The sequence below is a fragment of the Vitis riparia genome, chromosome 14 (assembly GCF_004353265.1).
Source record: "Vitis riparia cultivar Riparia Gloire de Montpellier isolate 1030 chromosome 14, EGFV_Vit.rip_1.0, whole genome shotgun sequence".
Lineage (NCBI taxonomy): Eukaryota > Viridiplantae > Streptophyta > Magnoliopsida > Vitales > Vitaceae > Vitis > Vitis riparia.
This window is the reverse complement of record NC_048444.1, coordinates 17,900,439-17,972,527: the sequence shown is the minus strand read 5'-3', so window position 1 is coordinate 17,972,527 and position 72,089 is coordinate 17,900,439. Positions and strand designations below refer to the sequence as shown.

Sequence of the window (72,089 nt, the reverse complement as noted above, 5' to 3'; positions counted from 1 at the left end):
CTCCAATCTTTCAAATAAAATTTCGAAAATCCGATTTTCTCTCAAATAGTTTTAATTCCACTCCGGCTTTCAAATGATCTTCTGCTCCTTTTGATTTCAACAAGCATGAATAAATTTTTTATAATTCCAGAATAATGGAATTTGTGACATTAAGTCATGCTAAATAAACGGGCTTTGGTGGGAGCCCAACATGGGTGACTTCATGATTGATTGATTGATTGTTTGATCGGATTATCATACATGATTGATTTATCCTACTCTCTGATATGCATGAGATTATTTCTTAATTGTGCACTAACCCGCTCTCTTGATAGCGCGTTGATCGTTTGATGACAAGGTATGCCCCGCTCCCACTTCGATCGTTCTTTATTGAGTGTTTTGATTCTCATATACGCATGATCAATTTGAGTATCCATTGATTTTCCCACTGATTGTCACGTCAGCTTCATTTTATTAGTAAAGACCCGACTTTAGGGACTTAGAGGGGTGCTATGGTTTTTTATCATACCTTCTCAATAAGTAACCTAACCCCCGAGCCCGATCCGGTTTTTCGTAGATCACCTTTTCCAAAATGAGGAGTCACGCTTAGGGTTTTCTTTCTTATTTTGTTTACCCTTTTAAAAAATAAAACAAAAATAAGTGGCGACTCCAAGTCATTTTTCAAACAATAAAATCATTTTCGAAATAAAAATCAAACTCGCCATCGAGTGGAAAACGCATGAGCCGAAATGTGGGGTCCACACTTATTCATTCAAATACCTATACATGTATAGTTTAATAACAAAATGATGACAGTATATTTAGAACAATTACATATCTATAGGATAAATAATAAAAACGAACAAAACATATAAAAAAGTATGTACAAAAACATATACAAGTATGTATAGAAATAAATACAAATATGTATAGAAATTGAGGACAAGGATGAATTATGTACCCTTTTACAATGCAATCCAAGATTAGTAGTGGCTTTCCACAGCTTTCCAATAAAGCTTAGAAATGCCAAAAACCTCTCAACCTCTCATAAAAAAAAAAAAAGGAAAATACAGAGAAATCAAGAAAAATCCAAAGACTCGTCTCGTCTCCCATACATTTCTCCTACTCCAAGTGATCTCTTTATCCCAAATCAAGTCCTACCAACTTTCTGTCCATGCCCAGACCTTGTCTCCAACTACTCTAACTGCTCATGATCAACACTGCACCTCTTTTCTCGTTCTGAACAACAACAAAAAGAAATGTCACAACCTATGTATTAACAAAATGGTTGAGCCCAATACAATATTTAATAAATACACAAACTCAAATCCAACTAATATAATAGGCCCAAATTTCAATCACCAACAACATATGGGCCTAAAATTCATATCAATAAGCAAATTAGGTCCAAATCTCACAATGTCAAGCCAAAGACAAAAAATCAAAATACAATTAAAAACAAATGAAAGAAATAATAAAAACAAATAAGTAAATGAAAACTTACCTATCTCCTAACCCACAAATAGAGATGTAGCAATCGATGGCCATGAGGAACGACGATGAAGATAGAAACACGTTAGTGGCAGTGCATAAAGGGAAATAAAAGAAAAAAGAAAGGTAAAAATAAATAAATAAATAAAATAAAAAACTTAAAAGAGAGAGAAATAGGGATTATATAGTTGGAGAGTGAGGGGAGAGAAGGATGATTGGAGATGGTGCCAATGGTAGCACCGTCGACAACAAATTGGTGGTGGTGGAGTTGATGAGGAAATGGAAAAAGGAAAGAAAAGAAAATGAAAGGAAAAGAAGAGAAAAAGAATAGGAAGGAGTGGAGGTTGTGAGTAGACGATAGAATATGGAAAAATGAGTCTTTTAGGGTTTGACTTTTAAAATGGATGTTGGAGATTAAAAAGACAAAAGAATTGATAGGATTGGTTCTCACATATGGCTGTGGAAAGTTTGGCCAAAATTAAAATGGAATGAGCCCAAATAAACACAAATAAAATAAGCCTTATAAATAAATAATAGCAAATAAAAATAAAATAAGTGAGAATGAGTATGAGACAAATTACACCTATGCATAGTTATCCATTGGTCTCTACTAAGATTATGGATGTGTCTACTTAGTTTATGGACCACATGGACAATATAAAGTTTAGCACAATTCATTAAATACATAAACTATTTATGGCCTTAACATATTTAATTTTAGAAACACTCTATGTTATTTAATTGTATGTTAGGATCATAAGGAGTTCTCAAAGGTCCGCCATAAAAAAATCCAAATTTTTTTATAAAAAAAAAAATATATGTAATGTAATGTGATTGGGATAAAGCAAACACTTCTATCCATTTTAATATTTTTATAACTTATATCATATTTGTCTCACCAAGTTCTTTCATATTAAAGTTGGAATCCAAAATTTTCTTAGTGGAATTCAAAATATCTAAAATAGTACCATTATCATATAAACACAAAATAACACAAGTAGTACCATTATCAGATTGTAATCAAAATGTTATCAACATATAAACACTAAATAACATGTGAATCATTATCATAAATTTTACATGCAAGTATCACCATTATTAACTATAAAGTACTTTGAAACAAGAATGGAATTAAATTTTTCATTCCATGACTTAGGTGTTTGTTTTAACTTACATAGTGATTGAAATAAATTACAATCTTCATTCCCTTTTCCATGAACCTCATAACCCTCAAGTATTTCCATGTAAATTTCTTCTTCCACGCCATTCAAAATGTCTTTTTACATCAATTTGGTGAATTATAAGCTTATAATTATATGCAATTGCAAAGAGAAATTGTTAGTATTGATACGGTGAATAAGTATCAAAATAATGTCTTCATTTTGTTTAAAATATTTTATTACTAATCTAGCCTTGTACAAATTTAGGACTTTTTATTTAAAAATATTATTTGTAAATTACAATATTTTATAAAATATTTGCAAAAATATGGAACTTTTACAATCATTTTTTTAAAAAAAATGATTTTTTATGTAGAAATCTTCTCTTTTTTTTTTGAAAAATGATTTTATAAATCATCTTTTCACAAAACAATTTTTAGTTAATAGATATTTTATCTGCCATCTTTATTCTTTATTTTAGGTAAAATTGTCTTTTCCAAATGAGATTTTAGTATAAGCAAAAGTCATAAATTTGTACTAAAATTGTCTTTTCAAAACTTTTTTTCACATTGATATAGGTTATGTCTTATAATTCATAATGAAATTGTCTTTACCTAAATATAGCTTTATGTGGTAAATCAACTATTCGTCTTTTACTCCGTCTCTACATAAATTATGCTTTTTAGAATAAATTTTTTCTTGATATGTTTTTGGTCCATCTTCAACTAGAAAAGTTGCAATAAAATCATTGCCAAATGATTTATCTATTCTAACTCCCTTACTATGCCTAAGTTCTTATGCTTCATCTAATTCCATAATTTTATTAGTAGAATCTTCAATTGATTTTATTTACTTTCATGGCTAATATTCATAGGAAAAATATTTTCAAAAAAATTCAGCATCATTAAATTTTATATATGATAGTGTTTTCATAAATTGTTTATTTAATAACAAAGTTATATATATATATGGCATAACAAATAATCGCAATCACTAGTTTTAAATCTAATTCTTTTAATTTTAATATAAAATATTCTAACCTTACCAAGGCAACCCCACACTTTCAAAACTTTTATAGAAGGTTTGTAACCTTTCTACAATTCATAAAGTATTTTATTATATTTTTTTACTAATTTTTTTATTTAATATATGACAAGCACCTAGTATAGCCTTCTCCCACATATTAGTCTAATCCTAAACTAATTAATAAACCATTCATCATTTCCTTAAGTGTTCATCTTTTCTTTTAGCAATTCGATTTTGTTACATGTACAAGGTGTAGTGTTTTTATGCATTCTGGTATTATTTTCACAAATTTCATAAATTTTATTCCATCATATTCCCATGATGATGATTAGATGTTAACCTTTTAATTCTTTTGTTTAATTGGTTTTCCACTTGGGTTTTATGTTTTATGAAAGCTTCTAATGCTTCAACCTAAGAACTTAAAAAGATCTTAGAAAAGTTATCTACAAATTTGATATAACATTTTTTTACGTCTCATTATCATATTGTTTTTAAAATTACCCAAATTATTTTGAATAAAACTTGCTAATTTTTATTTTCTTTATATATTTTTGAAAGGTTTTTTCACAATATTTAATTCCACATAAGTTTCATATTTATTAAAACTGATATTAGAAAAATAAAAAAATGAGGCCTACATTTTTCATTCTTTTAATAGCATTCACATTCACATGTCCTAATCTAGCATGACACATTGAAATATTCAACCAAGTATGCATAAGAATGCTTATATTCTTATTAACAACAAAAAACACATTTAAGATAAATAAATCATCACCATAGTATCTTTTATTATATATTAAAGAAAGACAAGCAAAAAAAATAGAAGAATTTTGTACGAAAAACCAAACCAGACTTTATTGAATTTTGTATGAAAAATTGAACCTGACTTTATTAATCTTACTACTACACAACAACATATAATCAATTACTCTATATATAGAGCTAATACCCAATGATTCCATGTATAAAAGTAGAAATGTGCAACCACTAACTCCTAAAAAAGTGTGCACCCAATGTGCAGTAACAAAATAAGCCTAAAGAATTAGTAAATAGATGCAACATACTACACCACCTCCTAAAGACTAGGACAACAAATAACCAAGTATTTTGAATAAATGAAATCATAAGTAAATACTTCCAACAATTCATTCCTTAAACTCAATGTTATTTAATTTAAGACAAAAAAAAATCATCATCATAGCACCTTTTATTATATATTAAAGAAAGACAAGGAAAAGATAAAAGAATTTTGTACAAAAAACCAAATCAAACTTTATTAAATTTTGTATGAAAAATTGAACTAGACTTTATTACTCTTACTACTACCCAATGACTTACAATAAATTGTTCTACATATAAAGGGAATTCCTAATGGTTACATCTATAAAAGTAGGAATGCACAACCACTAACTCCTAAAAAAGTGAATGTCCAATGTGCAGTAATAAAATAAACCTAAAGAATTGGTAAATAGATGTAATATACTCCACTACCACCTAAAGACTAGGACAACACATGACCAAGTATTTTAAATAAATAAAATAATAAGTAAATACTTTCAACAATCTCTCTCTTAAACTGAATGTTATTCGATTTGAGACAAATAAATCATCACCATAACACCTTTTATTATATATAAAAGAAAGACGAGTAAGAAATACAAGAATTTTGTATGAAAAAATTGAACTAGACTTTATTGAATTTTGTATGAAAAATTGAACCAAACTTTATTACTCTCACTACCACACGATGGCTTACAATTAGATGCTTTATATATAGAGTTAATATCCTATAGTTAAATGCACAAAAGTAAGAATGTGCAACCACTATCTTCGAAAAAAGTGTGCGTCCAATGTGTAGTAACAAAATAAGTATAAAGAATTGGTAAATAAATGCAACATACTTCATTACCACCTAAAGACTAAGATAACACATTACCAAGTATTTTGAATAAATAAAATCATAAGTAAATACTTCCAACAATCTCTCCCTTAAACTTGATGTTATTTGATTTAAAGAATATTAGTTTCATGCCTTTTTCTTACAATAAACTCTCCATAATGCAAATGTCAAGTAGTTTCCTAAGCTTCTAAAACGTATCTAATTTGAGGGGCTTTGTGAATATATCAGCAATTTGATCTTCACTTCTATAGTAGATGAGATTAATTGTTTTATCATTTGTAAGTTCCTGTAAAAAATTATACTTCACGTCTATGTGTTTGCTTCTTCCATGTAAAACATGATTTTTGGAGAGTTTGATTATTGAGTTGTTGTCACAAATAAATTGGAGTGAGACTCTGTTATTTGAAATGAAACTCTTCAGGCATCCTTCTTAACCAAATAGTTTAACAAACACATTTTATTGCAGCTACAAACTTGACTTTAGTTGTTGATAAAGTAACAATTGGTTGTTTTTTTTAAGACAATGAAATAGTTTCTGAGCCCTTCATAAACACCGTTAAATGTATTTTTTCTATCATTAGAGTCACTTGTATAATCATTGTTGGTAAAGCCAAACAAATCTAACTTTTCATCATTTTGTATAATATCCTATGGTTTATGGTACCTTGCAAGTATTAAAAACTTCTTTTGGTACCTAGAAGATGCACTCTCTTGGGCACCCCATATACCTAGTAATAAGTCATAACATCCATTATATCAGACCTTGTTGTAGTAAAATACATCAAGTTTCCCACAATTTGTTTATAAAAAGTGTTGTCTACTTTCCTTCCCATAAGACCTTTAACAAGCTTCAAACCTACTTCAATTGGTGTGCTAATAGAATTGTAATTCTTCATTTGAAACTTATTTAAAAATTTCTTGCATAAATTTCTTTTGAGAAAAGAAAAAATATTCCAACAATTGATTACACTACTTCTATACCAAGAAAATAATGCATTATTCCAAGATTAGACATATCAAATTCAACCATCATGGACTTCTTAAAAGTTTCAAACATAACACTATCATTCTTAGTATATATAATATCATCAACATATAAGCACACAATGAGCATTTTTTTCCCCATTTCCAGTTTTAACAAAAATGGTAAGCTCATATGGACACTTTTGAAAATGTTCCTTCACAAAATAAGCATCACTACGATTATACCAAGCTCATAGGGCTTGTTTTAATCCATATAGAGCCTTTTTTTTTTTTAAATTTATACACTTCATGCTCATTTCCAAGTTTCACATAACTAAAAGTTTGATCAATAAATACTTGTTTTTCCAAAACTCCATGTAAGAATGTCAATTTTGCATCTAATTGAAAAATAGGTCATGAGCATTGTATTGCTAGTGTGATTACCAATTTGATTATGTCATGTCTTCTAAAATGAGCAAAAACTTTTTTATAGTTGATTATAAACTCTTACTCATAACCTTTCACTATTAATTGCACCTTGCACTTGCCAACTTCACCATTCTCCTTTAATTTTGTCTTATACACCTATTTCACATCAATGGTCTTTTGCCCTTTTCAAATCTCCATCAATTCTCAAGTGTTGTTTCTTTCGATAGTCACAATTTCAGTATCCATAGCCTTTCACCATTTCGATTCTCTTACAACATATTTAAAAGCTAAAAGATCACAATTCGAAAATAAAGCAAAATGTGTAATTGGGCCATCACCAGATTAACCGATATAAATTACCTCATAATCCATGTCGGTCTTTTTCTAAGTTGTTGAGACCTCTATTCTACAACTACTTCAATGGCCAGTAGGCTTTGTGATTTTGCATAAACATTTTGAATGATTATTAGGGTTGGTATTATTGGAATTAGTTGTTGTTGGTTTTCTGCACATTGTTACTTTTCATTTTTTTTTTCCATCAAAGTCTATCAGAATTTAGCATTGAATAATATTGTTACTCCATGGCCAGAAGCTTTCTTCATCACAGACAATGTTGTGACTAATTACATTAATTTTCTTGGTGATAGGAATGTACAATTTATAAGATTTTGACTAATCACTAACACCAAGAAAAATGCATTTTTCTCATTTATCATTTAGTTTTCTCTTCTCATTTAGAATATAAGCATATGCAACACTCCTAAAAATTCTAAAATAATCCACTGCTAGTTTGGGCCTACTTCATGCTTCTTTAGGTGTTATATTTTGAATAGTAAGTGTGGGACTATTATTCAATATATGAATACTCTAGTTACCTACTTTCGGTTAAAAAATATTTGGAATGTCACTTGCTAAAAAGCTTCACACCATATTTAGAATTATGTGATCTTTTTTTCTCGAAAATACCATTTTGTTAAGACATAAGTTGTTTTTTGATTTTGTATGGCTCACAGAAATTTGCAAATTCATGTGAATTGTATTCTCCACCTTGGCCAATATGAAGAACTTTAGTTGGGTTGTCAATTTTTTTTTCAACTAGCACTTTAAAATTTTTAAAGGTTAGAAAATCTTTTAATTTCTCCTATAAAAAAATACACTCATGTTTTCTAGCTATAATCATCAATGAAGGTAATTATGTATCTTTTACTTCCATTAGAAGATGGATTTATCGGCACACAAATGTCAAGATGCACTAGCTTAGTGCTTTCTTTGCTCTCCATAATTTCCCTTAAGGAAATTGATTTTGATGTTATTTGATAACACATCTTCACAGACTTGAGAAACAACTATAATTTGATAAAGGCCTATCACCACACTCTTTTGTTGTAGAATTTTCAATCCTCCAAAATTTAAATGCTCATAGCGAAAGTGTCATAACCATGCCTCTTCTTTCAATCTCATAGAGAAGCATGAATGAGTAGTGTTGTGGAGATACAATGGAAGCATTCAATTTGTTGTCATGTTGACTTGAGCAATTAGGCCTAATTTTTCATCTTGAATTTTACAGACTCCATCTTTGATAAAGATTTCATATCTCTTTTCTTGAATCTGACCAATACTAAGCAAATTTGTCTTCAAATCTGGAATAAAAAAAAAACATTAAAGATAGTTTGAACATAATTTCCATTGGTTAGGATTGTTTCTTTTCCTTTTCCTATGATAGAAACTTTAGAGTTGTCACTAAGCTTCACACTATCATAAAAGGATTCATCCAAATCAGAGAACGTCGACTTATCTCTACACATATGGATGTTGCAACCTATTTCTAAGTACCATAAGTTCTTGTAGGTTTCCTCTTTGGCATGACAAACCATTAACAAAGATACTTTTTCCTTTTTTTCAAAATTAAATTTTTTTTACCACGTTCTTTAAACAAATTAGTTTGACATTCTGATTGATACTGGTCATACTTGCAACACCCATAGCACTCAACATTTGATTTGTCTATTTATTTTGGTCTATAACCAATTGAATAATGACCTTCTCAACCTCTTCATTTCCCTTAAGAATCATGAGATTGAAAATCTTCATATTTTTTTATACTAGTTTCTACAATCCTTGTTTCTTTTACCTCTGTCTCTTCTGTTTTTATCTCTATTTGGTGTCAAAGAGTGGTTGTTAGTTAAAGCCTTCAATGTTTGCTTCTCTTTCCCTTGTTGATTAATTTTCTACTCATGAACTAACAAAGAACTCTACAATTCATCAATTGAAAGTTCATCACTATCCTTAGATTCTTCTATAAAACAAACAAAAAAATTAAATTAAATTTTGGCATCATGGATTAAGAATCTTCTCAATGATGGTGATGTCTTTCATTTTGTTGCCATGTATCCATATTTTGTTAACTATCGCTATTGTTCTTGAAAAATAATCTAACACCAACTTTGTCAATTTGATCCAAGGTGTTTTGGACTCCGAATGAAGTGCTTATAGCTATTGGCATTTTTCCCTTACTAATCCTTAATACATTTTTTTATAGAATCCCTAATGTACTTTGAATGTTTGTTAAGAATGGTTTATTGGAAGAGATAATTTTTTTGCTTTTAAATCTTTCAACCATTGCCCTTCTAGTTCCATTATTTATGCATTTGTCATTATTGTGCCAATTTCTAATTTTACTATTCCATCAAAGACTACCTGCCAATGCTTCTTAGACTTTAAGAAGTTTTCCATCAACATACTTCAATGGTCATAGTAACCATCAAAGCAAGGAATAGAAGATTAAACAAAATTTTAATTAGTCATGGATAAATGCTGCTACAAAAAAGAAAGTCGGTGAAACAAAATAAAAATGCTACTATTCTTTATCCCATGATTACTCTTTTTATTTTGGCTCTATCTCTTTGCAATTACTAACACTCCCACACTTTCCTCATTTCAATACAAAAGACAAGAAATAAAGTTATTGTTATACTCTCTTCACCTCACGTTTCACTAACACATACTTTTTACTCTTCTAACTTACTCTGACACTACTATTATATATTAAAGAAAGACAAGCAAAAGATAGAATAACTTTGTACAAAAAAAAAAAAAAACCAAACTTTATTACTCTCAATGCTACATAATGGCTTACAATCAACTACTACATATATATTAAGCTAATATGCAACGGTTATATGCATAAAAGTAAAAATGTGCAACCACTAACTCCTAGAAAAGTGTCCAACGAACTCCACTACCACATAAAGACTTGGACAACACACAACCAAGTACTTTGAATAAATAAAATAATAAATAAATACTTCTAACAACTTTTGCCTACAAATTCCTCATTTTTAGTGAGTACAATATTATCATATTCAAAACCAGCTTCAAGCCCACCTTGTTTAGTAAACCAAAGATTAAATTTTTCTAATTTTAGTAACATGGTGCCCATAATTGAGTTGGAGGATCTTTCCAATAAAGTTTTAATAAAACTTCTTTTTTGCCAATAATGGGAGAAGTTAGAGAATTTCCCTAAAAAAAATGTTTTCCATTTTTAGTTAGCTCATAGGAGGAAAAAAAAAAAAATGCTTCTCGCTACAAATATCTTTAGTGGCCTTAGTACCCACCACTAGTCCTTTGTATTTGAAATTAAGCTCACCTTTGAGACAACAACCATAATCATTTCATGTTCGAGAAAGTTAGCTTAAAGTTTAATGTTTTAAGATTTAGGAAATTAACACTCACTTGCATTATGACCCAATTTTCCACATACATAGCAATGCTTCTTGTTTTTTTTTTTTTTTTTCCTTTCTTTTGAAATTTGATGTTACTTTTGTTTTATGTCCTTCACCAAACTTAAAAAAAATTGTTAAGTTTAGATTCAACAAGATGAGCCTTTGAGATGTTTCCATTAGCCTTTTCAATCAAGTCACAAGATCCTTTTATTTTCTCAATTTGGAAATGAACAATGGATTTTTGAAAAGATATTTCCTTTCTTTTATGCTTCATGGTCATCTTGTATTCCTTCCATGATGGAGAGAGTTTCAATACTATTCACATACCTAATGTCTTTTTTTCCCTCTTTATAGGACATACCTTTACATGTACCATATAAGATTCAAGGCCAAGAAACGAAGTAATCAGGTTTCCCTATACTTAGATCATCTTTTATTTTGTTTGGTGATCATTTGGCTACAAGTTACACTTGTTGATTATAAACTTTACAACCTTAAGTTACACCCTTTGAGTAGTGTCTGATCAATTTTGAGCTATGTTGTTTGAGTATAGAGCCTAATCGACTTTGAGAACCACCCTTAATGTATGGAACCTAACCGGTTTCGAGTTGGATCCCTTTAAGTATAAATTTTGATTGGCTCCAAGTTGTGCCCTTTGTGTATGGGGTCTAATTGACTTTAAGTCAAACCCCTTAAGTATAGAGTTTGATCGTCTCTAAGTCATATCTTTTGAGTAAATTTTGATTAACTTTGATTCACGCCCTTTAAGTAGAGTTTGATTTGCTTTGAGTACTCATACCTTTTAAGTAAAGTTAATCTACTTTAAGTTGTGCCCTTTAAGTATACAGTTTAATCAACTTCAAGTTGCACCCTTTGAGTATAATGTCTAATTAGCCTTGAGTCATGCCCTTTGAGTAGAGTTTGATCAACTTTGAGTTACGTCCTTTAAGTATAGAGTTTGATCGGCTTTGAGTCATGCCCTTTGAGTGTGGATTTTGATCGACTTTAATTCATGCCTTTTGAGTAGAATTTTATTGACTTCAAGCTATGCTCTTTGAGTATTGAGTTTGATTAACTTCTAGTTATGCCTTTTGAGTATAAGGTTTGATTGACTGTAAGTCGTGTCATTTGAATATAGAGTTTTGTTTCCTTTTAGCCATAATCTTCCTATATCAAGCCAATTTGTCCTTCAGCCATACCCTCATCTATTAGTTATATTTCTTTTTATTTTCTTTTTCCTATTTACCTATTCACCCATTTTGCAACAGTCCTCCTTGACTATATACATTAGCATATCAATTTCAATTTCTAGATAGTTAGGATTGATATTTCAGGTTTTGGCTAAGTGCATCAACCAATTCTATAGATGCTCTATCAAAGATCATTACAAATGGGATGATTAATATACAATCCTTTTCAATTGGCTCAAATCTAAAGAGTGATGCACTAGCCGATATAAAGACAATGGCTTAATCTTATGAAAATCTAAAGACTCTAAACTATATAAAAGATCATAAAAATAATCAAAACCAAAAATAAAAATAGATCTTAAATCTACAAGCATATCAAGACAGGAGTCCTTCAAACTATGGTAAAATATACTTTTAACCGATTTTGTACTAAAGATTTCACTAAATCAATATTAGCTTCCAAATAATACTCACAAGTAGCATAACTGATAAGCTCAAGATAGATTTGATGACTATGAACCTTTCCATTATTAATCAATAAACTCTTACACAATTTTATCAAAAGTTTCAAGATTAAAGCTTTGTGTATTAGTGACAAAGTTATATCAACAAATTGACCTAAGGTTTCAAGTAAAGGTAAGCTTAATTTAATAGATTCTCTAGTGGTTTAAACTTAAAAGGAACTATTATTTAACTCAGGGAAACTTGTGTTTTGGATATGCTATTTGGGAATTATATGGTTTTCGGAACCCAACAATGGGAAATATGAGAATCGGCTTTTAATATGAAAAGTATTATCGTTTTTATGCACTCTGAGTTGGCTCCATCTTCTGTGCCTAAATTGTCCCTCCATTTCTCCAACTCAGCATCCTCAACATCATCCCAACCTCCATGTCAATAGGACCACTGAAATTAAGAAAAAACATTAAATTCTGAATCTTTAACTTCTCAAAAAAAAAAAACATCCAACCCAACCACCCAATTTGAATGTTTTCCTCTCTCATTTGGAAGTTTTCTCTCATCTTTCTTCACTCCCAACAACCCAAAATTTCTATCATTTCAATTTAAAAACCCAAATCCAAAACTCCAAGACACTATCAAAACACATCTTTTGACGTGCCTCAGACACCACAACTAGGCCCTTGCCCTGAGCCTTAGACATAGTTGACTCTCGTTTAGGAGCCATGTGAGTCCAAGAAAATCCAGGAATAATGAAATGCGGCTCGAGTGGAGAGAGTAGGTACCTAAAAATCGAAACCCTAACCTCCAAATGTAACATAGACTCGCAAATCTGTGTCCAAGATAGCTCTATCAGCAAGAAATAACACCAAACATCTCTCCTATACCACTAAATCAGCAAAGCTCGTGAAGAACCAGAGAAAACAATGAAGAAAATAAAGTATGGGAAACTCTTAAAGTATTGGGCCTCGATGAACCAGTCGACCAATACTCGACTAGGAAGAAAAATCTACTAGAAGAAAAAGAATGTTTGTTCCATCTCTCAATCGGACCTCGACCAGTCACCTTTGGTATTTTGGTGACTGTACTTTAAGTACTACCTTAATAGCCCTTAGGTACGACCTTAATCTACCTTAGGTACTACCTTAACTGACCTTAAGTACTACCTTAGTTAAACTTGGGTACTACCTGTTTGAAGCCTCAGAACTTCATTTGTGGACATTACTTACTTCATTTATGACCTTAGAGCATGTCATTTTACTTCATTTATGACCTTAGAGCATGTCATTTTATGATTAATTAGTATGGTCAGTTGGTTCACCTTTGGTTTTTTGGTGATTGTACTTTAGGTACTAACTTAATAGCCCTTAGGTACTATCTTAATCTACTTTAGGTACTGCCTTAACCGACCTTAGGTACTACCTTAGTTAAACTTGCATACTACTCGTATGAAGGTTTGGAACTTCATTTGTGGATATTACTTACTTCATTTGTGACCTTTAGAGCATGCCATTTTGTGATTAATTAGTGTGGTCAATTGGTTCACCTTTGGTATTTTGATGATTGTACCTTAGGTACTACCTCAATAACCCTTGGGTACTATCTTAATCTACTTTAGGTACTATCTTAACCGACCTTAGGTACTACCTTAGTTAAACTTGTGTACTACCTATTTAAAGCCTCAGAACTTCATTTTTGGATATTACTTACTTCATTCTTGACCAGACCTCAATCGAGAATGGGCAACCAGTCGATCGATTTTATGTCTAAACTTGAAAATGACACCAACCCGCTCCTAGACAGTTGAATAAGCTGAAACTGAAAACGGGGAGCAAAAAGAAAAGAACATTTATGGCTAAATCATGAAAGCATAGAAGGGCAAATAATAGAAACTATGTCCACGATGAAACAACTATTGTCTCTTACACCAACCCGCATTTATTCATGTATGTGAATCATTTGAAGGATCAATATCATCTCTACTGCATGATTTAGTTCATTCATCTGCTACCTAGATTTCATGGATTTTAATAATGGATAACTACCAAAACAAGATGCTTCAAACCATACGAGGTTTTTTATTTCTATTATTATTTTTATATTTTGGTCATAATGCTATGCTTGGGTAAATTTGTCTTCCTTCTAGTCAAATTAATATTGATAAATATAATTTTTTCCAAAATCAAAAGAGCAATTAGATTGAAAAAATAAAGAATATTTAACCATCTTATTATTCTATGACGAACATGAAAAATTAGATGGAAAACAAGAGGATAGAGGGTCCATTGATGAGTCTGCCTATCTTTTAGGTATCTATTTTAGTATTATTATTGTTATTAGAATACCTTATTTATAAGTCATACATGTATAAATATTATAAAATAAAACATAATAATTTTTATAAATTAATAAATATTCAGTTATCGATAAATCAATAACCCTATTAAGATAATAATTTTTCTGGGTCTCAAAAGTATTATTTATAAGGTTACACAAAAATGATGCTACATGTTACACAAGATTCATTCCATTGGTAACTGGTATTGTTGCTGCTGAGGAAATAGGCAAATCTTAACCAAGATCTATATATGATAATGAGAATTACAAAACAAAATATCTTTGGTAAATTAAACAACATATCCCTAAATTTGCATTAACTAAAAATACAATAATCAATTCACCTAAACAAAGTAAAACTACTAGATAACAATAAAAATTTGGAATGGCTAGATTGCTACAAAGTCCACAAAAGTAGAAGCTACAACTCCTAGTCCCTTATCTCCAGTGCAATCCAATATTTGCATAAATCATACATCTCGATAAATAAAGAGTATTGATTTTTAGAGACAATAGTTAGGTTAAAAATTAGTACCCACAGTCATTGAAGTTTCTTGTAGTGGCATATTAGCTTTATCAGCTCAGTTCCATGAATCTCTAAAGCATAACTCAGGTTGAAAGAGGTTAAATTTGAGCAAATGGGGTAAATAGCTAGCATTGTAGTTTCCATACTTGCTATTACGAATAATTATTGCAAAAGATAGTATAAAGCGTATATAATTCACACATGTATACCACATTTTAGGATAATAACAGTGATTATTAACTAAAAAATTCAAAATATAACATGTCAAGCTTAACTAAGGTAGTACCTAAGGGCTATTAAGGTAGTACCTAAGATATAGTCACCAAAATACCAAAGGTAAACCAATTGACCACACTAATTAATCACATAATGACATGCTCTAAGGGTCACAAAGGAAGTAAGTAATATCCACAAATGAAGTTTCGAGGCTTCAGATAGGTAGTACCCAAGTTTTACTAAGGTAGTACCTAAGGTCGGTTAAGATAATACCTAAGGTAGATTAAGATAGTACCTAAAAGCTACTAAGGTAGTACATAAGGTATAGTCACCAAAAGACCAAAGGTGAACTAATTGACCACACTAATTAATCACATAATGGCATGCTCTAAGGGTCATGAATGAAGTAAGTAATATCCACAAATGAAGTTCCAAGCCTTCCCATAGGTAATACGCAAGTTTAACTAAGGTAGTACCTAAGGTACAATCACCAAAATACCAAAGGTGAACCCACTAACCACACTAATTAATCACAAAACGACATGCTCTAAAGGTCACAAATGAAGTAAATAATATCCACAAATGAAGTTCTAAGGCTTCACACAGGTAGTACCCAATTTTAACTAAGATAGTACCTAAGGTCAATTAAAGTAGTACCTAAGGTAGATTAAGATCTTACCTAAAGGTTATTAAGGTAGTACCTAAGGTACAACACCAAAATACCAAAGGTGACTAATCGAGGTTCAGTCGAGTTCCAGTCGAGTATTGGTCAAGGTCCGATCAAGAGATGGAACAAATATTCTCTCTCTTCTAATAGACTTTTCTTCTCGGTCGAGTATCGGTTGACCGGTTCGTCAGGACCTAATACTTTAAAAGTCTCCCGCGCTTCATTTTCTGCACCGTTTCCTTTGGTTCTTCACGGGCTTCACCAATTCAGTGGTCTGGGAGAGAAGTTTGGTGTTATTTCTTGTTGATATAGCTATCTTAGACACGAATTTGCGAGTCTATGATGCACTTAGAGGTTAGGGTTTCAGTTTTTTGCTACCTAATCTCTCCACCCAAGCTCCATTTCATTTTTCCTAGATTCTCTTGGACTCCCATGGCTCCTAGACGAGAGTCAGCTACGGCTAGGACTCAAGGAAAGCACCCAATTGAGGTGTCTTAGCCATAGGCAAGCCGAAAGGCGTGTTTTGACACCGCCTTGGAGTTTTGGATTTGGGTTTTTGAACTAGAATGAGAGAAATTTTGGGTTGTCGAGAGTGAAAAAAGATGAGAGAAAACTTCTAAATAAGAGAGGAAAACATTTAGATTGAGTAGTTGAGTCTGGTATTTTTTTTTTTTTTTTTTGAGAAGTTAAAGATTCAGAATTTAGTGTTTTTTCTTAATTTCAGTGGTCCTGCTAACATGGAGGTTGGGATGATGTTGAAGATGTTGAGCTGGAGAAACGGAAGGGCAATTTGGGTACAAAAGATGAAGTCGGCTCAGAGTGTACAAAAACAATAATATTTTTCATATTAAAAGTTGATTCTCATATTTCCCATTGTTGGGTTCCAAAAACCATATAATTCCCAAATAGCATCTCCAAAACACAAGTTTCCCTTTAACTTAGCCTTGATTCTTCCAAAAGTTGATAAATATTGTACAGTGGCTTCACTTAGTTTGGCAAAAACTTCTCCTATGCCAGCTTTGATTGCTTCATAGCTTGCTAATTCATCTAATTAACTTTCATACTCCAAATTCTATTGACCAAATAGGACACTTCTATAATAAGAAAATTATAACATTGCAGCAGGAGGCTAGCTGAAGATCTACCTCCCATTTAGAGTCAAGATTTCATTCTCATACTCGTAATGGTCTTCATAACTAGGCTCACAAGGTTTTTTATATAACGTAAAGTTATCAAACACAAAAATTTGAACCACTACGACTTATAGTATACGAGTTGTCATCCTCTGAAATCAATACTAATATGTTTAGTTATTTAAGTTAAGAGATTACTTGTCAGCTAAATTGAAAGAAAACTCCAATTCAAAATAAACTAAAATAAAGAAAATATAAGAACAATTTCTACAATACACAAAAACAAACAAACAAACAAAACTAAAAAGAAAGCATCAAGAGAGTTCACAATCCAATGTTGAATTCAAAAAAAGAGTGAGAGAGAACAACTTATGATATATGGTTTAGGACCAAAAACTATTAGAGATTGAAACCAATTCACATCCAAAATTGAACCCTTACTTTGGAAAATAGGCATACTAAACCTATTAAATATATTTCTTAATTTAGTTAGTTTATACAATCACAACCCTACATCTTATAGATTCAACTATTTGAATCATTAAAAGTATATCAACTTACCTTTAGATCAAGGTATTCCTAAGCATCACTAGGATGCTAATTTCTAAACCATTTCCAAATTTCAAAAATGAGCTTCTGATGCCAAATGAAATAAAGTGTTGATTTCAAAATTTGAATGCCAATTTAAAAACTTCTTAATGAGCCAGTGGCCTTGATTGACATTCAAAATGCTTCTTCTTCACTTCAAAATTTCAAAGTAAGGGATTGGTTGATCTTTCTTTGCATCCTTCACTTTTGGTTTGAATGTTTTTAACTTCAAAATTCCAAACATTGATTTCCATGTTATGCTTCTCTTTGGCATCAGTTTGCTTCCTCTCAACAACTTGAGTTGATCTCCATGCCTTTGCAGGAAGAGTGTAAATAATTTCTATTTATATTTTTGGGAATTATTTTTAATTTATTTTATTTTATTCTATTAGTCTTATATTTTTGGGAAGTGTCCTATTGAGAATTATTATTTTATTTTATTTTATTTTATTTTATTCTATTAGTGTTATATGTTTGGGAAGAGTCTTATTGGGATTGTGCTAGTGGAGTCTCATTCCTTTTATAAGTAGATTCCCCTTCCACTTTGTGTCATATTCTAATTACAAGTAGATTCCCATTGGGACTGTGTTAGTGGCCTATAAAAGCAAGTCACCTCTCTCTCTATATATGAATACCAATTTTTCAGATAATTTTTTCAGAAAGTTTTTCGGGGAGTATTTTCATACATCTATTTGGAGGAATTTTTCCAAAACCCAAGTTGTACACATTTCGCTTACAGAGTACACCCAAGGCGAAATCTGGTTGTTGAATCCTAGAGGTAGACCACTGGTACCCTAGTGCATCGAGTTCGTCTTCGAGGAGAGTGGATTTATTTCAAGGACAGTGTTTGTCACGCCTCAGCGGATAATTTTTTCTTTTTATTCATTCTGTTATTTGTTTGTGTCTTTTGGGCTAGTCTTTTGTTTCCATACCCTTAAATCCAACAATCTTGAAATAGATCCAAATGGAAGCTTCCCTAGTTCACACCCGTCCTGACACCTCTAAAATTGATCTCTTCAATGGGACATTCTTTAAGAGATTGTAGGAAAAGGTTTTCTCTACAATCAATGTAGTGAACTTGGGACACATTTTTACTGACCCAAAACCAGAAGATGGTTCTCATTTGTTACCAACCTGGGAAACTGGAAATAAACAAGTTAGGCATGCTATTCTGAGTACCATTTCTAATGAACTTTTTTATATTTATTGTCAATTTAAAGTTGCAAAAGAAATTTGGGATGCAATGAATAAAAAATGTATTTTGGAAGATGCAAGAACTCAGAAATATGCCATAGGGAATTTTGGAAATTTCCAAATGACTGAGAATAGAGATGTATCATCTCAAATCCATGACTACCATTTGTTGATTAATGACTTAGCTATTAAAGACATTAAATTACCCGAACTTTTTGTGGTTGGTTATTTAGTAAAGACTCTTCCAGAGTATTGGAAAGACTAAGAATAACATGAAACATAAAAAGGAAACAAATGTCCCTAGAGGATGTCATAATCCATATTAGGATTGATGAACAAAACCGAAATAGGGACAATATTGAGAAAGCTAAGGAATTGTCTTCTAAGGCTAATGTAATAGTAGAAGAAAAATCTAAACCCAAAAATAATAGGTCTAGGAAATAAAACTCTAGGACCAAGCCCAATGCATCAATCAAGGTCCAAAACTCAACTATTAAAAAACGGGGTAATTGCTTTGTCTATGGCAAGTCTGGACATCATGCAACTAAATGTCGCCACAAGAAGAGAACTGAGAAGTCTAATTCAAAGGCAAATTTGGCATAAACAGAGGTGATCATAGCAGTAATCTCCTCTGAGGTGAGCATGGTCACCAATATGAAGGACTGGGTGGTAGACTCTGTGGCTACCAGGCACATCTATGGGAATAGAAGTGTATTTACTTCCTATACCACTATAAAGGAAGGAGATGAACAAGTGTTCATGGGTGATTCTAGATCTACTCCAGTGATTGGCAAAGGAAAAGTTCTCTTCAAGCTAACCTCTGGAAAAGTGTTTTCCTCTATGATGTTCGTCATGTGCTAGATATCCGTTGGAACTTGGTGTCAATATCTCTGCTTGGAAAAGCAAGAGTGAGGATCTTGTTTGACTCTGATAAAATAGTTTTAACCAAAAATGATGCATTTGTGGGAAAGGGTTATTGTAATCAAGGTTTATTTATGTTGAATGTTTCTGATATAATTAATAATAATGCATCTTCTTCTTCTGCTTACATAGTTGATTCTTGTGATATTTGGCATGGTAGACTAGGACATGTGAACTTTTCATATATGAAGAAAATGGTTGAATTGAGTTTAATCCCTAAACTGTCCTTAGAAAACCATGGAAAATGTGAATCTTGTGTAGAATCTAAAACTACAAAGAAATCTTGCAAATCGATTGAAAGAAAATCAGATCAACTAAGTTTAATACAAAGTGACTCATGAGACATAAAAAATACAATGACTAGAGGTGGTAAACGATTCTACATAACTTTCATAGATGTACTCAAGGTATACAAGGGTGTATCTTTTGAGAAACAAATATGAAGCAAGAGATGTTTTCATCAAGTACAAAAATGAAATGAAAAATCAACTAAGTAAGAAAATTAAAAGACTTAGAACTGATAAGGGAGGAGAGTATGAGTCCAACCCCTTTAATTCTTTTTGTGAAGATCATGGGATCATTCACAAAACTACTCCTCCTTATTCCCCTGAGTCTAATGGAGTAGCAGAAAGGAAAAATAAGACCTTAAAAATGAATGCAATGTTGGTAAGTTCAGGAACACCCTTGAACTTGTGGGGGGAAGCTATCTTATCCGCATGTCATATTCAAAATAGAATACCTTACAAGAAAACTGGTAAAACTCCTTATGAGTTGTGGAAAGGTTATGCACCTAATATAGCATACCTAAATGTGTGGGGGTGTTTAGCTAAAGTTCTTCTCCTTGAACCTAAAAAACGAAAACTAGGTCCTAAAACCTTTGATGCAATGTTCATTGGCTATGCTGAGAATAGTGCGGCATATAAGTTTCTTGTTACTAAGTCAGAAAACAATCTTATAGATGTCAATACTATAATAAAAACAAAGAATGCAGATTTCTTTGAAAACATCTTCCTATGAAACTAAATGGTAAACAACAAGTTCAGAAACAAGTAGAGACAAGTCTATTGAACCTTCTGAATTTGAACCTAGAAGGAGTAAAAGAGATAGGAAACAAACAAACCTTGGAGATGGTTTCTACACCTTCTTAATAGATAAGGACCCTAGATCCTACAAAGAAGTTATAACTTCTCCTGATGCACCATTCTGGAAGGAGATCATTAACAGTGAAATCGAATCAATAATGTATAACCATACATGGGAGTTAGTAGATTTACCTCCCGGTGCAAAGACTATTGGTTGTAAGTGGATCTTTAAAAGAAAGTTAAAACAAGATAGGTCCATAGAGAAGTATAAAGCTCGTTTAGTTGCCAAAGGCTTTAAACAAAGGAAGGATGTAGATTACTTTGACACCTTTACCCCTGTGACTAGAATAGCATCAATTAGAGTATTGATTGCTCTAACTTCCATTCATAATTTGGTGATACACCGAATGGATGTCAAGACTACATTTTTGAATGGGGATTTAGAAGAGGAAATTTATATGAATCAACCTGAGGGTTGTGTAGTTCCAAGGAAGGATAAAAATGTGTGTAAGTTGGTTGAATCACTATATGGGTTAAAACAAGCTCCCAAACAGTGGCACAACAAGTTTGATCATGTGTTAGTAACTAATGGATATTCCATTAATGATGCTAATAAGTGTATCTACAACAAGTATGAGGATAACACATATGTAGTCATCTGCTTTTATGTTGATGACATGCTGATATTTGCAACTAACTTAAAGGTTGTGTGTGAGACCAAGAAATTCCTAGGTTCTAAGTTTGATATGAAAGACCTAGGAGAGACAAAGGTAATTATAGGAATTAAAATAACTAAAACACCTAATGGGCTTAAACTTTCTCAAGAGCACTATGTTGAAAAGATCATAAGGAAGTTTGAACACTTTGATTGTAAACCAGTGTCAACTCCTTATGATACCAACTCACAGCTGAAGAAAAATAGAGAATATAGTGTTGCCCAAATAAAGTATACTCAGATCATAGGGAGCCTAATGTACTTAATGAATTGTACCATACCTGACATTGTTTATGCAATAGCTAGATTGAGTCGGTACACCCAAAGTCCTAATCAGGACCATTGGATTGATGTTCATAGAGTCCTTAAGTATTTGAGAGGCACCATTAACTATGGTTTGTGCTTTAGTGGATTTCCAAGTGTCCTTGAAGGATTTAGTGATGCAAATTGGATCTTGGATTCAGATGAGATGAAATCCACTAGTGGGTATGTTTTCATCCTTGGTGGGAGTGCAAATTCTTGAAAGTCTGCCAAGCAAACTTGCATTACTCTGTCTACTATAGAGGCTGAGTTTATTGCCTTAGAAAAGGCAAACTCTGAGGTTGAGTGGCTTAGAAACCTCTTAGCAAATATCCCTTTATGGACGAGACCAACCTTGTCTATGTATATGCGTTGTGATAGCCAAACTACAATTGCTAAGGCTAAGAGTAAAATATTTAATGGGAAGAATAGACATATACGCCTAAGGCACAATATTGTGCAGCAGCTGCTTGAAACAGGGGTTATATCCCTAGAATTTGTGAGGTCAGAGTTGAATTTGGTCGATCATTTGACCAAACCACTAAATAAGAAACTAGTGGAAGAAACATCGAGAGAATGGGGCTTATGTCTATTACAGAAGTCAAGAGTGGTGGTAACCTAACCTATTAGAATGGAAATTCCATGAAATAGGTTCATATGGGTAATAACAAATCATTTCTTGACTTGAGGTGCTCTATCAACTCTAATTGTATGAGAGTCCATCCCTATGATGTAGATAGAGTGTATTTTACATTGACTAAGGTTGAGTGTTTACTCTTAATGAATACCATATTCCTTATGGATGGTATGTTTAAATGCAGAACATACTTGATGGATTCACCTATATGAGAGTAGAGGTGGGGTCGCTTCCTATGAGAACTTAGGCAGGTTCTCTAGAGCTCTCATGAATATCCAAGTAGGAAGCATGGCCTATTTGTGTCAACCTGTTTTGTACAGCTTGTAGTGTAGTTGAGAAAACCAATGTGGATAAAAGTCCATTGAGTTACATAAAGAAACACTAGTTCATAGAAATTTATTTTCACCATGTTTTGTGATTTAATACTTATTTGTCCTAAGACTGGTTCATAGCCTTTGGGGACCAGTACTGATGTATTGGATTCTTTTTTCCTCCAAAAAAAAAAAAAGAATACGTTTACATTCTGTGGGGGATTGAAGGAAGAGTGTAAATAATTTCTATTTTTATTTTTGGAAATTATTTTTAATTTATTTTATTTTATTCTATTAGTCTTCTATTTTTGGGAAGTGTCCTATTGAGAATTATTTTTTTATTTTATTCTATTAGTGTTATATTTTTTGGAAGAGTCTTATTAGGATTATGCTAGTAGAATCTCATTCCTTTTATAAGTAGATTCCCCTTCCACTTTGTGTCATTTTCTAATTACAAGTAGATTCTTATTGGGATTGTGTTAATGGTCTATAAAAGCAGGTCACCCCTCTCTCCATATATGAATACCAATTTTTCAGAGAGTTTTTCGGAGAGTATTTTCATACATTTATTTGGAGGAATTTTTTCAAAACCCAAGCGGTACATATCTCGCTTACAGAGTACAAAGTTCTTCTTCGAGGAGGGTGGATCTATTTCAAGGACAATATTTGTCACACCTTAACCGATAAATTTTTTTTTTTTATTCATTCTATTCTTTGTTTGTATCTTTTGAATTAGTCTTTTGTTTTCTTACCCTTAAATCCAACAATTTCCTTGTTTAAATATATTAATAGAAATACTCGTTCTAACCCTCATGTTCTCGCTCTTTCTCCCCAGTATTGAATCTCAAAAACTGTCATTTCATTTGATTGTTTATCCTTTCTGTCTAAGGACCGACTGAAGGGATGGTGTATCCACCTTTGAAATATTGCCTACCTTTGAAATTTTGCATCTGTCAGGCTTACGTGAAAGTGAGCAACCGACAAGATTTTCATTTCCCAAGAGATGAAAAGGTAAAATTAAGTACGATAAGGACTTAACATTGTCAAATAAGACGATCCCACCAACATCACTTTTTCTGAGCAGGAGTGGGTGAAGTTTCTTAGTCTTCTGCATGCTCGTGCTCTTCTTTTCCTAACCAAATCTTTTGTCGGTGAACCTCTTGGATATGCATTGAAATTGCCTTCCCACTAGAACCTCTTCCACTACCTTCTTTTATTTTTTAAACTTTTTGTCAAAGACTTTGAAACAGCTGCATCTTCTTCAAAGCTTTTGTCAAAGCACGGCTTGAGATCTTGCTCTAAGCACCACCACTCCATTTGCTGGTTATCATGGCTTGACCTCAGCCACAACCCCCTTTTAATTTCTTTTATGTTGGATTACAGGGTGGCAAAGTGGAAGCAAATGACAGTGGATTTTTTCTTTTTTTCTCATTATGTTTTTTCCATTTAAAATCCAATGTACTTTTTTTACACGTCAATTTATAAATATATTATCTTTTTAGAAAATAAATAATATGTCAATTGCGACCGAGAAAAGTGTCATTAGTGATATTTTATTTTTAAATTTTTAAATTTAAATAAAAATAAATAAATAAAATTTAAGTGGGTCACATTTGCTTTGACAAAATAGTAATAAATAAAAAAATTACCATGCAAAATAAGATTTTAAAGACAAATAAATAAGCCAATAAGTTAATTGTTGTTTTTTGACTCACATTTGCCGCCCTAAAATTGACCTCTCTCGTGTTGCCCCCCTTTGAATCCTATTTCTAGTTCCTCCCCAGGTGGATTCTAATTGGATACCATGTAAAATTTTCAATTTTGGTAGTTAAATTTGGTCAATTCTAAAAGAAAGAAGGTTAGCGTGGAGGTATATAAAGAAACGTAATGGCATCGCTTTTTCTTTTTGGTCAATTTTTTTTATTTATTACTATTTTTCTACATGAGATTAAAAAAACATTACTTTTTTGGTCTCATAAAAAAAATAATAAATAAATAAAATAAAATAAACTTAAATTTGTCGGTAATTGCAAAATCATATTCCATCTATAGCTAGCAACAAAATGGAATGGATGGCACGTTTTTCTTATTTGAAATTTCAAAAAAGAAAAGTAAATGGGCTACATAAATAAATAGTGGTCCCTTTTCTTGCCTCCAAAGCATGGCCCTCCTTCTTTATCGTTAAGGCAAAATTCCCCATATGGCGCATGTTCGCATGTTATTTTTGACCATTGCACCCTAAGGAATATTTGAACCTTTCAAACATACATGCACATATGTCAAAGAGATAGTGTCGTTTACCTCAAATTCAACCCAAAAATCACATTCGAAGACAGCCCCAATAGTCAATCTCTTAGTGATTAACTATCTCAATAATAGGAGAGCGTTTGTCTTCTTAGAAAAAGATGGGTTTGCTTTTGAAAACAACGTAGCTTTTGGACTATCTGCACCAACTTTTTAAAAAACAAAAAATATTTATAGCATTTTTCTTAGGGATTTTATGTGTAAATATATATGTATAGAGGGATGACCACGTTTTTTTTTATTATTATTTATGACTTCTTTTCTTAGAGTATATATGTGTGTGCATATGGCATTGAAGTTGGGCATTTGAAGTTGGGATATAGGTTGAAGACAAGGTATCAATTAAGATGGTGAGGACTCCTTGTTGTGAGAGTATGGGACTGAAGAAGGGGTCATGGACTCCTGAGGAAGATCAGATCTTAGTTTCTCACATTCAGCGCCATGGCCACGACAACTGGCGGGCTCTCCCCAAAGAAGCCGGTGAGTTCATAGTATGTGAATCAATTACAGTTTTATTTGAGATTTTGGTAATTAGATGAATTAAGCCCAAGATTACTAATTTGCTTTTATATTTCTACACATAGTCCATGTAAATGATGAGTGGATTTGCTTAGGGAAGGGCTCTCCTTTCATTTACTATCTTTTTCAAATTGATTCATAAGAAAGTTTGATTGAAGATATCCTTCTTGAGAATTAACATACTCTTCACTATGAATTTTTCATGTTGTATGTCCTAATCATATGTTCAATTGTGGTATATGTTAGGGTTAATGAGATGTGGAAAAAGCTGCAGGCTTCGATGGACGAACTACTTGCGCCCAGATATCAAGCGAGGAAACTTCAGCAAGGAAGAAGAAGAAACCATCATCAAGCTCCATCAACTTCTTGGAAACAGGAGTGTTCTCTTTTTCCAAGTTCTTTTCCAATTTCATTAGTCATTGATCTCATATATGGTTGTATTTTTATCATATCAACCCTAATTATAAAATCATACTTGTATATAAATATTGCTGGTAATAAGGTTTCATAAAGCTTAATAGAGACTTAAAATAGACCATTTGGTGGGGAGGGGAAGAGTAATACTGAGCTAATTAAATTTTAGCAGGGAGGAAGCTTCCCTAGATTTTTTTATCAAACTCTTTCAACACTCCTAAGATAGAGCATGAACACAGATATTATATTGATAAATTCTGTAAAGAAAACAAAATTATTGTACAAGAGAGAAGCAATTAATTGGATAAAAAATATGAAAAATAGAAATTTGTATACCTTAGTTTGGATGAGTGAATTCTAACATGATGTTGTATTCCAGGTGGTCTGCCATAGCAGCTAGACTACCAGGAAGAACAGACAATGAGATAAAAAATTTCTGGCATTCCCATCTCAAGAAGAGACTGAAACACAAGTTGGCCACCCTAGACACAATTCCCAAATGCAAAATGGGGGATGCAAGAAGATCAAAGACTGCAAATATGCCGATGGACCCGAGAATTGAAAGTCCAGGCCATGCACCAATCTTGCCAACCCAGCTCCTGTCAGCTACCACAGCTGGTTCGGCATTGGAAGCTGATAGTATTAATGGTTCCAGTGCAAATAGCTGCAATGTGAATGATGATTTGGTTTTTTGGTACAACCTCTTCATTAGAAGCGAGAGAGAAACTACCTAGTCTACTGCTTGCAAAATCTACATTATATTTTCTTACTGCACTCAGTTTCCACAGTTAGAACAGAAATGCAAGGAGAAGTTGGTTGAGAAAGGACCATCTGTATGTATTATTGTAGAATTTGTGTCAATTGCAGCTGAATGATTTTAATGTAAACAATGCTGCTCGACAAAAAGGACAAAATATTGTTTTATTATTATTATTATTACAAAGGTTATGTTTAGCTCCCAAAAAATTCAAAGAAAAATGTCAGAAGATGAAAAGTAACAAAAATAAATAAAAGAAAATAGAAATATAGATTTAAAATCAATAAATTATTTTTATATGTTATTTCAAACTCATTTTACTTGTTTTAATTCTTCTATATAAAAACTTAATAACTTATTATACTTATTTTACTAAGAACAATCTATGCTTCAAATATTGTTAAACTATTTCTAAATAAGCCCTTCCCGATAAGAATAGATTTTTAAGTTGTAGTTACTTTTTACAATAAAAGAAACGAGAAAACTCAAAGTACTACACGATGGTTAAATCTTGTAAACGTAATAATTGGCAATGACTTTACTGTGCATTTTGAACATTTTAAAGGTAGCGACAATTATTTAGCTGATTTTTTATCTTTTCTCCAACAATCAATTTAGCCATAGCATAAAGTGTGAGGTCAATAAATAAGAATGAAATGAACTAGTATACATACCTTATTATGGAGATTAGGCCTCATTTTATAGTTATCTTTTGATGGATCATTTATAGGAGGATAATAAGTGAAGGCATTGGTTATCCTATCCTTTGAATCATACCGTTTACCTTCACTTTTAACTCTTTGGCCATTATATAATTAATGAAGAGTTTTTCCTTAGATAAGGTTGAACCTTGTCTAAGGTGGCCGTCTCTATGGAATAATGATGATCAATGAAGGATTTTCGGTCTTCCCTATTGGAAAATGAAGAAAAGTTGAGTAAAGAAAATTTGAGTCAAGAGTAAGAATGTACTTTAAGCATAATCAAATCTCAGCTAATCTAGCCTTATCCGACAAGGATACTGTACCTTATCATAACCAAAGCAAGATCTCTAGTTATCCTAGATTTTTTTATAAAAATTCAAGCATATTTAATTTTCTTGAGAAACTTTGAAACCAAGAAATATTTTCCATTTAATTAGGAAAATTTAGAACACTTTTGCTAATGTGAGGTTGTAACATTACCATTTCCTATCCTAAGTCCTAAGAACTCCATGTATTGTTGGCATAGTTGGATTTCTCTATTTTTTTTTTTTTTCATTTTTTATAAAACTAAATATGAGGAAATCATTTTTCTTAACATTTTTTTATTCTTTAATACTCTTGCAACTAGGGATAAAATTAATGTTTCAAAACTATCCAACCATTCTCTCGAACCATTTTTGAATTTTTCTTGCAATATATGTTTTTCTAATTTTTTTAATATTAGTAAAGTGGAAGAAGGGTTTTTCTTTGGGGGAATAATGCAAACATGCCCGGTCTACAAAATATGGATAAAAAAAGAACTTAAAAAAAATAATTATCAATTCATGCATTGGAATAGTGTCCACCTTGCATTATTCCAAAATATTCTTACATGTGTTTTAGTTTTAAAGTAACACTATTTCGGACTTAAATTAACATTATTTTGGTCTTAAAGTAACACTGTTTTAAACTTAAAGTACCTTTATTGATTGAACGATGTACCATTCTTATGTGAGTTAGGTTATATATAAGGGTATTTTAGGATAATGTAAGGCAAGACATTATTACAATGCATGAAATAAGAATTATTTTCCCTAAAATGTACTCTCCATGAACATGCACTTTTGGTTCCCTTTTCATTCATATTTTATAAACAAGACATGTTTACAAGAATGAATAATGAAACGAGAATCTCATTCCAATAGTAATTTATTTTAGTGTTAGGTTGTGCATAGTAGTTTCATCCCCATTTTATACTAATTACATGATATTCATTCCTCAATGCCTCTTAGTATTCTTATTTTTTATACTTTTTAAAGTGTATTTGATAGTGTTTTTAATGAAAGTGTTTTCTCTAAAAGTGTTTTTAGGAGAATCACTCATTCAGTGTTTTTCTATAAAACACTACAAGTAATTTTTTATATGTTTATAAGTGTATTAAATTTTATCAAATACTTAATTTTTTTTTTCAAAAACATTTTTTAGGCTAAAAACTCTTCATACATTTACTATCAAAAGAACTCTTAGTATTCTTCGTCAAGCAAATAAGTAACAAACATAAAATTTTATTCTTGCTAAAATTCATATTTTATTGTATTTTTTATTAATGGAGAAAATGAAGATTTTGTATGTGGTTACCAAAATGAGTAAAGGGAAGAAAAAAAACCAATTTGTATTTATAATTTTTAAATTTTCATCTTTTGCATTAGTCTTGCCTATAATAAAAAGGGTAATTTTATTAACTATTGAGAAAATAGAAGGAAAGAGATAATTGATTTTTATATTTTACATATATTTGAACGATGGAAAGAAAATTTTGGTTTATTTCCTAAGAAAATTGAGAAATGAAGAAAAGAAGACTTTCTCTTTTTATCGCTTTTGTCTTCCTTTTTTTTCTCTTCTTTTTCAAATTGAAGTTTTACAATACTTTGATTTTGTCAAGAGAGTTAAAAAAATAAAATAAAAAAAAGAATAATGCTCTATGCATTCTTGGTTATTTTGATCAATAATAAAATTAATATTTATTATTTAGTTAATGCAAAAACTGCATAATAAATTTTAAAACTTACTTAGGTGGTGATTATTTTTAAACTTAATTTTTAAAAAAATTATCTGAAATTGAAAACAAATTATTTTTAGCAAAAAAATGTTTTAAAAAAAAACAATACCTTACTTTTAATTTTATTTTTATAAATATCTAAAATCAAAAGTGAAATACTTCTAATTTCATTTTTATAAATATCAAAAATCAAAAGTGAAAAAAAAAACTACTTACTTTTAATTTTATTTTTATAAATATCATAAACCAAAAGTGAACAAAAAAACAAGGTAATCCTTTTTTTTTTAATGTTTATAAACATAAAATATCAAAAAGTGAGATGCAATATCAAAAATCAAAAGTTAAAAGAAAGGGGCGGGGGTAATCCTTTTTTTTTTCTCTCTCTCTCTTATTGTATACAAAAAAAAAAAACAAACAAACAGTGAGATGCAAGAAAAGAGGCGGTATAAAATCCAATAAGAGAGAAACTGCGTTCACGATGGGACTCGAACCCACAATCTCCCGCTCCGGAGGCGAGCGCCTTATCCATTAGGCCACGCGAACCACTTCCGAAACGTTATTTTTAATCAGTAATAATCTAAAAAGTAAAATATTCATTGTTTACCCTTCTTGTCTTTTGCAAATTGCAACCTGCCTCGTTATATTTATTTAATTTTTTTTAATCATTTTAAACACCACGGGAAAAAGAGTTTGGCCTATATATGTTCCTATACACCAACATGGGTAATGCTAGGGTATAGAATTCTCCTTTTTGGTACCATACCCCACAAAATTGGATCGATAGCAATAGGGCACACGTGAAGGTTAGGTGAATAAAAAAATAATTCCTAGGTTATTTGAAGAATAAAAAAACAGGAAAACTATATTCAATTTATGGTTTATAAATATTTCAAATCAATGAAAGTAGATGGTAATATACATTTATTTTTTTAATTTCTAGGCTAACACATTATCCTATCATATTATAATTATTTAATATTTTAAATCGAATTAATATCATCTACAAATAAGTTTTGTATTATCATTTGAGCATAATGTTTTATAATGAATTATTATATCATGATGTTTAAGATTAAATTGTGACACTTTTGGTTCTATATCATATAATAATAATGCAAGGGCTAAATTTTAATCCAAAATTGACACACTAAATTAAGTCAAATCGATATTAAGAATGCGTTTGATAGTGATTTTAGAAAGTATTTTTAATTTGTCTAATTATTGAAAGATAAAAATTTTCAAATATTAGAAAAACTGAAAATATTTTCTAAAAATATTATTAAACACACTCTAAATTAGATTGATTTTGATTAATAATTAAATCAATTCTAATCAATTCTAATTTAACTAGAAACGTCAACTTGGTTTGATTCTTAAGTTGATTAAGACATGACTAAAACCAAACTCTGCTCACCCTAATAAAATTTACTTGCCACCCCTAAAATCATTTTCGCTTATCTTATGGTTTGCATGTATTAGAAAGGTAGAACAAGGTGACATAATACGTGAACCCATCCCATATTCAAAAATAAAATCCCGAACCTAACCTTGTCTCCCCCAAACTTACCCTCTAAGGGATATAGTTCTATATATACGTATATATGGGTAGAGCCAGCAAATTAATGGCTTGAGGGAGGCAACATCCAACTCTTTATTTCGAGGGCAAAAAATGTTTTAAATATACAAAAAAACATTTATAATCTAACAATAACAAAGAAATTTTCTTTTTATGTCTAAGAAGAAGTTTAAATCCCTTAGAATAAATTAAAAAAAAAAAATCAAGGGCATATATATATATATATATATATATATATATATATATATATATATATATATATATATATATACTATATTTAAACTTTAATTACTTTTATTATTAAACAATCAAATTAAATTTAACATTTAAATCTAATATACCTTAACATTTATAATTTTATTCACTTATAATTAAGAACTAAAGTTTTCAATATTAATTTTGAGTTTTATCCAACTCCACCTTAGTTTTTATTTTTGTTTTCGTCTTTGATTATATTTTGTAACTGATTTTTATTATTATTTAACTATAAATAACAGGTTTTTAAATTGTAATTGTTCATCAACAGTAAGATGATTAAAAACTAACTAAAAATGTAAGTAGATAAAAAAATAGAAAGAAATTTAAAAAAAAATGTAAAAACAAAATATTGGTTTTGCATAACAAAAAAACAATGTGAAAATCCAATGTTCTATCAATAATTTCATGCCTATAAACATAAGAACAAAATATGTATAGAAAATCATTTTTTTTATTTGTAATGATACATTCTCAATCGTATAGATATTGTTCACTATGCCTTGTGGTGCCAAAAACTTTTTCCTCTATTTGATGTAAGATACCATAATCATTTTCTATGTAGACATCCTCGTTGTTATATCCTATAGGATTACAAGGTCAAACAAATTTCCATAATTCCTATATGATGTAAGATACCACAACCACCACCCTTCCTCCCCCACAAACAAACTTTCATACCCCTTCTCTAATGTGAGATACCACAATCACCCCTAATGCGGACACAACGAGAATATTGTGTCTTATAAAATTATAGGGTCAAATAAACTTTCATATTAAGTCGATGATCAACTTTGATATCATTTGTAATGACCTATTCATAATCGTGTAGATATTGTCTTGGGCCTAATAGACCTTCATAATGTTTACATGGTTAAGATGAACTCATACATATATAGCGTCAGTAACTTTTTCCTCTATTAGATATGGGGATACCACATTATAGTTTTGTTTTTTTCCTTACCTAATTCTTTGATTTATTTTATTAAAGTCAAATAAAATGTGAAAATTTAGTAGAGTTGTATTTGATAATTTACTAAACCTTGTAAAATATATATGAATTCTTTTAATTCAATTTTAATATAAAGAGATATGTACTTGACAAGAAATAGTGAATTGTTAAGATTATATTATGACATTAAGTTTGGTTTGTATGTTGTTAATTTTGTTCCAAGTTATTTTTGGCTTTATAAATATTTTTAGATACTGATTTACTATCCATTGAAGATCAATGGTTGTTGGTCGTCCAATCAGAAAGTCACAAGTATATCTAAAAGGTTTGACTTGTGGCAAACTAAACTCGAAAAGGTATAAAAAGAAATAGTATTCTTTTTTTGGAATTAAATTGATTTTTATTAAACTTCGTTAAAAAAAAAAAAAAAAAAAAAAAAAAAAAAAAAAAAAAAAAAAAGAAGCATGATCGCTTGAACGGAGAACAACGCTCAAGCGTTGAGATCGCTCGAGCAAGGAACAATGCTTAAGCGTTGGGACCGCTCGAGCACTACCTGAGGCGCTTAAGCGAGGGTCAAGTGCTCTCGAGTGTTCTTGCCAATTTTGCCAAAGATAAACACAATATTTTCGGAGATTTCATGCAAATTTTATTTGCAAACCTTACTCTCTTCAACCTTTGAGCCTATATATACCCCATCATAACCTTTCTAGGGTGAAGGAGATTTTTATTATTATTATTATTATGATTGAGAGAGAGTCTCCTTGAAAGAAAGCCTAACAAGTCCCACCATTTTCAATCTCTCATCTGAAGGATTCATTCGAGAATCTAGGGTTGAAGACCTCCATCCCTTCAATGAAGTTGAAGAGTATTCATTAGAGCAATTGGAGGTTACTATATCACAAATGTGAATCAAGTTATAAGTATTGGGGAGCAAACTGGTTAGGTAAATTTGTGTAACTTGATCCCATATAGTGGATTTAGATTAGCAGTCTTAGACCTCATGAATTTTTATCTCCATAGTTAGTGTGATGGTTTTCTACATGAAAATATCTATGTTCATTGTTATATCTTTGATTATCTTGAGTTTCTTTTGATTATATTGATTGATTAGATATTCTATTTATCTTTATTATCTTGTAGGGTAAAAATTAGGTATAATAAATAATCTTTATTTTATAATTTTTTATTACACTCATTCACCACATTTGGGTGTTACCCTATTGGACTTTAGTTTTTTAGATTATATATCTTTTTCCTCATTCCATGTGGGGAAACACAATGCTAACAATTCAAACTTGATAATATATATATATATATACACACGAAGGTACTAAAGTGGTACTATCGAACAATAGATCCAAGTCATTAAAAAATTTATGGTGAGATCTAGGTCATTGAAATGAATGAGACCAAAGCATAATGATACAAATAAATAGGATTAAGGTATATAAACAAACAAAAAAATATGTACTTAACACAATCTAATTGGTGATGCATTTTTGGTAGGTATTGAAAAAGTACCTTCACATTTTAATCACGACTTTTACTTAAGTTCAAAGAATGTTTGATATGGGAAAATGAATATTTTATTTTCATTTTTATCCCCTCTAGAATATGAATGAATTTGGTAATTCTAATACTTGTGTTTGGATGCATATAAGAATGAAATGTTAGAACCATAATTTGTTTCCATTTCAATGTTAACTAAAATGGGAATGAAAAAGAAAAAAAAAAAGAAACAATTTGTCAATAATATTTGTACATATGATTTTAAATAATTTTTTTGTTTTTATTTTTATTTTTAAAAACAAATCTCACATTGCACAAAGTTTAAATCATTTTAAAACATCTCAATAATCTCACATTGTACAAAGTTTGGAATAATTTTTTATTTTTGTTTAAAAAAATCATTGAGAGTTTTTGTTTTTGTTTTTTTTTTTTTTTGCTAAATAAAAAATGTAATAGTTTTATTCTCCATGATCACCCAAAACTGAGACTGAATATATATGTATCAAGCATTCAATTCATGTCTTATTTCCAGATAGGTAACGAACGAACCTGAGTCAATTTTGTTTTTGTTGAAGAGGTATGGATCTTCTAAGGCTGTAGAGGGCTATCCACCTTTCTATAATCTCTCTAACGATGAGAGCGGGAGAGAACGGGTTCTGTTCTTATTCAAAAAATGTGATATCAAGAACAAACACTTAGCCTTATATTTATACCCTCAATGCCTTAAGGACCATACCCTTTAAACCATTGGGCCTTGTGAGTCTTAGGCCCATCATCCAAGACCTGTTATGACACTAGGCTTTACACATAAGGTGGCCCATACTCTAGAAAACCGATACAAAACAAATACAATAAAGGTGAATAGCTTAATCATGAACTATGTTGCATATATGCGCGTCCATATTTTAACAAAAAAAAAAAAAAAAAACCTATTTGAATGTGTGATTTAAAAACAAAATTATTTTTAAAAGTATTTAAAATAATTTTTAAAAACAAAGTAAAATAGAGAACTATTCTTTTGATTTTTTTTTCATTAAAAAAATGAATTTCAAATTAAGTGATACTTTGTATTGAATTTATTAATAATTTTTACAAATAATTTAAAACTAAAAAAATTTACACAATTGTTATAATTGTAGTAATGAATGCCACCACATTAATGTTAATTAAGTATTATTTATGATTTCCATTAATACTCATTAATGGAAACCATTAATGTTATCTATGAGTTTCATTAATGGGGATATTAATGGAAGCCATTTGGAAAGCCTATAAAAGGGCTTCCCGTCTCCTGTAATATACATCCTGAGAAAAAGAAAGAAAAGTTCTTCCTCTCATTCTCTCTCTCTTTCTTTCATTCTCTCAACTCTCTTCTCTGATTTATTCTTCCCTATTATATATCAAAGTAAGATATATTTCATTTCTACTACTTTGATTTGCATTGTATTTATCCTTATTTTACAACACGTTATCAGCACGAATTGCTCTGAAGGTAATTCTCATATCTTAAACTTGAAGTTATTTATATAGAATAAAATTTTACATATTTATATTATTATTGATTTGTTTTGTTACATATTCTTAAAAGTTATAAACAAATTATTTGATTTTGTTTATAATCAAAGTTATACCAATACTATCAATTTATTATAATTGATTCTAATAATATTGTTTTGTCATATATTTGAAATTATTTGACAATGTCGAATCTCACAAAACTCAAATTTGTGGCACTGGACATTTTGAGAAAGAACTCTCTATCTTGGATCCTTAATGTTGAAATACATCTTGTTGCAATAATCTTGGAGCTATGATCAAAGAAAGAAATCAAGCATCCCTGCAGGATCGCACAAAAACACTGATTTTCCTTCGTCATCATCTCCATGAAGGTTTTTTTTTTTTTTTTTTTTTTTTTTTTTTTTTAAAAAAAAAAAAAAAAAAAAAAAAAGAGCTTTTGATGAAAAATCACTAGCTCATCCAACTAGATTTGAATCATTCCCTGAAGTGAATGCAATATAGTCCCAAACTTGTGGACGTGGATGAGAACGTGGTTGTGGTCGTGGAAGAAATCCCTGATTCCATGGTTCTTATAATAATAATTCTCAGAAAATGAAAGCCTAATTGCACTACCAAAAGTGGAACAATACGAAATGGAACAATACTGAGGCAAAACAAGAAAATGGATCTACAAGATAAACCTCCTAAGAACCATGAGAATAATTGTTATAGATGTGGTATGAAGGGACATTGGTCACGTACTTGTCGTACGCCCAAGCATTTGGTCGACCTTTACCAAACATCAATAAAAACAAAAGGAAAAGAGATAGAGATGAACTTTACTAATAGTGATGGATTGGACCTAACCTACTATGACATTGATTTATTTGGAGGTCCCAATGAAAAAACAGATCATTTGATAAATGATGAGAAAATTAACATTGATTGATGTTACTTTATATATGAAATAATATATTATTATGTTTTATATTTACATTTGATTTTCTTTTGCTATTTACATTATGCCTTGTTTTTTAGTTACATCTAAAATCCATGTGTTATTTGGTCTCAAAATGAATGAGGATGATGTATGTCTCACAGACTGTGCAACCACGCACACGATTCTTCGAGATAAAAGATATTTCCTCGAATTGACATTAATAAAAGCTAATGTAAGTACCATATCCGGTACTACAAACTTAGTTGAAGGCTCTGGAAGAGCAAACATAACGTTGCTAAATGGAACTAGATTCCATATAAATGATGCTTTATATTCTAGCAAATCCAGAAGAAATTTGCTCAGTTTTAAAGATATCTGCAGAAATGGATATCATATTGAAACTATGAATGAAGATAATGTAGAATATCTTTACATTACTTCCATTATATCTGGCCAGAAGCTTATAATGGAAAAACTCCCGGCTTTCTCCTCTGGGTTGTATCATACAACTATATAGCCTATTGAATCATATATTGTCGTGAACCAGAAGTTCAACGACCCAAAAGTTTTTGTCCTTTGGCATGACAGACTAGGTCACCCAAGGTCTTCAATGATGCGTCGAATAATCGAACACTCACATGGGCATCCACTAAAGAACCAGAAGATTCTTTCGCCCAATGAATACTCATGTGCTGCCTGCTCACAAGGTAAATTGATAATCAGACCATCTTTTACTAAAGTCATATCTGAGTCACCAATCTTTTTAGAAAGAATACATGGGGACATATGTGGGCCTATCCATCCACCATGTGGACCATTCCGTTATTTTATGATCTTAATAGATACTTCTACTAGGTGGTCACATGTTTGTCTCCTTTCTACACGTAACGTTGCCTTTGCTAGACTCCTTGCACAAATAATCAGATTACGAGCACAATTTTCATATTATCCAATTAAGACAATACGTCTTGATAATGCTGGCAAATTTACTTCTCAAACATTCATTGACTATTGCATGTCAATATGGATAAATATTGAGCATCCTGTTGCTTATACTCATACCCAAAATGGTTTAGAAGAATCCTTCATCAAACGTCTCCAATTAATAGCTCAACCATTATTAATGAAAACCAAATTACCTACTTCCGCCTGGGGACATGCTATTATGCATGCTGTAGCTTTAGTCCGTATTCGACCTACAACTTACCATGAATACTCCCCTTCACAACTTGTGCTTGGAAAACAATCAAATATCTCTCACTTACAAATCTTTGGTTGTGCAGTATATGTACCAATTGCACCTACACAACGCATTAAAATGGGTCCCCAACGAAGACTTGGGATTTATGTAGGTTTTGATTCTCCATCTATCATAAGATATCTTGAACCTTTGACATGCAATATTTTTACAATCCGCTTTATAGATTGTCATTTTAATAAGAGTGTTTTCCCGTCATTAGGGGAAGAAAAGTTGATTCCTGAAGAACAACGAGAAATTAGTTGGAAGGCATCTACTATGACTCATCTTGATCCTCGTACAAATCAATGTGAACTAAAAGTTCAAAGGATCATTCATTTGCAAAATCTTGCAAATCAATTACCAGGTGTATTCATTGATACAAAGAAAGTGACAAAGTCACATATCCCGGCTACAAATACTACAACACGGATTGATGTCCCTATAGGACAGTTAACAAATGAATCTAAGATACGCCTGAAGCGTGGTAGACCTGTCGGCTCAAAGGATATAACTCCCCGGAAGAGGAAAACCCAAGAAAAACTTGGCACTCTAGAAGAGGCCATCAAAATGACTGATCAGTTTAAAATTAATAAATTTATAACCCTAGAAAAAGCACAAATAATGCAGAAAGCCCTTAAAGAAGCATATATTGAACAAGAAGCCCCCGAAGAGGCACATGTTGAACAAGAAACCCCTAAAGAAGCACAGGTACCTGAAAATTGTGAGGTCTCAGTAAGTTATGTACAAATGGGAGAAAAATGGGATTGAAATAATATTGTTATTAACAATATTTTTGCTTTCCAAGTGGCCTCTAAAGTCATAAGAAATGATGAAGATTTCGAACCACGAAATGTGGAAGAATGTCGACATAGAAATGATTGGCCAAAATGGAAAGAGGCTATACAGGCAGAATTAAACTCATTAACAAAACGAGAAGTTTTTGGACCTGTAGTCCAAACACCTGAAGATGTAAAGCCTATTGGGTACAAATGGGTATTTGTACGAAAGCGCAATGAGAATAATGAGATCATAAAATATAAAGCGTGATTAGTAGCACAAGGTTTCTCGCAGAGACCTGGTATTGACTACGAGGAAACATATTCTCCTGTCATGGATGCAATCACATTTCGTTTCTTAATTAGTTTGGCAGTCTCAAAAGGATTGGATATGCGTCTCATGGATGTTATTACAACATATTTATACGGATCCATGGATAATGATATATACATGAAAATCCCTGAAGGATTTAAATTGCCTGAATCAAATAATACAAAGCCTCGTAGCATGCACTCAATTAAGTTACAACGATCCTTGTATGGATTAAAGCAATCTGGACGCATGTGGTACAATCGCCTTAGCAAATACTTGCTAAACGAAGGGTATGTGAATAACCCTATATGCTCATGCATCTTCATTAAATCAGAAACCGGATTTGCAATTATTGTAGTGTATGTTGATGACTTAAATCTTGTTGGAACTCCTGAAGAGCTCACAAGAACAACAAATTACTTGAAAAAGGAATTTGAGATGAAAGATCTTGGAAAAACAAAATCTTGTCTCGGCCTGCAGATTGAGCATTTTCCAAATGGAGTTTTAGTACCTCAATCAACATTCATTAAGAAAGTTTTGAAGCGTTTTTATATGGATAAAGCGCATCCTTTAAGTTCTCCAATGATTGTCTGATCACTTGATATGAAAAAAGACCCATTTCGCCCTTGTGAAAATGATGAAGAGTTACTTGGTCCTGAAGTACCATATCTTAGTGCTATTGGTGCACTTATGTATCTTGCCAATTGTATACGTCCAGACATTATTTTTTCTATCAATTTATTAGCAAGATACAGTTCCGCTCCAACTCGAAGACATTGGAATGGTATCAAACATATATTGCGTTATCTTCGCGGAACTACTGATATGAGTTTATTTTACTCAAGGGAATCAAAGCAACAATTGCTTGGATATGCAGATGCGGGATATCTTTCAGATCCACATAAAGGTAGGTTACAAACAGGATATGTATTTAATTGCAATGGTACTGCTATTTCATGGAGATCTGTCAAACAAATAATGGTGGCCACATAATCAAATCATTCAGAAATACTGGTAATTCATGAAGCAAGTCGTGAATGTATATGGGTAAGATCTATGATCCAGCATATTTGGGAATCATGTGGACTCTCCTCTATCAAAGGTGACCCGACAATATTATTTAAAGATAATGCTGCATGCATTGCACAAAAAACAAGGGGTTATATTAAAGGAGATAGAACTAAACATATTTCACCAAAATTATTTTATACACATGAACTCTAAAAGAGTGGTGAAATTGATGTGCAACAAATACGCTCGAGTGATAATCTAGCAGATTTATTCACAAAATCATTGCCATAACATTCAAGAAGTTAATACATAGGATTGGAAAGCGTCAACTCAAGGATATCAACATGAGGGGGAGTATGCTTGTAAAAGGGTGTTAGTGTACTGTACTCTTTTTTCCTTCGTTCGGGTTTTGTCCTACTGGGTTTTACTGGCAAGGTTTTTAATGAGGCAGTCCTAATATACCAAGAAAAGAATATTATACTCCTTTTCCTTCGCTGGGTTTTTCCTATAGGGTTTTTTACTAGTAAGGTTTTAATAAGGCATATTCTTTCAATGTGGTGGACATCCAAGGGGGGATGTTATAATTGTAGTAATGAATGCCACCACATTAATGTTAATTAAGTATTATTTATGATTTCCATTAATACTCATTAATGGAAACCATTAATGTTATTTATGAGTTTCATTAATATTCATTAATGGGGATATTAATGGAAGCCATTTGGAAAGCCTATAAAAGGGTTTCCCGTCTCCTGTAATATACATTCCGAGAAAAAGAAAGAAAAGTTATTCCTCTCATTCTCTCTCTCCTTCTTTCATTTTCTCAACTCTCTTCTCTGATTTCTTCTTCTCTATTATATATCAAAGTAAGATATATTTCATTTCTACTACTTTGATTTGCATTGTATTTGTCCTTGTTTTACAACAATAATGACTATAAAAATTATTGACATAATTAATGCTTTAAAATTCTTTAATAAATCTTGTAATTTTTAAGAATATTTTGAAATTTAAAAATCATTAATTAATTATAAATTAAATAAAATAATTTAGAATGTCATCTTCCTAATTGAAAAATAGATATATGCATATAATAAAAAATTTACTTATTTATACCTTAAAAATTAAATTTATTTTTTTATATATATATTTAAAATATAATAGTATTGGTAATTATTAATTTTGAATAATTAATCTTTATTTTTAACAAAATAAATTAATTATGCTTTTATATGATGTTAATATCCATATTTTTGTAATATTTATAAAATCATATAAATAACATTACAAATTATTTATTTTGAATTTATTTGTAATTAAAAATTGTTTTTATTTTTAATAAGACGTGAATTAAATTTAGTTTACATTATATAAATTGAATTTATAATTTATGGTTTTTATAAAATCAAAATAAAAAAAATTATTTTTAAAAACAACTTCTGTAAAAATAAAAAATAAAAAGTCTTTGAGTTTGTTTGGTAACTATTTTAAAAAACAATTATGAAAAATTAGTTTTTGAGAATAGTTCTTGAAAATTGTTTTATTATTTTGTAAAACAAAAGTCTATTTGGAAAATTAAAATGTTTTTAACTTGATTTTAATATTTTTAAATATGTTTTAAAAATAATATTTATATCTAGTGTTTTATTTTAATCATTTTATATGTTTTTATAATTATTTCTTAAAATAGATCTTAGAAAACAGGTAAAAATAACAAAAAACAACTAAAAAATATTATTTGAAAAAAACCATGTTCTCTATTATAAAAATAAAAATAAAAATAAAAAACAATTTTTGGTTGCGAAACATGTTTTTTGTTATGAAGAACAAAAAAACTGTTCTAAAAAATAATTCTCAAACAAACTCTTACTTTTTTAATTTTTGAAAAGTATTTTTATAAAGAAATATTTGGTTTAAAGGGATGAAATGATCCTAAAATTGGAAATCTAAGGGCTTGTTTTCAAGAACTGTTTCATGTTCTTGAAAACAAAAAATACAAAAAACTTGTTTGGGGAAGGGGGTGTATTTTTGTTTTTTGTGTTACCAAAAACCACTTTTTTTAGAACAATAAAAATATGTTTTTATTGTTTTTTCATTATTCAAATAATAGATTGTTTTTCGTATTTTCTCTTCTTTCTTTTTTTGTTTTCTTAACTGTTTTTTGTGTTTCCACAAAAGTGAGCTCCACCCAACCACCACACCCTTATCCGCAAATCATTTCTTCTTCCTTAAATTATTGAAATTAATATACTTACACATGGTGACAAAGTCATCATTTGTTTAAAAAAATTATAACTAGTGTAAAAATTTCAAAATGGAATAATTTTTTTTTAATTTAAATGAATTGTGCATATGAAATTTATTTATATATTTATAATATCAAGTTAATAGAAGAAAACACTTTATTAATTAAAAAAATAACTCTCAAACATGTTTTTTGTTTTACTTATTTTTAAAAACTTTTTTATTAACTCAACCAAACATTTTTTTTAGAACAAAAACTATTTTCCAGAATTCAGTTCCTAAACATAATTTTTTTTTTCTAGAAACACAAAAAACTGTTCTTAAAAATTATTCTCAGAAACTGTTTTACAGAACAGTTTTAAAAAACAACAACCAAACAGGCCCTAACCCTTTCCGTGTTTTTTTTCTGGAAAAGTAACTCATTTTTGACATAAATGTCTTTTTCTATTTCAAGTATTTACATATAAGTTTTAATATATATATATATTTACAAGAAAATAATGAGGATAGTTTTATTCAAATGATGCCAAAAAAAGATGAGAGATTAAATTTCAAAAATTAGGTTTTGAGAAACCCTTTTAATCAAATAACCCTTTTAAAAATAACTTTTATTAAAGAATCAAATTACATCGTAATTGAGATGAATTAAAATATCACTTAAAACTAATATTTCATTTCCATTGAAATCACTTTTAATTGTATTTCTCATTCTCATTCCTCATTTTGGCGTATTAAACACCCTTAATTATTGTTTCATGATTTTTGGACAGAGAAAAAATTGAATTTATCCTTTCTCTTTTGCACATTGTAACATTATTACTTAAATAAAAATAAATGTATTGTAACTTTTACGGGTTCATTGGTTCAATTATTTTGAAATATTTGGTTAAAATGGATGAAATAATTTTAAAATTGTGAATCTAACTCTTCTTATATATATATATATATATTTTTTATTTTTATTTTTTATTTTTTTTTAAAGTAACATATTTTTAACATAAAATGCCCTTTAAAAAGAGTTGTTTTTATTAAAAAAATAATAATAAGAACATTTTTGTTCAAATAAGATTAAAAAAGGGTAAAAGGTCAAATTTCAAAATTTGGGTTTTTAAAAACCCTTTTAATTAAATAACCCTATTATTTTCCTTAAATTTAGTCTTAACACGAGCTAAAATATTGAAATAATTTGTTAAAATGGATGAAATACACTTTACATCGGTGAATTTATCTTTATCATGTTGTTTTCAAAGAGTAATCAATTTTTAATATAAATGTAATTTAACTATTTCGAGTATTCATAATATATTAAAAAATAAAGAAAAAAAAGTGGTTATTTTTACAAGAAAACAATACGAGAAAATGAGGTAAAAAACCAAAATTGGGTTGGCATTTTCATCAAATAACCCTAAGATATTTTACTTTCCTTTACCGCAACCCATTTTACTGGCAGCCAAACACACCAGTGACAAACCAGGGAAGTTCAGGATTAAAATGGCAGGAGTGTGCGTCATGTTTTGATGTGGTGTCTCCTATCAAAACCCTAAAACCTCACAGCTTCCAACGGCTCCTTCTTCTCCACACAATACAGTAGCAATGGCTATGGCCTTCTCAAATGTCTTTCAATGCCCCAAACCACAATTTTTTCGCCAGACTTGCAATTTCAAAGCCTCTTTTTCATCTTCGCCCGCTTCGTTTCTCAGGTAATTCCTACCCGAAATCTCTCTTTTCTGAGAAAACTGGGGTAAAGAGGGAAAATAGAATTCTGAATCATTTGGCGGCTGTTAGGCTCAGTTGAATGGGTTTTAACTAAAAGTTTCTTTTGTTTCCTACCGTTTCTTAGCAACCAAACGAAGTCTTTAAGCATCTCAAGTTCCATTTTTTGGCCTGTTTAACATCATTTGTCTTTTTTCGAATTTAATTTGCTTGTAGTTTATTTTCACTTTCTTGTTGCGGTTTTTTTTTTTTTGTAAATTCGCGATATGACGTTTAGAGATAAGCTTAAATTTTATATGGGTCTTTGTGTTAGATGAAGGGAATTTCAAATTTATTAGTACTGCTATTGAAGTTTCAGAAATTTTATGGGCAATCTTTTTATATGTTTAGCATTATGAGCTATATATTTAAAACAAATGAATAAAAACTCACATTGAGTAAGCGCTAAATTGTTATCCCAATTAATGGAAACATGAAATGGTTTCCTCCCCTCCCCCCCTGAATTCTGACTTTTGTGCTCAAAATCTATTCTGTTTGGGGTCTAAATTAAAACCAAGTTCATCTGAATTCCGGTAGCATGATTTTTATCTTTACGTGTTACTAGAAAAGAATTTTTTTTTTTTTTTTTATTAGCTGTGGTTGTGTTTTCGACAATTAACTATAGCTTCAGGGCACTGCATTTATCAGGTTTTCCAGAACAATGCCACAGAGTAGAAGGATAATTTATGCTGCTGCTTCTGCTGCAGGAAGTTCTACTCCAGACAGTGACTTAAACCCATATGAGGTAGTTTGAGCTCACATCCAGTTTGCACTTGAGAATGTGAAATCACACATGACTGAACCATTTAATATTCATTTAGGCTTGTTGGTTTATCATTGAATGTCTTATTTTTTGACAAATCGTTCTCAGGTTCTTGGTGTGAGTCCCATTGAGGGATTTGATATGATCAAGGCAGCATATACAAGAAAACGCAAGGAGGCTGAGAGGAAAGGTGATGAAGCAACTGCTGCCCGTGTAGGTTATTCTCTCTCTCTCTCTCTCTCTCTCTCTCTCCCTCTCCCTCTTTTCCAAGTTATCTAGTAAATTCCCATTCATTATGCAACTTCTTGAAAATAAGAGGAATTTATGGTTTGTAAATGTATAACTTCCAGTTGGAGAAGGCTTATGACAAAGTCATGATGGCACAACTAACAAATCGGAAGAAGGGCATGACCTTTGGTTCATTTAAGGTATAATCAATGTTTCTTTTTTATATTTGGGAGTTCTTGAATTTGATGGGTGAAAACCACTTGATCGTGCAGCTAGCGTCTTAGCTTCTAGGATTCATCTTTTTTCTTGAACTCTTAACTATTTTGTGATTAAAAAGACTTTGTAGTACTCTATAATGTTCTAATTTTGAATTGAACTCTTAAAATTACAGAATATAATATATATATATATATATATATATATATATATATATATATATATATATATATTGACAAGGCAATTGCAAACAAATTTCAAAATTGAGTTAAATTAAAAAAAATGTTGTGGTAACTTATGAAAATGTTGAAAAAACTTGTGTGCAAAAGAATAACCCAAAATATGACAAAGATGTAACAAGTGTGGTTTCCATGGTGCATATTGTACTGATATGTTTGTCTCTATGTGTGATATAAAAGTATATGGAACTGTTTTCCTTCATCATTTTCAATTATATATGTCTTTTGTGATTGTAAACCATCTAACAACACTTGACATATACTCTAGGTAGCAAAATAATGGAAATAGCTTGTGTGTGTGTGTGAGACTGCTATATAAATTTAGTTGTAAAAAGGCATTTTTTTTGGTCATGGGAAATGGGGATAACTACTTAGTTGATTGTGATTTATTTATTTATTTTAAGTAATGTTAGAATGATTATGCTTATAGACAAAGAAAGCATCAGAAAGAAAAAAATCCACGAAGAACAAGTTGTAATAAAATGATTTTGTTTGAAAATGTGTTTATCTAAAAATCTATCTTACATTCATATTCATTTGCGTGTTCGCATTAAAAAAGAATTTATTGTAAGAAAAATGCTACTTTAATTAGTTTATTACACAAGAGTCATACATATTCCTATTACATTTGTATTGTTTAGTTGTACTGAATGATATAGCCTAAATGTGATATGCATTAGCCACATGCACTTTTTTGCATGTTATATGATAAATATTACATGTGCATATTAGGGTAATGATGATTGTGACTATTTGTCACACAATAGCATTTTTGTTAGGGAAGAGTGGTTTATCAAAAAGTAATAAAGAGAAGCGAATACCAGGGGCATACAAGGAACACCTAAATAATCGAGGAAAAACCTGGGGCCATAACAAAAGGCTATAAGAAAGGCTTTAGACTAAAAACAACGTATCAATGGAATTAGCAGTGAATAAACTTTCTTCCCTTAAGGAAACCTATACCACAAGAACAAAGCTTCATGCAAAAGTTTTTTATTCTTAATGCCAATAGATCCAATTGTTCAAAGCATGCCACATTAGCTTGTGATGACTTTGTTTTCTTCCATGTGGATATTGTCCGCTCTCACCCCAATGGCCATATAGTTTCAAAACACATTTATATAGTTAAACTACATATATAATGCTAGAAACTTTTCTCTCTAATATGGAACCCCATAATCACCTTTGTGCAAACATCAAATTCTTATTGTGTCCCATGCGATTATGAGGTTTATTGCATAGACATCCATAGTGAGAGTAGATTAACAAACTTTCACACTAGCATCAAGATTCAGGTTTGGTACCATTCATTTACAATGAGTTTTGCACAAAATTTATAATGTGTTCGTACAATTAACAGGAACCCACTATATTTTAAGTATTAGCCTATTCTCCTTAATCAATGTAGGATATCATAATCAAACCCTCCCTTTACCACACCCCCTCCCCTTCCATGCAGATGTGAGGGTTGTGTTCATAGGATTAGGAGGCCAACCACACAAACACTCCTTACGGGGTTAGACAAATAGATTCTCACATCAGGGTTGTGATCGACTCTATTATAATTTTTAAAGATTCACTTTTCCCCTTAAATGATGTGGGATCTCACATGGCTCTTTCCAATTTCACCAAAATAAGCATGAGGGACAAAGTTACAAACTGTCATCATTTGCTTTCTAATGAAGCTACCATGTGAGCTGACTAGAGAATGCTTCATAGAAAAAGGCATCACGCTAGTAGAACACAGAAAGATTATACCCATTTCAATGTTGGAGAATATGCTTCAAAAACTCCTTATTAGGTTGGCATAAACAACAATAATTTTGTCAGATTCCACTTTTTCCTAAGATATCACATATTTGTCACAAGATATTTCATGAATTTTGAATGTCTTATGTTATAGGTACTACTATATTGCACTTCTTGTATGGGTTATATACTATAGAATATGATATTTTAAACCATTTTTTTCCTTTTCATTCTATTAACTCACTTCCTCATTTTTTATTTTGCTAACTTCATGTCATTACTAGCCCACAAGGAGGTGAATGCCAACAACTAACTTAAGCTAAGTAGACCTGAAAAGCTATCATTCTCTACTACATGCATTCATTGAAAGAAGAGAAGGAAGTAAACTGACAACCTATTTCTGCATTGATCTTTTGCACTTTGACAAATGCTAATATCTTCTTTTTATAGTGGGGATTTAGTGAATGGCTATGAGAGAGATCCTAAACATAGGTTTTTCCTTTCAGGGTTTGGCAAGGGTGCTGCTATCAGTTGAGTGCTTTAGTGTTGTGCTTTGCTCGGTTCCTTATGCATGCTTTGGATTTAGACGAGTGCTAGGATTTTAGGGAAATTGAATATAATTGGGAGGTTCTAATTTTGGATCTACTTCTGGACTTCTCTGTGTTTTTATGAACAAGGAGTTTGTTGATACTCCTAGTAGGTTGATCCCTTAAGACTTAGGAGAGAGAAAAGGGGGTTGGTGTTGATATGCATATATTTAGGGCGTAGTTTGCTTATATTTTTGTTTCTGTCGAAGGATTTCTCATCCTTTTTTTGTTTTCTTTTTCTTTCTTTTATTGACATTTCTTTATTCCTACAAAAAAAATATAAAAAGAAAGAATGAATTGACATTTTGAAGAAAGTAAATTCCATTGGTCAAGACCCAACTATGATCTCCTAAACAACATGGCTTGACCCCAACTAGACCATAATGGATAAGATGGTGATCATTTGGTTTTTGTCTTAAGACTATCACATCTTGGAGAAATCCAGATTGCCTATTAAATATAGTAAAAATTTATCTTGCCAGTAAAATTGAAGCAAGATAGATGAATTTAGTATATGGTTTGGGTTAAAAGTTAAAAAAAAAAATTAGGGAAGCCCAAAAACAATGTGATTAAAGTAGTAAATAAAAAGGAAAAAAACTCTAGCCTGCAAATTAAAAGCATATAATCATAGCTTTTTGTAACTATGAGAAGGACGAGGTAAAATCAAGAAAAGAAAAAAAAGAAAAGAAAAGAAAAGAAAAAGGTAAAATCAGATTTGTGTTATCAACCCTAAAATGTTGGTATAAGGCATATTTAACTTTAAATAGATAAATCTCATTCAATAATATTGTGAATAAGGTTGCATGCCATTTATATATTGTGTGGGTTCTCTCCCTTCCTCTTATTTGGGCTTCCCATCGGGAGTCTCTTTTAAATCTTCACAGGTTTGGGATGTAATGGAGGAAAGATTTCTCAAATGACTTACAATGTGGAAGAGGTAGTACTTATCAAAAGGAGGGAGACTAACTTTAGTAAAGAGCATTCTTTCTAGCTTACCAATCTACTACATGTCTTTGTTTGTAATCCCTCATAAGGTAAGTTTAAGATTGAAGAAGATTCGAAGGAACTTCCTTTGTGTGTATGTGTGTGTGTGTGTGTGGGTGGGTGGGTGGGTGGGTGTGGGTGGTGTTGGGGTTGGGAGGTGGAGGGAGGGGAAGAGAGCTCCAAAGTAGGTCTCATTTGGTGAATTGGTTAATAGTTTGCATGGATAAAAAGGATGGAGGCTTGAATATTAGAAACTTCTCTACTTTGAATAAGGCTCTTCTTGGAAAATGGTGTTGGAGATTTACATATGAGAATGAATCTCCCTGGAAGCAAGTGATTGTAAGGAAGTATGGGGAAGAAGAAGGGAGGGATGGTTATAGCGTGGGTCTTTGGAAGGCTATTGGGAGTGGGTGGAACGAGTTTAACAAAAGGGTTGAATTTAGGGTGGGAGATAGTAGGTGGGATTTTGGAAGAACAGGTGGTGTAGTGAGGATTCCCTGTGTGAGGCTTTCTTAGAGTTTGTTCTCAATAACCTCTACTAAAGATGCTTAGGTAGACTGAATGTGGGAGTCAATGATTTAAAAACCGGACCGGACCGGTCGGTTGAACTGTCGACCAGACCCAGGTCCGGTCCGGTTCAACTTTTGAGCCGGAAGGGGCTTTGGACCGGTGTCGAACCGGATGGACCGACGGTTGAGCCGTCGAACCGGATACTGTCCGGTTTTCTATGAACCAGTCAACATGTGGGTGAACCACAACGCCATTGGGCCCAAAATCTTCCTAGTCTCCCACCCCCACCAAGCAGGCCTTGTAGCATTGGGCCCAAAATCCTCCCAGCCTCCCGCCCCCACCAGGCAGCCCACTCGTCACGTAGCCCATTAAGCAACTTTCCTCTTCCTTCAGTGAGTAGGTTATTTATGGAGCTCATTAAATTTGTGAGTTTCCGATGTGGAATGTGGGATTTGATTATAAAGAAAAATAAATGCTTGCATTGTGAGGATTTGAACCTCAGATCTAAGGTTTACAAAAGAAAGAGACAACCATCATGCTACACAATTCCTTTATTAAATATGGGTAACAATATTTTATAATAATGCTCTTTGCAATTTTTTATAATAATTATTAACAATAAATATGAAAATAATATAAATTAATTAATATAATATTTTTAAAATAATAAAATGCATAGATATGTAGATAAAATTAAATGTTATAATTTTTTTCTCATATTTAAATATTATACATATTCTATTTAATAAAATTTGATATATTAATACATTTATATTTATGTTTATCAATTACTAGACATATTAAATACAAAAAAATGAAATTCTATAATTTTAATATTATATATATATATATATATATATATATATATTTCTTAAAATTATTTTTAATTTTAATAAAATATAAATTATATATTTATGACATCATCGGTTCGACCGTGGTTCGACCAGTGAACCGTGAACCGGTAACTTTTTCGGTTCAATGACCGGTTTGGTTCTAAAAACATTGGTGGGAGTAGTTAAAGGAAGTGGGTTGTTGGAATATAGTGTTCGTAAGACAAAATGATGTTGGGCAATGGGAGATGTGGAAGCTTTTTATAGAAGGTTGTAGGGGCAAGTGATTAGAAGGGATGTTAAGGATGTCATGGTTTGGCAGGTGTCAAAGGAGGCATTTTTACAATTAAATCCTTTTATCCATGCTTAGTAATTTTCAGATTGAAGGCGTTCCCTTCAGGCATTGTGTAGAACACTTGGGTCTCGATGAGGGTTAGCTTTTTTGCTTGGGAAGCTTTATAGGGAAGAATTCTAACTTTTGATCAACTCAAAAGGAGGGGTTAGTGTTTATTGAATCCACAAATCATAGCCTCCTTCACTGCCCCAAAGCAACCATGCTTTGGCAGTTGGGTGACGCCGCCTTTAGTTAGTGATGCCTTTCTTAGCTGGCATGTAGCTTTTGTAGGGAAGAAAAGGAAGAAGGCTTGAGGAACAACTCCTTTCTGCTTATTTTGGACCCTATGGAAGGAGATAAATCATAGTGTCTTTGAAAATTCCAAAATGGCAAACCAGGCAATTATATGGTCCTTTATGTACATGTTCTAGGACTGGGTTAGGGTGCATTTAGAATTTAGCTTATTTTCATTATTTGATTTTATTCTTTGGTTGGGTTACAAGTGATGTGAGGGTGCTGTTTTTTGTGTATCCCTCTTCTGTTTTAGCCTTAAGTGCCTTGTATACGTCGTGTATACTTTTGTGCGCTCTTCATTAGGTGCTTTTAATACAATTGCTCTTACCTATCAAAAAAAAATATATTGTGTGGGTTTTGCATCATTCAGTTGGGTCAAATGGTTGAACCAGTAGACCATTTATAGTGGACCTGTTTAGGTTTGCAAGTATTGCCCTTTAACTACCTGTCAATGGTGATGGTTTGTATATTGTTGCACTAGATCGTTTCTGTACTGGGGGAGGGAGGAATTCTGCTTCAGCAAGCTTTGATAGTTGACATAAAAATTTCTGTCAGATGATGGCTGCCAAGCTTCCTTCAAATTTTTTTTTTTTTTTTCAGTTTTATTCTGCTTTGTTTATATGTTCCTTTTTGTCCTGGAAACAAGCTCTCAAATCTATTCTTTGCTTTGTTATGTTTGCATGCTTTTTCCAAATTTGAGACAGTTTGACTTTGGCTTGTTGCTGTCTCATCGATTCTTTTTATTTGTTCTGATGCTTCCTTTTCAATATGGATTTGAAGGCTGACAATTCATCTTCCTCGGTTGATGCTTTGTACTCATTCATTTTTTTTCTCTTTTCTTTGCCTTTCTTTCTTTCTATTTTTATGTATTCCCTGATGGAGTGACCTGGAATCTCCCACATGGTCCAACCCTTAGCCACTTGAGCTAGGACTGAAGGGCTTCTGGCTTCTACACATTAATATTCTTTAATACATGTAAAATGCAGGTCTCAAAGGATGTCAAATATGCAGATAAGCAGCCAATTGTACCATGGGCTCCCAGGTTTGTCTTTGCATGATATACTTTCTCATTAGTGGCAAAAAACAACACCATGTTGGCCTGTTCTTATTCCAGAACCCCATATATGCTCGTTTTAGACCTGTGAAACACAAAAAAAGGCCCTAGCCTCCTCAACAGTGTGAAGAAGAGAAAAAGACGAAGAAGGGGAAAAATAGAGGAAAATTTTTGGGCACTTGATTATATTATATAAAAATATATATGTAAAATAGGGTGCGCCTCACTTCACTAAAGCTCGCGCCTTGCGCCTTACGCTCCAAGAGGACTTTGCGCCTTGGTGCACCTTGAGCCTTTTAAACTATGATTACAATGGTTGGGATATTAACAATGTAGTTAGGTGGTCACACCAGTGCTTTGGGAAGCCATTTCACAAGTTCTCTTTGATATTTCCAATTGTAATGTTGTTAGTGATAATGCATAGGTCCGTTTGTGGGAAGATTTGGGATGGGAAGCAGTCACTTTGCTCTCAATTTTGTAACCTCTTCAGGATTGTGAAGTGAGATGCTTCTTTCTATTTTATCCAGCCCCACCTCTAGTGACACCCATTAAATTATTATATATGTAACAAGTCTATGTTAAAAAATTACTGCATTTTCCATATGGTAATATAGTTTGGGACTTTTTGTAGTTACTAATGAAGATGGCCTTTTGTGTAAAAATAAAAAGTGATTGGAAGGGCAACCTTTTTTTATTAAGCGTCGATCTTCCTCGATATTGGCAACTGTTCAATTTGGGACAACTATTGTTCAGTTCCAAAACTCAAAGAACAAGATGTCCTATTCTCTACAATTCATACACACACACACACACACACACACAAATAAAAAATGAAAATAAAAAATAAAAACCTGATCTGTTTTGATAGGCATACTTACCTCTAAACATGTAAGAGCTATGCCATTTCTAAGACCAGTAATAAGCACAAAAGAATAAAGATTATGGATGTAAAGCTGTTCTCTACATAAAATTCTCCTACTGCCTTCCAATTTCTTACTGCTATTGTGCATATGGACATGCATATTTCTAATGCAAAGCCATTGTGTGCATGGCATCTGTAATGTAAAAAATAAAAGTTTTTGGAAGCTTTAGATCTGTCTATGCCTCAAAGAATACATGCCCTACCCTGGCTTCATAATTTCTCCCACCCTGTCCTGCCTCATCTCTGATACTGGATAGACGTGGGGAAAAGGGATTTTCTTTTCTTAGTATAGGATCTTATACCCTCTCCGTTGTCATCCCTAGTAGTACTCCCATGTTGGATGATGAAAATACATTTCCTTTGCATGTTGATCTTTAGGAGGTTATTTTGCATTGTTTTGTAAACATTAAGTATATTTTCCTGTCCCATTTTTTCCTTGATACTTTACTTGCATTGCCTCTTGTTCTCCTATGCTTTGTCAGCTCTTCAGAAACTCATAACCAGTCTTTATCTTTCTCCCACGTCTTTTATATGGGTTCTTTTTAGCCAAATTGTGTAGTTTCTTACTGCCACTACATGCTCTTTGTATGGGCTTAATTCTGGTTTCAGGTTCACAAAGTCTAGCGTGAATGATATGCGCATCAACATGGCAATATCTGCTGTATTTGTAAGTTGTGAAAGAATAGCAAGTTGTCTACTGTATTTATTTCTTTGTTTTATCAAGTGTTAGTAAATTCTTTGAAGACTGAAAAATAGAAATTGTTCTATCATTCCTCTGGATGGGATGTGCATATAATACATAGAGTTGATTTCTCTTGGCCCTCAAAGAAAGGAAATATAGCTTGCATGTTCTAATTACATCAAATTTCTAGGAATGCAGAATAATTCTAGGCAGCTATACAATCTATTTAAAGAAAAACAAATTAAGCCATAATTCTATCAAATGTCCTGATACTTCCCCTCAAGTAGATGTAAAGACATTTTGCATTCACATCTTTTCTATAGAGTTGATGGAATGTGGAACTTGGAAATCCCTTGGTGAGCACATCAGCCAACCACTTGGTTGATGAAACATATGGTGTAAGCACCAGTCCACTGTCCAATTTTTCCTTGATAAAATGTCAGTCTATCTCCACATGCTTTGTTCTATATAATGGATTGGATAGTGGGTTATGTTTATGGCTCCTTTGTTGTCACAAATCTTAAGGTAAGGGTAGAATTCAAGAACCTATGATGTTATAAAATAAAATAAAAAAGATGGCTCCTTTGTTGTCATAGTATAACATCATAGGTTCTTGAATTCCACCCTTACCTTAAGATATTTGTGACTACTGTTTTAAGCCTAAGTAACTCCCAACTTCCTTGTGCCATAGCTTCAAATTCAACCTTGGCACTCAACCATGCTGCTATATTTCTGTGGTCATCCAGTGAGCCAGAATTATCTCCATATAATTGATGCTGCAATGCAATGAGTGCAGAGGGCCTTAAATCCACATTTGCATGGTCTAGGGTTTTCATGAAAGATGTGAATGTGCCCTATTTAGATTTGATTGATGGTTAAAGGAAGGGCTAAGCTGATAGTGCACCTATTGTTTTTTCTTTTTACATCCTTTTTTTTTTGTTTGTGTGTGTGTGTGTGTGTGTGTGTGGGAGAGGGGGGGGGGGGGGGGGCGGGGAAGGGGACTCTTTTGGATTGGCATCTCTCAAGTATTTCTCTAATTTGCCTATCAAGAATAAATCTTGTTTTTCTGCAGACAGCTTGGATTCTTATCAAGCGCAATGCTGAATGGAAACCGTTGCAGTTTTTAGCTTTTGCTTATGTTTATCGGATTTTTGAGAAGTTGAAAGCCTTTGAACCACCTGTGTCTCCAACATTTACAGTGAGTTATACTGGAACAACTGTACTGTATTTTTTCATATTTCAAGTGCAGTGGAACTTCAAATTTATTTTGGAACCATTTAAATCACTGCATTAACCATTTAAATGGTTGGTATTGGCTGCAGGAAGATGGTGAAGATGAGGGGCGGACACTGCGAATGGGGAAACGCCTACTTCGTTCTCTTGCACTGGTTTTCAGTTGTATAGCTGTTTCTTCTTTGGTATGTGATCCAATTCAAATTTTCTGACGCAAGTTTAAAAGTATGTTCCTGTAGTTTTTCTGCTATAGTGATCTACAATTTGAAAACCTTAATCCTCTGGAGCCCATGATAAATCCCTTTTGATAATTTTGAGATAAGTGTGGAAAAAATGATTTTGCTGAAACTTGTGTAGTCCTGTCAAGGTACTGAGCTAGCTTAACTCAGACTTTTTGTCATCAATGGTTAATTTTCAGGCTTACTGTGTATTTTGAGATCATTATGGCTCTGTTGTTTTCACTTGCTCTAAGTTGGCTATTTTTTTGTTTGAAGTTTAGTCAAAGTGAACATGTTTGCTTTTCTTTGTGTCCTTAGAAGAATTGAAGGGAGATCATGTGGGGTTTGCATTAATGGGACTCTTCTGCTGCTGTTGGCCTGTACAAAGTTCTGCTATTAGAACTTGGAAATTTTGACTTAGAAATTATGACATTTCAGAGGCAGTGGGAACTGCGTTGGCTGTTTTGAAGTGGCCAAATACCTAATAGATGAATGCAGCTCTTTATGAAAAAGGGATTTCTGCACTCTTCATCTAGAACCTCTGCTACTCTTAAGGAGATTGTGGTAGGAAATTGCGCACTTGAAACAAAGCTTAAATATGTAACTGCTCAATTCAATGTTTACGATCTCAGTAGAGATTTTTGCAATCCTCTTTCTGATAAGGCATCCTTTTAATAGACTAAAAAAAACACCCAGGATATTCAATCCTAACCATCAATTAAAACCTAACCAAAATAACCAAAAAACTCTTGGCCACTACTCTAGATTGTTTGAACAGTACTACTATAGCAGTGGGCAATGCTGCTAAATTACACACTACAGCAATGTTAAATGCAAAAGCTAATGAGAATTGAATTTCAAACAGTAAGGGACTCAAAGAAAAAACACATGAATTTTTATAAAAAGGATAAAGCCTGTAAATTGATTTGGCCATGGGGAACTTAGTATATGTTATTTTGCTTGTGTAAGGTAGGTAATATGTATTTGGGGCTGGATAGGTTGGGGGATCGGTGTTTGGTTTGTTAGGTCTTGGGAGAATGGAATAAGGCTCTTACTGGCAAATGCTTCTGCAAAATTCTAAACAGCACTGCTGTTAAGCATGATAATGGCTTGCAAATGATGGTTGAGATGTCAGTTAGTAGTGGCTTCCTTAGCACGGTCCTTTGAAGCCATTTCTTAGGTCTATTTACAGTTTTCACCTCTTGCTCTATTCATAATTGGTGAAGGTCCCATAAACCTGCTTTTGCGAAAACCTTTTGTAAGGATGGCAAACCTTAAGTGTTCTTTTTCTCACCTGTTTGCATTTCAAGATGAGAGAGACTCTAATTTTCAATTTTTTGCATGAGGTCCAATGCTTCTCCTTCTTGGAAATTTGAAATTCCTAGATATTGAAAATGCTAGGGAAACCAATGTTTCCTGAGGAGAGATGCTGATCTTTGGGTAAGGTCACTTTCTCTTCTAAATCTGTTTTCCTGTTCCTACTATGAGTGAAAACATGTCCATTTTCTATCTGACCAAATCAATTTGGAAAACAAAAGTTCCACTCAATGTCAAAGCTTTTGTGGTTATTTGCTACAGAGAACATCAATACCAATCGTATGCTTCAATTCTTGAGACCTTATAAAGCCATCAGTCATGATAAATGTCTTATGTTCTCAGGATGAGGAGAAACAACTGGCCACTTGCACTTTCACTGCTTTACCTCTTTCATGCTACGGCGGAGGGTTTTCTTTGGTTGGGATCCTCTGGTTTGCTCCTAAGGACATTTCCAGTGGGATGATTATTTTCTTCAGGGCCTTTCACCAGGGGGCGAGGATTAGATTTCTCTAGTGATGTGCTCATCTAGTCACCATTTGGGTGGTCTAGTTGGATAGGAATTTGGAGATTTCAAGGGCAAGAAAATCAATGGATGAGACAGCTCTATTTATTGATTTCTGTGCCCATGAATGAGGAGTTTACTGGAATTCCAATGAGCATCATTGCTATAGACTGGAAGGTTGCTGTAGGTAACCAAAGAACTGAGGAAGCGATTAATCAATGGGTTCCTCATTAGAAGTTCCATGTTTAGTTTTTGTGGTTTGTGGTTTGGATTGTACAATTAGTTGGTATCAGGGGTTATAATTAAAGATGCATGATTTGAAATGGGATGGTCATGATGTTAAGCTCTCTGCTCTCCTGGAAGGATTGAAAACGGTGTCTAATTTGGGCATAGAGAGCCATTCTGGAAAGATTTTCCTTGGTCATTATCTCTTGGGATGCTTCTTTGAGGAATAGAAGCCACTGGCAGCTTGACCATTGGATGAAAAAGGTTCATGACAATTACAGGGACTTAGTTTCTTCCTTTTTATTTGATGCTGAGGTTGGTTAATCAGTTAACTGATGGATTCACTAAGAGAGGATAGAACCTTAGTGGAGTTTGTTGGGCATCTATACCCCTTTGACGTTCATGTAGAACCTTTGTTTGGTTTTGTGCTGGTTGTATTGGCTTTCTTGTTAGTTTGCTTTAGTGTAGTGATGGGGAGTACCTCATGGAGATAGTTAGGATGAAGTTATCGTCAATGATTTTATGTAGATTCAACACCAGGCTAATGGATCTAAAATCCTTCAGATCTATCAAACCATCCATCTTGGGAACAAAGACAATTAAAGTGGAGTTTTACAATGACTGATGACTCCCTGAGGTGGAAATTCTAGAAAACTTTAAAGATATCTTTTTCTGATAATGTCACAAAAATCCTGATAGAAAAAGTTGCCCATCCTGGCCAGGAGACATAGTCCTATCCAACTAATACACCTCCACTTTGATCTCTTCCTCAAGTAAAGGCCTCCCCTGTCCAAGTCAGTGTCCATTCTGTCAAGAAGACCATTTGAGGCCCCCCAATAAAGATCTCTCACAGTCTTCCTTCCTAAAAAGATGGGAGAAGAAATCTAACATCTCTCTTTCTATGGAGTTCTTATCCTGCAACACCCTACAATCAACAACTTAGATGGATTTGATGAATTTTGCTTTTACTTTTGATGGCCACTCTATGCAAAGATTTTTAGAATTAAAATGGCCTTCAATAAGCCACTTACTCTTGTTTTCTGTCTCCAAGTCATTCACATGGTAAAATCTCCCCAAGCTCCTCATTCTTAGATGATCGAATAGATCACAAGGTGTCAGACATCTGACTCAAACCTTTGAGGCTATCAATATTCTCAATGTCATTGAGCGAAAAGCCTATAAACCGTCTAAGCCCTTGTCTAAATGGTGGTTGACTGATAGACTAAAATCAGAATGCAGGAACTAAATGTCTATTAATGCTGGAGTGACATTGCCTTTTAATTTAAGACATTGATCCACTTGTAGTCATTATTGAATTTACAGTTTTTGCCAGTAACAGATTATTTTAAGATTGTGAATCGTTTGGCAAACCCCACTTCATTCTCCCCCATTGGTTGGTGCATTTGTAATATATTTCTAGTTTGCCTACAGAAAAGACTTCTGAGCCATTAGTGTCATGGGTTTTGCCTGGGCCTGATCTGTGTTCTAACAAAACACAACAGCCCTTCATTCATATGAATTGGAAAGCTGGATAAGCAAAAACTCGTGCTAATAGATGTTGTCTATTTCTATCGATCCACATGTTGCCACTTGACTTGATGGATAGGTCACTACATCAATCTTTTTCTAGAACATCCCATGCAAAACAAACTGCATGCTTTTTCCAAGTTGACAAAAGTTTGCACTGGCTGGGGCCACCTTGTTGCCAATTCACTCTTCCATAAATCAACCATACTGACAGCTTACTACATCAGTCTCCTTAGAGAACATCTCATTTAAACAGACTGCATTATTTTCTAAGACAACCACAATCTTCTTCTCTGACTGTGAACTACCTTATTGACATTATGCGCTCCCACAAAAATCAACCATTTCCATTACATTTTGCACTGTTTTCTACTTATTTAATGTTCATGTACGTTCCTGTTGCCTTTCCATGTAATAAACAGTATATATTTCAACTGCATTAATCCCTCCACCTTGTTCAGGTCCTTTTTGTAGACCTTCCAAGATGACATTTATCATTTATGTTGCATTAGAACCTGGCTTATGAACTTCTACTTACCATCCCAATGAAAGGGGTGGGATCTAAAGAGCATAACTGCATGTTCTTGATTTCTTGGGGCTACAACTGCAGGAGTTTACATTATTGAATTGGGAGATTACATCCATTAAATTTTCCATTGCCTGTTCCCATTATCTCGTGGTGATGATTTTCCCGTCACCTTACACCATTTAAGACAGCTTTCCATCTGTAAGATGGAATACAAACCCATATCCAGAATATTTTAGCAAGCTGAGAGATAATATGGGGAAAATCAGCTCAGTTTGGCTTGTATATTGATTGTATTTGGATGCCAGATGTTTTTGAGTTTGGAAGAATAAATGTCTGATCAGTTGATGGGCATACTAGGCCTCAATTGAAAATATTTTTGTTCTTATTTTAACTGGTGAGGGAAACTTTATTGCCCTTTTGATTGTACTACTTGCCTCTCATTTACTATATCTGATGGCTCAGTTCATTCATTTAATTTCTTGTTTTCTTCTTTGTGCCTGTCACTTACCTGCCATGGTTGTTTTTGTGCAGTCTTTCACTGGTCTTTCTGAATTTGATCGAGTTTGTGGGCAGTTTTATACCTGCTTTTCTCTACAATAACCAGGTACTGACTTTAACCTGTTGTCATTATCGGTTTAGAATCCGATTGAAATTGTTATATTATTCACAGTAGAGTATACATATTTATACAGAAGAAATAATCTAAGAAAAGAAAAAACATAACTTCCTAAATCAGTGCTACTAATTTGTCAACATAATTACAAAGTTGACTAAATAAAAGAACTTCCTAAAAAAGTTCTTAGACTAGTCAAAGATAGCTAATTAATCCCTGGAATCAAGGGTGAAATCAGCAAATGATTTCCATCAATCAAGGGTGAAATCAGCAAATGATTTCCATCAATCAAGGGTGAGATCAATGGCTGATTTCCTTGAGAATCAGTGTTTGATTTCCTTGAGAATCAGTTATTGATTTCCAACAACTCCCCTCAAGCTTGTTCAAAAATTTCCTTCATTCCCAGCTTGTTGATCATTGAAGTTGAACCTTGGACTAAGAACTCCTTTAGTGAAGACATCTACTAGTACTTGGAAGAAATGAATGGAGTACAAATCATTCCATTAGCAATTTTCTCTTTGATGAAGTGTCTGTCTATCTCAATATGTTTTGTTCTATGATGTTGCACCAGGTGTGTGCAATGCTTATGGCTGCCTTGTTATCACAATATAGCTTCATAGGACCTTTGATTCTATCTACAACTCACTCAATAAGTTTTTTTATCCATATCAACTCACATATTCCAAGTGTCATAACCTTATATTGAGCTTCTGCACTTGACCTGGCTACCATAGGCTGCTTCTTACTCCTCTAGGTTACTAAGTTACCTCCAACAAGAGTACAATAGCTAGAGGTGGATCTTCTGCTCATCATGGATCTGCCTCATTCATCATTTGTATATGCTTCCACATCCATATGACCATTTTGAGAAAATAGCAGTCTTTTCCTGGAGTAGCATTTAGGTACTACAATATTCTTTTGACTGCTTCCATATGAGGTTCTAAAGGAAAGTGCATAAACTAACTAACCACACTCACAAAGTAGGCAATATCGAGTGTAGAGTGGGAAAGATAGATTGATCTTCCCACAGGTCTTCGATACCTTTCTTTATCCATTAGAACACCATCTATAACTGCACCAAGCTTATGGTTCAGATCAATAGGACTTTTTGTTGGCTTACACCCAAGCATTCCAGTTTCCTTAAGAAGATCCAAGACATATTTCCTTTGGCATATGTAAATCCTTTCTTTTGACCTAGCCACTTCAATTCCTTAGAAATAACACAAAGTATCTAGATCCTTGATTTCGAATTCTTTAGCCAACTTGACATTCAGTTTCCGAATTTCCTCACTGTCATCACCGTTATAATGATATCGTCTACATAGATGATTAGTATAGTTAATTTCCCTATGGACGATCTTCCAAAGAAAAGAGTATGATCTGCCTAGCTTTGATGAAAACCAAACTTCAAGAGTGGTTGAGCAAATCTTTCAAACCATGCTCTAGGTGATTGTTTCAGGCTGTAAAGAGATTTTTTCAACTTGCATTTCCTTTCATTATTCTCTTCAAAACCGGGTGGAAGGTCCATGTGGATCTCTTCTTCTAGATTTCCATGTAAGAAGGTGTTCTTGACATCAAATTGTTGTAGTGGCTAATTGTAATTAGTTGCAAGAGAGTAGAATTTTGATGGAGTTCATCTTTACTCTGGTAGTTTATACCATAACTCTGTGCCCCTTTGGCCACAAGTCGCACCTTATATCTCTCCCACAAACCATTCACCTTGTATTTTATTGAAAAAAACCCATTGGCATCCTGCTGGCCGTTTTCCTTTGGGTAAATCAACAATTATTCCAAGTCTCATTCTTCTTTAAAGCATTCATCTCCTCATCTATAGCTTTCTTCCACTTCGGGTCAGCCTTGTATTTGATTGAAAAAACCCATTGGCATCCCATTGGCCGTTTTCCTTTGGGTAAATAAACAATTATCCCAAGTCTCATTCTTCTTTAGAGCATTCATCTCCTCATCTATAGCTTTCTTCCACTTCGAGTCAGCATGGGCTTCTTCAACATTCCTTGGAATGGACTCTGAATTTATATGAGAGGTAAATGCCTTATAGGTCCCTACAATCCTATGATAAAGACATAAAATTTGACAAAGGATGTTTGGTGCAACTCCTAACACCCTTATGGATTGGTATTGGAATATCAATATCAATATCAATATCAATATCAAAGAGAGTAGAAATTGAAGCAGGATTGGAAGGATTGCTATTGGATTTAAGGGGTGCAGGAACCATACCTTCATCTGAAGTTGATGATTGGTTTTGCTTTGAAGAGTTAAGGCCTTCCACCGACCTAGATTGATCCTGAGGTCTTCTGGTATGCATTTGTATCTCCACTGTCCTTCTATCATTATGAGTGCTCTCCAAGGAATTCACCAAGTTCTCCTTATTTTCTTGAATACTCCAAATTGGCATTGGTAATGAGATAAACCATTTATGTGACTGATCTTCTGCACCTATTTGCTCCCCTGAAGGTTAGTCTTTGTATAGCATGGTGGTTGTTCAAAAATACTTACATCCATTATAACAAATTTCCTTTTGGTTGGTGGATGGTAACACTTGTACCCCTTTTGGGTTGGAGAATATCCAAGGAAAATGCACTTAATGGCCTTCAGGCCAAGCTTAGGTCTGTCTTTGTTAAGGACATGAACAAAGACACTGCTTCCAAGGACTTTCAAAGGTAAAGAACTGAATACAGATAGATGAGGATAACGTTCTTTCAATGTTCCAATGGGAGTTTGAAAATTAAGTAGGAGTTTGAAAATGAGTACCTTTGAAGGCATCCTATTGATAAGCTAGGTTGCTGTCAAGACTGCATCCCCCTAGAAATGTTTTGGAACGTTTTTGGCAAACATTAAGGCTTGGGTTACCTCAAGAAGATGTTTGTTTTTACGTTCTTCCACTTCATTTTGTTGGGAAGTGCCTGCACAACTTGATTGATGAATAACACCCTTTTCTAAGAAAAAATTTCTGAGTCTTACATTGAAGTATTCCCCACCATTATCAGATATAACAATATGTATCTTGGTGTTAAATTGTGTTTGGACCATTGAGAAAAAATTCTGAATTGTGGCAATAGTTTCATATTTATCCTTTAGTAGGTAGATCCAAGTAGTCCTAATGAAGTCATCAATAAGACTAAGGAACCATCTAGCACCAGAAATATAGATCACCCTTAAGGGCCCCCAAACATTAGTATGTATAACGGAGACAGGAATTTCGCTTCTTTTACCACTAATGGGATAGACACCCTTAGACTTTTAGCCTACTCACAAATTTCACTCTTGAGTTTGGAAAAATCTAGACTATTACCTAGATTTGGATGCAATTTCCTCATGTAATGAAAACCGAGGTGCCTTAATCTTTCATGTAACAATCAATAGTCTTCTAAGGTTCCCCCTTTTTTTTTTGATAAGCAAGCAATTGTATTAAAAGAGGCTAGAAACCTCAAAGCATACAGGAAGTATACGAGGCTACAAACCCCTCAAACAAAAAACAAAACAACCCAACCCCTACTTGGAAGCTAACCACTCCAAGAAGCCTATTAGGGAGTTCGACTCCATATCAATATACACTTTGGCCCAACCCCACAAGTTATACACAAACGAAGTTTTTAACTTCTGAAAAGCTAACACTCCCCCCTTAAAAGCTAGCCTATTCCTCTCCTTTCAAACTGTCCAAAAAATAAAAAGCGGGATGGATTTCCACACTTTTTTCCTTTTTCTCCCCACAAAAGAGCCTTTCCAACTACTAAGAACCTCCTTTACAGAATAAGGAAAGACCCACTGTACACCACACAACGCAAGAATGATATCCCACAATCCTTTTGTCACTGTACAATGAATTAAGATATGATTGATTGTTTCCTCTTCACATCCACACAAGAAACACCGGTTAGGGAATTGCCACCCTCTTCTCTGCAGCCTATCCAACGTGAGAACCTTTCCCCAAGTAGCTTCCCAAGCAAAAAAAGCAATTTTGGTTGGCACTTTGCCCACCCAAACATTGCTATGAGGGAAGTCCGCACCATCAGCATTATACAACACACTATACGCTTTCTTGACTTTAAACAGCCCGTCCGCTCCTTCCTTCCAAAAAACCGCGTCTTCCTCCAAGGTTACACTATGATTCCTCAACTCAACTAAAAGATTACCCGCCAACCCCAACTCCCAGTCATTGAAGTCTCTTAATAGCCTTAAATTCCACCCTCCTTGACCCAAATTCTGATCCCAATAATCCTCCACTGTGACGTTCCTTTGGGCAGCCATGGAAAATAGGTCCGGGAATCCTTGGGACAGCACACTGTTTCCACACCAAGGATCTAACCAAAACCTTATTTTATTGCCTTTTCCCACCTTGAACACCATGTTCTCCTAACACCAATCGGACTCCTTCAATATTTCCTTCCAAACCCCAACTCCAAACACCCCATTTGCCTTCTTTGTCCTCCACCCAAACTCCTCTTGCCCGTACTTAGCCTCAAGCACTTTTTTCCAAAACTCCTCCTTAGCACGCGCAAATCTCCAAATCCATTTGCCTAGAAGAGCTTTGTTCAACCAAACAAGCTTCCTTATCCCCAACCCTCCCTTTTCTTTGTCCGCGCACACCACCTCCCATTTGACTAGGTGAGCCTTATTCCCCCCATTGTCGCCTCCCCATAAAAAATTTCTTTGAATCATTTCTAGCCTTCTTGCCACTGATTTAGGCATACGGAATAATGACATTTGATACAATGGAATGCTGGCCAGCGTGCTCTTTATAAGCGTGAATCTCCCTCCTTTGGACAGAAATTGGCGTTTCCACAGGGCCAACCTCCACCTCACTTTCTCCTCCACCCCATCCCAACTGGATGAGGCCCTATTAGGCGCCCCAAGTGGCAGCCCCAAGTAAACAGTAGGCAGCTGACCCACCCTACACCCGATTTCAGCAGCCATATCAAGAACCCCTTCCACCTCCCTTACCGGAATGACCTCACTTTTGTCCAAATTAATCTTTAAGCCAGATGCTACTTCAAACCAAAAGAGGATCCAGCTCAAATACAACAAGGACTCTTTTTTTGCCTCGCAAAATACTATTGTATCATCTGCAAACAGAAGGTGAGAGATGTTGATGGCCTGCCCTCTACCTTTCCATATCCTACAGCCATAGATGAACCCCCCTTCGACCGCCCTCATGATAAGCACGCTTAGAACTTCCATTCCCATGACAAATAGATAGGGGGAAAGCGGGTCCCCTTGCCTTAGCCCTTTTGAGCTTGAGAAAAACCCAGCTGGAACCCCATTCACCAACACCGAGTATTTGGTAGTGGAAATACAGCTCCACATCCATTCAATCCATTTTGACCCGAAACCCATCTTTTGCATGACCTTTAGCAGAAATTGCCAATTGATGCTATCATACGCCTTCTCAATATCCAATTTACAAATAAGACCTTTCTCTCCTCTTTTTTGCCAAGAGTTTATTACCTCATTTGCGATTAGGGAACCATCAAGAATCTGTCTCCCTTTAATGAAAGCGTTCTGATCCGGAGAACTAAGGTTCCCCCTTTTTGATCTCCCTTTATTTGATAGGCATGAGGTGTCTCTATCTTCTTGGTATCTAGAAGGCCATTCTTCTCCTTAGCATTACCGATCATCTTCCCCGAGATTTGGTTATGAAAAATATAGTAGTTAGGATAAAAAATTACGGCACAATTGTTGGTTTTTGAAAGTTTATTAACTGACAACAAATTCTAGGACATTTTAGGCACATGAAGAATAGAAAAAAAGAGTGATATTTGGTGATATATAGACATTTCCTTCGCCATGAATAGTAAGAAATGATCCATTAGCAACTTGGACCTTTTAATTTCCAGAACATGGTTCATAAGAAATAAAACAATTTAAGTCTTTGGTCATGTGATCAGTGGCTCCTGAATCAATGATCCATGAGCTTGAATTTAAAATAGTGGTTGAAAGTAGAGACTTACCAAGAATTCTAGATTGAGCAAATGCACAGGAAGTAGGATTGAAGGTCACCTCAGTTTTTCTGATGATCTAGCATAAAAGATCAAATTGTTCCTCAGTATTTCAAGGATTTCCTTCGGCCTTGGTAGTGACATTGGTGAAAGGAAGAGTCTTGGCTTGGAAGAGCTTGCTGCCCTTTGATTGCTAGAGTTGTTTGCAGGATTTTGGGTAGAAAATTGATCGGTCATATATGCTGAATGCAAATATATAGAGGAATCAAGATAAAAAAATGAGAGACAAATGTCTAAGAACAAGATTTTGGGGTATGGCGTTGGAAGAATGGAAGACCCAACAATGAAGGCTGGTTTGAAAAAAACTGAACAAGTGACAGCAATGAAGGCTATGTGACTGAGCAATGAAGGCTGTGATACTGTATCAGTTTATAATCCAATTGAAATTGTTATATTATTCACAGTAGGGTATACATATTTATACAGAAGAAATAATCTAAGAAAAGAAAAAACATAATCTTCCTAAATTAGTTCTACAAATATTTAGGAGTCTAATTACAAAGTTGACTAAATAAAAGAACTTCCTAAAAAGGTCTTAGACTAGTCAAATATAGCTAATTAACCCTTGGAATCAAGGGTGAAATCAGTAGATGATTCTCATCAATCAAGGGTGAGATCAATAGCTGATTTCCTTGAGATCAGTGACTGATTTCCTTGAGATCAATGACTGATTTCCAACAGTCATGATAAAAAAACTTTTATGAATGTGGAGTCTAACTCACACCCTATCATTGCATGTGTTCATACTTATTTTCATTTTTCATTTATCTACTTCATACATTGCCTTACTGCAAGACAGTTTCTGTGCTCTGATTGCATGGAAAGACTAGGACCTTGATCCTTGCATGTACACTTCCTAACCCTAACTGAAGATGTGGAAAAAGGCATGTGTTTCAAATTTGAGGGAAAGAAAATAGAGAAAAGTATACAGAAAGAAAAAATGAAGAAAAATTAAAATAGATTTAAGGTCAATAAATTACTTCTATATGCTGCTTCAAATTCATTTCACATATTTTAACTCTTCTATATGAAGATTAAATAATTTGAAATAGCATAAGTTTCCAATTAATTTTAATTATATTTGATTTTATTTCGTATTTTTTATGATAAAACTAAATATAAGAAAAATTATTTTTTTTAGCATTTTTTTCTTTCCTTAGTACTTTCTTGAAATCAAACATAGCATAACTGTCTTTGGAAGGATCCCCCTCACCCCAAACAAAGTAAGAATCAAGGTCCAAAGGTCCTGTGTCACCAAGTAATGTGTACATGGTGAGTAGAAGTCTCTGTAACTTTCCTAGACATACTACAGCAATTCATAAGAACCCTCCCCTCATGAGCAGCTCAATTCTTAAAAACCTCTTCCAAGTTTAATCCATTTGAAGTTTTAAGAATCTCAGAGCAGAGCCCCTCAAAGAAACTCATATTCAACCACTATTTTACACCAAACCACAAGTATAACTGTCCTGATGGATCAACAGAAGCTATTTTGTTGGGCGTAACGGTTTATGTTCTTCAGAAAAATAAACAAATTTTGGCATTTGCATATTCTACCATTTAACATAGCCCCCAGAATGCCCTAAACTCCTGTCATCTGTTTGATAAATTTGCAATAATCTCTTCCATCTGGGCATCAACTTAATACTGTCAGACATTGTCAAAAGCTCCCTCGCTCAGCATTATAGGCGATGCCAAACTTAAAAACTCTGAACAATATACTATTCATGTGTATCTGTTCATCATCTTTTCCTATATGTTGGCTTGTAACAATTTGCTTCTTGTGCAGGAACTGATCGTCTCTGCTTCAACAGCAGTCATGCTCTACATTATGGCATCATATTTCAGATGATGCAATGCATCTCTCTTGGCAATGTACTCAGCAACAAATTTCGTTCCCTTAACTCTGTTGTCAAATTTTGTTAAGTGAGGCAATGAAACATTCAGTGAATCAAAAGAAAGAGTTTGTATTGGTTTAATATGGTTTTATACCAAGAAAATACCATTTTATTGCTCTTGTTTATCACTTCAGAAGTCCAAAATTGCCTGCCTCCACTCCAGGTGCTCTGTAAGCGTTGGAGAATGGAGACTGCATCATATTGGCAAGGAAAAGTGAGGCTTCTTCTCCATTCTCACTTTTGACTTGAAATATTCTGAATTCATTTAACCCCTAAAATTTCTACTTATCGATCTCACCCCAGATCTTTTGTTTTTTAATTAAGATTTTGAATCAATTTTGAAAATCAAGTAACATTTGTTCTTTGATTCTTAATAAGCTTCTTTCGATTGGATTTCATTTATATATTTCTAAGTTATGTTTGGTAATAGAAAAATATTAAGGAAAAAAAAAAGGTGAAGAAATGAAAATATTAATTTGGTCCCATAAAAGCATGGAGAAAGGAAAAAATGATAAAAAAATAATTTTCTTATATTTAGTTTATAATAAAAAAAATACAAAAGAAAATTAAATATAATTAAAATTAATTGAAAATTTATTTATTTTCAAATTATTTCATCTTTATATAGAGAAAAAAAAGTAAAATAAGTTTGAAGAAGCATGTAAAATAATTTATTAACTTTGTGTCTATTTTTAACTTTTTCTATTTTTAATTTTTTTTTTCGTATTTTCCCTCAAACTTTCCAAGAAGCAAATATAATGAGAAAAAGATGAGGAAAAATGCTAAAAAAATTTGGTCTCATCTTCCTTAGATAAAAGGTATAAAAAAGTATAGGAGAAAAAGGAAAAAGTGAGTTTTCACATACTTATATAAAAACAATTACAAAATAGGAATTCTCTAAAAATAATTCAAGTTTCAGCCATTCACCAATCCAAGGTAATACCAAGGATGGTCAAAGGTAATATATATATCATTAAAAATTAGTATTTTAGTGGTCAAATGTACTATTGAAAAAAAATAAAGCTAATATAAATAACACTCAAGAAAATGGTGAATTGAGTTTTTGAAAAAAAAAAAATTTCAAGCACAACAATTTTAAGCAAAATAAAATACAAATTTAAAAAGATTGAGTTAGAGAGAGCAAACACAAATTTTATAGTGATTTAACACTCCTTACCTGCATCAACTTTCCTCAAGTTTCTAATTGAATGAGGGTTCTACTATCCTTGAAGCTTCAATCAAACTCCAATTGGCTCTTATACGATTCCTTCAAGTCTCTACCAACTTGAAACTTTCAACACTCACTGAATCACTTTAAGAACAATTGAACAACTCTCCAACCTAACTCACTTAATGCTCAAATATAAGAAAAGGCAAGGATGAATGACAAGGTGCACTAAATAGTATGCAAGTGAAGAGTTAATGAACCAAAAGCAAGAAATGAGAGCTTTGAATGAAGAATAAGTAGGTAGACAATTGATTGCGAGTATTTTCTTACTCACAAATGAAGTGGAGCTCTCAATTTGTAAGTTTCTAACCTCGGGCAATAAAAATGCCAAAAAGTGGCCTCGTCCAATCGATCTCCGATTCAAACGGTTGACTAGTCGTTAGGCATTAAATGCACAATAGGTGACAATTAGGCTTCAACAAGACCTCGACAGGGAATACATACCCCTTAATCAAGAGAGATCTCACCCTCAATTGGGAATGCATAGCTACTGGAAGAGAGAGAAGATTTTTGCATCCCTCAATTGATACTCGACTGGGAAGACAAACGGTTGACTGGTTCCATGATCGATTGAGTCAGTTTGCCAGTCTCCTTAATCGGTTCACCCATTTTGGCCTGAAAATTTATATTTTTATATTTATTTCACTTCTAATGCTTAAACAAGGTATTTAAGTATATTAATGTGTCATTTTTAGAATAGTTTGCCTAAGGTTCGTACGATAAAACTTGAGTTTTAATAAAAATCTAAGTTTAATACATAAACTAATTTTTTTAGGATGCATGAATTGTTATGAATATCCTAAGTACATCAATGCATCAATCTAACATATATTTCCTAAGATTGAATGGTCTTCTTGCATGCTTGATTTTGCATTTTTTCCGTCTTTTGATGAATGACTTATCTTTCCAAATGATTTTCAAAATTAATGTCTATCACTCAACTTGATTTTAAACCATTAACAAACTTAGTCATGATTTGTTATCATCAAAACTTCACTTAGGGGTAACCTTGGGCTAACAACTACCTTTGACCAAAAATTGCATGAAATACTAATTATTTTTAGATAGCTGCTTGGAATTTGTTTTTTATAAACTTGAGTTTTTATTTTATAATTTTTTTTTATGAGTGTATGAAAACACACTTTCCTCGAAAAAAAAAAAAAAAAAAGGCTACCTCTGATAGAAAAGATAGACTACATGAGTAGTAATGGGCCACCAGGGAATTGTCATAAAATACTGAACAAATACTTAATAGGACATGTGCTAGGAAGACAAAATTGAGGGTCTACAACCCTATATATATTACTACAAGACACCAAGTGTTCGGGTTTGTGACCTTCTATCCATGATATGTAATCTCTCTATGAACTGATCATTTGTAGTCTAACAAGGCAAAATCTATCAACCTTTCAAGACTACCCCCACCATCCTTGAGTTACAAATCCTCTTATTATATGATCAAATTATATATTTTAATTTACAAAGAGCATATGTCAAATTCCACTAAAAGTGTTACTAAGGGCCCACAAATTTTATGATCACATGTTCAGTGTTAGGAATCCCAGATTACTTCATTTCCATACCTTAGATCTTGTAGGGTTCATGCATCTATCCTTAGAGATCTCTAGATCTAATACAATAGAATAAATGGCTTCAAAAACTATATAATAATATAAATCTAGAGATTAAAACTCATATTTTCAATTTGGATGTTCCCAAATCAAAATCCATCCGATGAAGAATGTGTTTGAATGCTTTAAAGGTCTTGTACATCCAAAGTCTTTTATCCAATGATTTGAAACATGTCCATGACACTCTAAAGAGTGGACTTTGGAAGGGTAGATGTTTATACTCTCATAGTTTCTCTCTTTATATATTGAAGATAAATTGTTTAAAACCATGGAAACCCGAACCTTAACCCCTAAGGGGTATTATAGGGTTTCCTTATTAGGCTTAAGTGACTTGAACCCACCAAGGCTTGGGTCACTTAATTTAGCCCAAAACGGGTCTTAATTGATTCATTAACCCAACAAGGTTGTTTAATTAATTAATTAGTCCAACTTAGAACCTTGTTCACTATCCTTTATGCAATCTTACGTAATTAGCAAAACGTCCTTATACACAAAAATGAACCTAAAGTCAATCCAACCCTTATAAATTGTGCTAACATAGTATATGAGTTGAGAGCGGGGACCATCAAGATCCATTGGAGTACTGACTCCCTTATAATCCAATTTTAAAGTTGATTCAACATCCTATTATAAAGAATCAACTGCACTCCAATACCCTATGTAAATAACAATGAGACAAAACTTAGGTTTGTGATCTATTATCCACTACATGTAGACTTTCCATAAATTGGTATCCATAATCTAACAATGTAGTGCTATCACCTATCAAGATTACCTTTCTAATTCTTGAATTATAAATCTCACTTATTATGTGATCAATTGACATATTCTAACTCCAAGAAGCATATGTTAAATTATACTAAATGAATTATTATGACCACAAATTTCATGATTACATGTCCTTTATATTACCCAAGAGAATACATTGTCTTAATCCCATGTGATATCATGGTACCTTTATTAAGAATACTTGTTGCCACCAACCTTCGTCAATAGTGACCTAATCCTTAGGGACATATGACCACTTTAAGGTCTCACTCATAGGTTATAACCTCCTATTAATTTTAGCATAAACTCAATATCCTCTTAAGGTTGAGAGTCCATGCAATATAGTAGTTTGGTGAATTATGATAATCAATAGCCTTATGTCATGATTCATCATGGGTCTTGTTCAGTATGCATCACAAACACTAGTACACTCACCATGGGAAGCCTATCTAAATGACCAAAACAAGTCATCCTTCTAATTTGGAGATAGTGTATTATAGTTTTTACTAGATTACCCAAATATATGAACTAACTGTAAACAACTTATTTACTTACAAAGAACTCATGACTTGTATCATTTGTATAACTCCTAATACACCCTAGCTATGTATAATGTAAAAAAATATAAGTTAAATGTTGAAATCAATATCAATGCATAAAAAGGATAACAAAGGAACTGTCAAGTCTAACTTTGTTATATCATGTCTTACTTTTAGGGGCTCAATTCTAACACTTATAATCACCCAATGGGACATAATGTCTTAAAGTTCATGAAATATCATGGTGTCTCTATTGAGAATACCTATTGTTACTGACTTTCATCAATAGTGACCCCAATCTATATGGAATATATGATCACTTTAGGATCTCACTTGTACGTCAAGGTTGACTACACAAGGTCAATATTTTCTCAAGGTTGAGAAACTATATAATGTAGTAGCTTGGTAAAGTAATGACTATATGATAACCTTATGTCATAACTCACCATAGGTCTTATTCAATTTGTAACCATACATACTAGTGAACTCACTATGAGAACCCCATCTCGATGACCAAGACTAGTTATCCCTCAATTTAGGGGGTGATATACTACAACCTCAAATGGATTGTCTAAATCCATAAATCGGTTAAGAACAAAACATTTACTTTGCAAGGAACCCATGACTTAGATCTTCCGTGCAACTTTTAATGCACCCAAGTTATATGTCATAATGCAAGAGATGTTAGGTAATAATGCTCATAAAGTA

The 72,089-nt window shown here is 32.7% G+C and overlaps 2 protein-coding genes and 1 non-coding gene across 3 annotated transcripts; 2 read left to right on the top strand and 1 right to left on the bottom strand.

Moving 5' to 3' along the window:
* Window positions 1-25,526: 25,526 nt before the first annotated feature.
* LOC117930946 (transcription factor MYB30-like) lies at window positions 25,527-27,122 on the top strand. The gene is made up of 3 exons (XM_034851761.1): window positions 25,527-25,733; window positions 26,019-26,148; window positions 26,566-27,122. Exons 1-3 carry the CDS (start codon window positions 25,601-25,603, stop codon window positions 26,918-26,920), a joined length of 618 nt encoding a protein of 205 aa, XP_034707652.1. The 5' UTR covers window positions 25,527-25,600; the 3' UTR covers window positions 26,921-27,122.
* Window positions 27,123-30,152: 3,030 nt separating this feature from the next.
* Window positions 30,153-30,225, bottom strand: TRNAR-CCG. Its single transcript has one exon. It is a non-coding gene; the product is annotated as a tRNA-Arg (tRNA).
* A 13,233-nt stretch (window positions 30,226-43,458) lies between these two features.
* Window positions 43,459-67,343, top strand: LOC117931426. Its single transcript, XM_034852423.1, has 10 exons — window positions 43,459-43,695; window positions 44,396-44,492; window positions 44,619-44,723; window positions 44,861-44,938; window positions 51,468-51,523; window positions 53,067-53,124; window positions 54,212-54,337; window positions 54,462-54,557; window positions 59,222-59,294; window positions 67,107-67,343. The coding sequence occupies exons 1-9, from the start codon at window positions 43,589-43,591 to the stop codon at window positions 59,288-59,290; spliced, it is 792 nt and encodes a 263-aa protein (XP_034708314.1). The 5' UTR covers window positions 43,459-43,588; the 3' UTR covers window positions 59,291-59,294; window positions 67,107-67,343.
* Window positions 67,344-72,089: the final 4,746 nt, after the last annotated feature.

What these genes read in the sequence shown, in the direction of transcription:
- LOC117930946 (XM_034851761.1), top strand. Translation starts at nt 25,601, where the DNA reads ATGGTGAGGACTCCTTGTTGTGAGAGTATGGGACTGAAGAAGGGGTCA. An exon ending in GGCTCTCCCCAAAGAAGCCG is followed by an intron (nt 25,734 to 26,018) that starts GTGAGTTCATAG and finishes GGTATATGTTAG; the next exon opens with GGTTAATGAGATGTGGAAAA. An exon ending in CATCAACTTCTTGGAAACAG is followed by an intron (nt 26,149 to 26,565) that starts GAGTGTTCTCTT and finishes GTTGTATTCCAG; the next exon opens with GTGGTCTGCCATAGCAGCTA.
- LOC117931426 (XM_034852423.1), top strand. Translation starts at nt 43,589, where the DNA reads ATGGCTATGGCCTTCTCAAATGTCTTTCAATGCCCCAAACCACAATTT. An exon ending in ATGAAGCAACTGCTGCCCGT is followed by an intron (nt 44,724 to 44,860) that starts GTAGGTTATTCT and finishes TATAACTTCCAG; the next exon opens with TTGGAGAAGGCTTATGACAA. An exon ending in TGACCTTTGGTTCATTTAAG is followed by an intron (nt 44,939 to 51,467) that starts GTATAATCAATG and finishes TGTAAAATGCAG; the next exon opens with GTCTCAAAGGATGTCAAATA.